The sequence below is a fragment of the Contarinia nasturtii genome, unplaced genomic scaffold (assembly GCF_009176525.2).
Source record: "Contarinia nasturtii isolate CC-2019 unplaced genomic scaffold, AAFC_CNas_1.1 Cnas_scaffold_350, whole genome shotgun sequence".
Classification (NCBI taxonomy): Eukaryota; Metazoa; Arthropoda; class Insecta; order Diptera; family Cecidomyiidae; genus Contarinia; species Contarinia nasturtii.
The window spans coordinates 1,386,319-1,448,272 of record NW_022197705.1 but is presented as its reverse complement, the minus strand read 5'-3'; the positions used below and the strand labels follow the sequence as shown (position 1 = coordinate 1,448,272).

At 33.7% G+C, this 61,954-nt stretch overlaps 4 protein-coding genes across 6 annotated transcripts in view; 2 read left to right on the top strand and 2 right to left on the bottom strand.

Moving 5' to 3' along the window:
- Positions 1–1,275: 1,275 nt before the first annotated feature.
- Positions 1,276–44,814, bottom strand: LOC116338146 (zinc finger protein ush). Of its 2 annotated transcripts, none has more exons than XM_031763231.1 (12): positions 44,005–44,814; positions 21,385–21,429; positions 6,124–6,772; positions 5,743–5,971; positions 5,442–5,569; positions 5,138–5,326; positions 4,827–5,054; positions 3,785–4,694; positions 3,499–3,701; positions 3,185–3,428; positions 2,981–3,111; positions 1,276–2,887 (listed from the first exon to the last, which is right to left on the bottom strand). In XM_031763231.1, the coding sequence occupies exons 1-12, from the start codon at positions 44,045–44,047 to the stop codon at positions 2,458–2,460; spliced, it is 3,429 nt and encodes a 1,142-aa protein (XP_031619091.1). In that variant the 5' UTR covers positions 44,048–44,814; the 3' UTR covers positions 1,276–2,457. The 2 variants fall into 2 exon arrangements, with proteins under 2 accessions (XP_031619091.1, XP_031619090.1); XM_031763230.1 differs by having other exon boundaries at positions 5,442–5,587; positions 44,005–44,813.
- A 3,265-nt stretch (positions 44,815–48,079) lies between these two features.
- Positions 48,080–51,604, top strand: LOC116338273 (Krueppel-like factor 4). The gene is made up of 4 exons (XM_031763410.1): positions 48,080–48,432; positions 50,023–50,964; positions 51,040–51,052; positions 51,143–51,604. Exons 1-4 carry the CDS (start codon positions 48,370–48,372, stop codon positions 51,304–51,306), a joined length of 1,182 nt encoding a protein of 393 aa, XP_031619270.1. The 5' UTR covers positions 48,080–48,369; the 3' UTR covers positions 51,307–51,604.
- Positions 51,605–52,089: 485 nt separating this feature from the next.
- LOC116338000 (mediator of RNA polymerase II transcription subunit 15) lies at positions 52,090–54,870 on the top strand. Its single transcript, XM_031763011.1, has 7 exons — positions 52,090–52,200; positions 52,301–52,428; positions 52,506–52,678; positions 52,741–53,166; positions 53,239–53,503; positions 53,581–53,733; positions 53,804–54,870. The coding sequence occupies exons 1-7, from the start codon at positions 52,139–52,141 to the stop codon at positions 54,730–54,732; spliced, it is 2,136 nt and encodes a 711-aa protein (XP_031618871.1). The 5' UTR covers positions 52,090–52,138; the 3' UTR covers positions 54,733–54,870.
- A 1,031-nt stretch (positions 54,871–55,901) lies between these two features.
- The window catches only part of LOC116338335, a 20,522-nt gene continuing 14,469 nt past the window's right edge, over positions 55,902–61,954 (bottom strand). For both annotated transcript variants that reach the window (XM_031763506.1, XM_031763507.1), the window contains 3 exons: positions 61,755–61,954; positions 57,954–61,685; positions 55,902–57,874 (listed from right to left, as the gene is read on the bottom strand). The exon at positions 61,755–61,954 is cut by the window's right edge and continues 1,408 nt beyond it. In XM_031763506.1, the coding sequence (XP_031619366.1) occupies positions 56,568–57,874; positions 57,954–61,685; positions 61,755–61,954 (5,239 nt within the window). In that variant the 3' untranslated portion in view covers positions 55,902–56,567. The remainder of the gene's footprint in view (positions 57,875–57,953; positions 61,686–61,754) is intronic.

The following is a 61,954-nucleotide window of genomic DNA, read 5'->3' as shown; positions in this document are numbered from 1 at the left end:
CATTTGGCACCGTTCCAACTTATTTCAGTTGATAAAACAATATTTTCGAAGACACGGTCCCACAAAACGCGAGCTCGAACAAAAAAAGGGATTATATGGCTTTTTGCGGACATATCGGTTTTTGATGACCGTGTAGAGTATACCTTATCCCAAAATGGATTGAATAGGTTCTGTAGGATACTGCTAATTAATTATCAACAAAAATATTTACATTATTTGTGCATAGAATGCTTAAAACATCGCAATAAAACTACCATTCAAAACCATTGTGAACAAATGCGGCAGCCTCCGTTCAAGTGAAGTTTTCTTGCACAAATGTTGGACTGATATATCGAAATGTTCTGTTCCACGTGATGCTTCGGATCTATTCTGGATTATTCACTAGGATATTGCAGACCCTCAAAGCAAGATCTTGGATTTTTTTAATCATTTCTTCAAAAAGAGACATTTTTGGGGTAGTTGTTTTCCGTTGCCTGTATTACCACATGCAAAAGTAATATAGAACTTCTTACTAGCTCCAGTAGATAGAAGAGAGTCTGAACAATATCACCAAGCTTAGTTTAAGCTTTGCTGATAGATTTGTCTTACAAAAATTGTTGTTGATTTAAAAAATCGAATTCTTTTTTTTTTCCATAGAGGTTGGTCTCTTTCAAGCGCTGTAACTTATAGGTCCGTGAACGGATTCGTCTGAAATTTTTCCAGTAGTCTAGAGACAGATGGTACTTTTAAAAAATAAAGAGATTTTTTATTAGTGACACGACCTGGTTGTCAGGCCAAAGACTTATTGAACCACCAAATAATAGCTTTTTCTACAATAAATTTTTATTTTTATACGTCGCAAAATCTAAAAGTGATAAAAGTGGTCATTTTTTCTTACAATCGCGGTGGGACCTATACTTGACATACACTGGGCATATGCATTTCCGTTGGAAACGTCTTAAAGTAAGCTCAACTTACCATTCGATTGGTGCCAATCGCGACATAAAAATGTATTTAATTGAAATAACCCCCCAGAAATTATCCACCAAGATTTTTCGAATTTTTTTTTTAAATTACCCCCCCTAAAACTCAGGACGCCAGAATCTATGAATGAAGGCTACTTTAGTTTTAGCCAATGTTTAGCCATATGTAAATATTATTTCCGGATGATAAATAAGAACGAATTAATTTGTGTATTTTCAGTTTAAAAAAAAAACAAGTTTTAATTGTTTGCAATACGAAATGAAAACTTCCTGTATTATCCGTGTTAGAAAATGAAGAAAAACATGAATATAATTCAATGTGGTATTATTAAATTATTTATTGTCAATTTCTTTTTGCATTCAAAACTAATTATGATTATAAATACATACATGTATAATAAGAATCTTTCTCGTTTTTATTTTGATTATCGTCTACCTCCAACTTCTGGCTATTCTGCCTTTTATTTCTAACTCTCCAGTGTGATTATTTCAAGATCGATTATTTGTATAATGTCAAATGCTAATCTAAATGTAAAATTGCCATGTCGGTATCCGATTTGGCTTGAATGACAATTGTCATAAATGCATATCGATTTATATTTGGATTAGAATGCTTTTAGCTCTTATGCAAAGTTACAAATTTATTTCAAATATGGCAAAAAGTCTTGGATATTTTTCTTCATTGGCAAATATTATGGCTATGCCATATTTAAAAAAACGAAAATAAATTGAAAGTGTTTTTTTAAGTAGAGAAATGGGTATTACTGCATTTCGTTCGTCACTATTCGCATGGCCAAATTTATGAAATGAGATCTTTTTACTAATATATTTCAATTTAAATTCTCTTGAACTTTGAATCAAGAATTTATTTCATTGATTATTTCTAACAAGAAATTGAAAATGATGATGCAGAGTATTGTGGATCTTGGAACGGATACACACTACCTTTAGTGATATATGGTTTAAATGTGCCGAATTTGAATCAAGTAGATAATTCTTATTTAGTTTTTATAATTATGTGTTAGGTTCAGTCGATTGTTCCGGTATCATTTTATTTTTATTTTTTCATTAAATAATCGCCACATGAATGCGCATTTAAGCTATCAATTCGTATTTAGTTTATTATGGGATCACATGCATCTCTCATATATGAAATTCCTTAGTGTTTAGAAAATAATAATTTTTACCGTTTTGACGCCAACGAAAGAATGCGTTCGATTTTTGTGTATTGATACATAGACTTATATATATAGACTATACTGAATACATTTTATGTGTTAGTAACGATTAAATTAGGAATGCATAAATCGCATTCTTTATTCCTGTAAACGTCATGTTTAATAGTTTCTTATGTCATGTGTATTATTTGATTTGTTTAAAGTTAAAAACCTACATATCTTCTACGAAAACTAAACATCAAACAAATATTATTTTCAAAGTAACGATTTTCGGTAAACAAGTGTATTGAAAATGAAACAAATGTAACGCTCATTGTTTATGTAACGACTGATGTCTGGTTTGGTGACGATCTTGGTGGATTTGGTGTGACTGGTCCAATATCCAATTCATTTGGAACATTTCGGCAATACGATTTTTTATGAGCAATATATGAACTCATATACTTAAACTTGATGTCGCAAACATGACAATATTTATTGTCGTCTCCAGATGTGGATGCATTTAATGAAATTGAATTGGCTGTTGTTACACCACTTAAAAGTGTTCTCGTTACGTGTGAACTTCTTTGGAATGTTCGAGCCGAATCAGAATCGGCGATATCGGAACTCTTTTCGTCATCTTCGTTGTCCGAGATTTCGACATTCTCAATTTTTATGGTATTCATGACAATATCATTTGATTCTGGAATAAGAATTGGTGATCGATCCGAAGATTTTGATTCTGATGGTTCCGTTTTCACAATTACTCTATAAAATAGTTTTCATCGGTTAATGACAAGCTATAACAATGGTATATGGCATTTATTTATGAATATTTATTTAACAAATGTAGGTATATACCTAGCTGAATTTTGTGTATCAGTTTCAGCATCGCACAATAAGCTCTCGTCACCTTCCCCAATTAAAGGAGACGAAATTATAGACGACGGAATTTGTTCATCAGTTGAGTGTGCAATTTTTATGTGTCGAATCTGAAATTGTGAGATATTAGTTTAGTTCCTTGCCCAAATATGAGTTACTCTAAAGTACAAATACTGTACATACCAAATTTCCCTTAGATATTGATGTGTAGGTGCATTTTTCACAGTGATATGTTTGTGCGATAGCAGCTGTGGTCGCTGGCTGAGCATTCTCAGGTGATGCAGCTTGATTCAATAGTGTAGGTGAAGGTAATATAGTTGCAGCAGCTTCAGCATTTTCGTCATCCAAGGTACATGATATGTAATTTTCTTCATTGAAATCGTTTGTCTTTTTATCGAAATGCATTCGAATATGTGTGCGCATTCCACTGTATACATAATAATACATACATATTGTAAATTTTTTTGACTTTAACTAATAATCTAACTAATACTTACCGCAATGTATTGCCTTTGTATCCACAGATTGTGCATCTAAATGCTTTGACACCAGCGTGCGTTTCTAAATGCTTACGAGATTCAGTTGAATTTGCACTGACCACATCACACACAGGGCATTTAAAAAGATTCTGATTCGTAGTAGCGCACGTTTGCGATGCATCATGGAACATTTTGCATTTGGTACATTTATCCTTGACCACCTATCGAATTAATAATAATTACACACTGTTACACACGAACAATTTATTTAATCTGATTGATAGATAAAATGTATCACACTTACCGCTGGAACTTCAATTCTTTTTGTGCAGTAATATGTTTGGTGCGCCTTTAAATTGTCAAGTGATGTAAATTTAATTCCACAAGCCGCACAAATTAATTGTTGATATGCACCGTGTATTGTTCCAGCCGAGTTTCCAGTTTGATTCGCTGCTGCCAGTGGGGATGTGGGTGGACTTGGTTTTACTTTTCCTTCTGTATTTTCTTCAATATTTCTTGACGAACAGTAGTGTTTTTTATGTGCCAAATAGTTTTCATATTTGCAAAACACAATGTTACACTCTTTGCATTTTGATACACCTTGCTTTACAAAAATTTGTGGTTGAACCAGCGGCAATGCGGTTGATGCACCAACAATTTGTTTTTTTGTAATGCCAGCCGCTACTGCAATTGGTGATGTTGTTTTTGCAATTGGTAACGGAACATTGTTTACATTTGTTGCGATATTTAGAGCTAAATCGAAGTTTTGACCATCAAGCAAGTGCTGTGCTGAAGAATTTAAAACTGCAGCAACCGAATTCGAATCAGCCATACGTGCCGTTAATTCATTGACCAATAATGGTCGAAGAATAGTTGAAGCTGTCTGCGCATTTGGTTGATTCAAATGAAGACTAGAAGCAAGAGAGCTTGGTGACAGCGTTAGAATACCACGTGGACTGCTCGAGCTACGTTTTGGTGATGGAGTCAATGGGGGTGGAGATCCGGGCAATGATGGTGCACAAACAATTTGCTCCGGCGATGCAGAGTTACTGCTGTTTAGTAATAGGTTCTCTTTGCCATCATTTAGAGCATCAATATTTGTTCGCTGTAAGTCACCCGATATAGAAGATGAAATTGATGCCGAACGTTCTCTATACGAACGGTCGACAGATAACCGTCGTACCGATAAGTCCAATGGCGTTGTATTTCCCTCTCTGGCGATAAATGAAATGAGGTTCAGATTAAATGAATGACAAAGAAACAACAACATAATTATATCGCTGAATGTATTTTTAAAATGACAACAGCACAATTGCCATATTTATATTTTTTATTTTTTATTTTACCGGCTATTTGTGTTTCGTTTAGCAACTTTCGATGTTGTTTCTAGATGATTTGGACTAACTTCTGAATCGCTTGGTTGTGTCGATGTCTTGGCGACGGGTGTTTGTGGTCTTGTCGATTGCCCCTTACTTACACTTGGTACTGAAATGGCTTGAGCTATTGGTTGCAATGATCCATTTTGCAAAACATAACAATTCAAATCGGGATTCGCTATTCCAGCCGATACACTCCTAAAATAGATAAAATAGGCGGAAATGATCAGAATATTTCATTCCATCAGGACTGACCATTATCATTTTTTGAAAAAACTTACAAAGGTCCTGGCAATACATTTGCTCCTCGAATCAAAGAATATGGTATGATAATAATGGGCGTTGTAGGTAGTGCCAAAAAGGGTTGAGTTGGTCCGATCGTTTCTGGAAATTTGTTATTCTCCTCCGTGGTTTTCGGTTGAACGGTTTTTTGGGTGACGTTTTTTGTAGAAGAAGTGGGTGGACCCGGTCTACATAAGATAAACATGAAATCGTTTAAAATAGCGATAAAACTAATGTAACAAAAATAATGTGAATTGATTTTAAAATTGTGATTACAATTTGTAATTTACAATCAAAACTTACCCATCTCGATGTCTATTACCACAATAAAATTCTTTGTGAGCACGAAATGTTTTTGTATTTGAAAATCGAATGTCACAATCCGTACAGTATCGGTCGACTTGATGCAACTGTATTGGTTGTTGTGGTTGCTGTAGAGATGGTTGAATCTGAATAAATTGTTTTTCAACATAGAATAAAAATAAAAAGTCCTTCATTTTTTTTCATCATACGTGTAATAGCATTGATGTATATATGCGATTCAATTCATATGAAATGAATGTTAAAAATAATATTTGTATAAATAAAAAAAAGTAATTTTTACTTGACTAGAACAATCATCACCATTCGATGTGACCGAACTGGAGGTTGGTGATGTTTGATGCATTCGCATGTGACGATTTAATGAAACTTTCTTATCAGCACTATACGAGCATTGATTACATCCATATTGTTTGGTGGTGCGAACAGTTTTTGTTGCTGATTCAGTGCTGCTGCCGTCATCGACTAATATCACTTTCAGTGGATTATTCGAGTCTTCGGTATCTTTTTTGCTGCGTGATGAGACAGAGAAAAAAAAATATAAATACCCGATTCGATTAGTAAAAAGAATAGATTTTTGGAATTGATTTTTCATTTTTGAGATTTCGTTGGATTTATTTGAATCCATCAATCATAAACAATGATAAAAACAAATTTGATTTACTTGTGAGTGCAGTAGAATGTTTGATGAGCCTCCAGTGTTGAAATGGATGAGAATTTAATGCCACACGGTTGACAAATGAATGCTGGCACTCGTGGAAGGATGTCGGCTGGGTTAATGTTTTGTTGCAAATTAACAACAAATTTATTTCCAGATGGCCGAAACGTTGAATCATGTCGTCTACGAATCTTTTCAGGTGGTGGTCCATTATCTTCGTGCAAAAGTATGGGCGGTGATATGGAATCTTCTTGTATTTCATCATCACAGTTTGATTCAGTTTCGTAATTTTCAACCGTATTCGCTCGTATACTTTGTATATCTTTTGCTTCTGGCTGCAATGCTGGATCCGATGCAAGCGTTATATTCAATCGCAATTTTGGTAGTTCAATATTGGTACTATTCAATTCAGTTGAGCCAGTGGTTTTCGTCTCAATTTTTATATCGATCGGTAAGTTTGGTGATGCAATGGGTGTTGTCGATGTGGCAGGAGTGCTGCTGTGCGAACTCGTTTCTAATGATAATGGCGATGCATCATTCGCAGGCGTATCTTTTTTATCACTTTCGCTAATTGATTGTGACCGCGCTAATGTGTTATCGTCGCTGGCCACTGTACTCTGTTCGTCGTCTATTTCGGTTGAAATGCTTTCTGGATCTATGTAAGAAAAAAAGAATGAACAGAAACCATTTATTCAATATTTTTCACACCATAGTGCTTTCGATACTATACATTATTGTTATTTATTGAAATATTTATGGATGCCGTAAAACTTAGTGTCGTAATAAAAATGCTTGAGCGCAATTTAAGTATCTCAAAAAATGCAACGAAATATTTACGTAGAATACATCAGATTTGAATGCTATCTGAAAGTCTGAACAGAGATGCACTGAATTCTTCAACAAGAGTCCCTTGTGCAATTCAATAAAAGTGGTTTCGATTCAAATTATGTTTACTATTTAATATTGTTTTTGGAAAGTGCTCAAATTCTGTGCAATTATTGTTAATAACTTCTTAATTTGCTTTTGATTTAACCGTTCAATTTAACAATGAAATAAAATTTACAAACACAAATTTGCTTATTATATGAAAGAAAAGTCTTGAAAGCGTTTATGAGCAACGGATGTGTTGGAATTCAACGTATCATTTGTCGAACTAGATTATATAGAATGAAATTGCTTCGTCGATGTTCTTTATAAAATGGATAGCAGCGCAATGTTTACGAGAGCGCAATAGATTATGTCATGATTTTAATTCGCTTATATCGAAATTTACATAAAACATATAACGAGTTGAAGCTCCAATTTATAAACATATTTTGCATTCATCCGCCGATATCGAAAGCTCAAAATCTTTAAATTATTTTCTGGCTCGCATAAATTTCAAAGATTATTTTTCTATCGCTTACTTCATACCCGTACATACGCTCGCACATAAGTAATTGTATGGGTTTGCGAACCAATGCCACCCCATTCGCCAAATCAAGAGACGATAGAAAAAGGCCAAAGAGAAAAGCCGTACGAGAAAGATCATACAACACACAACTTGCAGAAATGAAAATGTATTATTACACAAACAACAAAACCGATACACATTTTAAATGTATTGGCATGTTTGCTGTATGCAAATTGTTCGTACTGAATGTGCAATGATGAAGAGAAGCGAAGAAAAAATACTTGATGGAATGAGATGAACGAGACGTGAATGTCCTAAGTCTATGGTAAAATAGCAGAACTTTTTGCATATCGGATTTTAAATAATTTCTTCTTTCATAGAAGCGAAGCGAAAACGAGAAAGAGGTTATGAGGGACAAGCACGATGGAATACAACGATGAATGTATGAAAATATGCTATGAAATTGAATGTATTTTCTCCGAGAATTTTCTGTTGCATTCTGATTCGGGTCCTCTTCTCTCGCTCTCTTTCCATCTCTCGTTCATCATCTACAAAGTTGAGACGACAATATAAATTGAAGGGGAGGAAATTAGAATTGTTTGGTATATACAAAATTTATAAGCACTTATACAACATCACAAAGAACTGGAACGGAGATCAATTTTAGATTTTCGCTTAGAATTTATCGTTTCCGGTTGTCATTTTTTTTTCTCGCACATACCCATAGAGCAAGGGAAAAGTCTCCGTTTTCACTTTACATTTAAATTTAAACAAGCTAATGGTATTTTTCAATATTCACGTATTTGCATGTGCTTTCGTTATTAGATTCTGATACGTATACATATGCAATGCAACTTGTACACTCTATTTGAGATAAAAAAATATTGATTTGTTTCCATCGAAAAATGGAACTTTGTTATGCACAAGAACTTTTTTGTTGTTGTTGGGAAATGCAGCATCGAAATAACCGAAGCCAAATGACATAACCAAAAGCCAATCAAAGGAAATCAGCCAGCTCAACAGTCGAAGCAAAGAATATTCATTGTAACGAATGTCTTAATTAAGACCATAAACGGCAGTGTGTCGTTGCTAATTTATATTCCAAGAATTTAAAGCAAAAACACACTGATCAAGACAACACGAATGGCATGTATTTTTGTTGGACACGATTCCTTTCACATTTCCATACTCGTTGATGCAATATGATGTCAGCGATCTCTGAACTTTATGCATCACTCGTGTGATGCCATTTCAACGTGTGAGATTGAGCAACTGAAATATGCAGAATATTTAGACTGTTTCATGTGTTCAATTCATTTGGAGTTGAGGTGGTTTTGAGGATCAAATTGTCTATACCAGTTCACAAGTAAAAATCTTGTAACCAATTCAATGTAATTGAAACCGTGCTATTGACGCAAAATGTGTCGTCAAGAGAAATCTCTTGATGATTTTGAATATGCTTTCAAATAAGTTTGTGGTAAGAAGGAATCGAGCGTTTGTCACTTCAGATCAATCGACAACATTGCAAAGCATGAAGCCTATCTGTTTTATCGCGTGTTCCAAGTTAATTTTTTTCTGCTCATTTGTGAGGCATTGAGAAACAAGTACAATGTTAACATGATCGGAATAGTTTTTTTTCATCGTCGTCTTGTTCATTCGTTTATGTATTTCTGTAACTTGATAAGATCTCTAATAGTACAGTTTAGCTGTGGAAAATGAGAAGACACGACTTGTGTCAATTTACTTGAAAGCATTAAAACGATTGCACTGAATCGATTTTTCCATGAAAAATATATATATATATATATGTATAAGAACACGATTATATCGAACTTGTAATTGGATTGGCTGTGGCAATGAATATTACTTTTAGATTTTATTTCATCAATTCCACCGAAATGCTTAGAGTCCTTTTGTCCATTCCATTTATCTATCAAAATATTATTATTTACGATGTGCACATATATTCACGGACCCAAAAAAGTGCAAATCCATAATCAAACAGAACAAAGCGGAAGCGAAAAAAATCTGTGAAATGCAAATTGTTCGATCGATACAAATTGAACACAATTGACATTATTTGGTATTTCGTTCTTATTGTTGTTTTATGCGTGTTTGCGTGCGCTTCTTGGCGATAGTGCCTTTAACATTCACATTCTCGCTGCACCTCACTTGACATTTTTTGCCGCACACAATCCGTTTCTGCGATTCGATTCGAAGATTATTTTACAGTTTATAAAAGAAAGCAAAGAGCAAACGGCTTCCATCTTTGTCTTGTATACGATTGGAGACCGAACTATTTGGTATCGCATACGCTATCGAATCAATGCTAATTGTCGGTGCGTCAAAAAGAACTTTTGATGATGATTCACACAAACAAAGCGAATAACAAACAGAACTACATGCCGCTCTTCTTTTCCATGCTTGTGCGATGCACACAATGGATTACAATTGACATTTCAATAGATGCAAACTGACTGCCTAGCTTACGCATTTCACACAACAGCACCAAAATGTGATAAGTTTGAATATCGAATACATCACAAAACGTTGTTTTTTTCCCCTTCCTTTCTTGGCACTTTTGCACACTCTATTCGCAGTAGCAGCGGTAGTTTACTTTGCCGCATTTCGTTTTTTTTTTTGCTCTTGTGCCTTGAGCAACGATTCAACGAGTGACAAAGTACAATGTTAAATCAATGAGAAACTCACCGAAATGGCACAAAAACGTTCGGTCGTTCAAAAAGAACATTCGTATGTATGTTTATGCATGTTAACTATCATTTTGGCAAGACATTTCCATACTACTGATTTAAGTATTCCGATCATGAAAGCTCGTGAATAGCAACGCACACAAAGTCACAATCACACTCAAACATATATTGGACCAAATGAAAAGAGAAAGATCATAGTGGTTTGTTATGTTACGATTTTTATCGACGAATTGATTAATTTGGCAATAATTTTTTTGCGCCATCTCTCTTGACCATTAGTGATTTTTGCTTAAAAATAAAAAATCAATTCTTTTCATTTCCACACAATTTAAAATAGTCTTACCAGACATTCAATTCTAATGCTATCTCTAGTGGTGTTTGTTTCAATTTTCATTGAATGCTGGTGTTCGTTTAATCAACATCGCAAATATTCATGCATATTTTTCGAGCTCTGTAACTCTCTCTCTCTCTCAATTTGATTATCTAACATCCCTTCATTTCCATATTTTCTCTCCCAAATGCCGGATATACTATCAGTTCTCTTGCACACGTATACCATTCACACGCATATCGCAAATGCAGACAAACCTGAAAAATCGTCTGGAGTGGATGTCAATTCAACGAGAGCAGCTAACGTTCATACTGTCTCACTCTTACAACTTACACAGATAGAGATTCAACAATAACAATATTTTTTTTTATAGTGATCCCCTATTTAAATATGAACCACTCTTATCGCTTATGCATGTACATATTTGTTGGTGTGCAATATCATTCTGTGTTATCCATCTCCCGATTTGCGACACGTATTTGCTCCAGGAGACAGAAAGAGAAAAAAATCGCGCTCAATTTGATTTCGTTGACACTGTTGTTTTTCCTATAGAGCGCACAGGAATAGCAATACATACACACCAGCATACCAACAAATGTTTGTTATCAGTTTTCCTCTTTGCCAGAATGATAATAGCAAAGATAAAACGCCATTTATTCTTTATTTTCTGTTTTCTGTTATCCAGTTCGGTGGAACGGGACACAAGAGATAGAGCCAAACCAAAAACTGTGCGATGTGACTCACGCAGTGTGTAAAAGATAACATTATCGCTGTATGGCAGATGCGCTGTATGCTCACTTTTTTCCCGTGTACGAGCTAGAACCTAATTGCAAGCATTAATGAAAACTGAATATTCACTGAGTTCAGTAAAAGAACAAACAAGCACCCATACTCCACAATCAAAAATGATAAACGATGCTTTATTTGAATAATTCGTCGTATGAAATTGTGAGCAATTAGTCTTCGGCGGTTTCTGATTGGATCTTCCCAGTGAAAAATGTATTTCAAAAAAAGTAAATCAAATAGTTTATTGCATTTAAGTATTTAAAAAAAGTGCTCATGTACCAACTGCTAAATACGGTTTTGAAAATATTTAAAACAACAACGAAAGTACAGTCTTGAAATGAAGATATTCCTGTATGATAGTATCAAATGTATCATTATGCAAATCCATTTCCGCACTAACTATTCTTGTTGAAATAACTGCGCAATGGATTGAAGGCATTTATTGTTGGACCAAAGTCGATAAAAATTATATCCCAAAAACCACTTCCGAAATATTCTTTTTTATATGTGTTCATTATCAAAATGTCATTTTAATGACTGAATTAACACAAATGAAAATTGTGTGCACTAGTTGTGAAATGAAACCCCACCTATTATCGTTTCTATCTCTCGGTGCCACATTGAACAAATAGTTCCCAATAATTTAGCATGCTTGTCGCACTCAAAATATAAAAAAAAAACGAGACCGAAATCGAACATGAGTGCTACAAATGTAGAGCGACCCTCTCATTGTCTCTTTTGCACCATGATATCGAAGCGAGCATTTTTTTAAAATATACATATATTTTCATTGTTCCAGCAGATTTTTTCTTTCATTTGCTACGGTAGAGCTGTACTCAAAAGCGGCGATAATATATGCGCGTAGCTCCTTATCTAGTCTACGTTTGGATAAACGACATTTTTTCTGCTGGTGCGTCGCACAGTACAAATATATATATTTATCGCTCGACATATACCGAATAAAATCAACTGAAATACAGTGGTGCACAAAAAAACCGCTCATACAATCACACAAACATATATACAAAAAGCGGTTCGAAGTTTATTTATTCTGGAAATGTGTTTGCCTATCTGGTGTTCACAGAAGCACAAAAATCGACTAGTGCATTGTTTCTCTATTTTTAGCTAGATATGTAAGCTTATAATTTTTCAAAAGTCAACTTCAAATCCAGAGGACTAGAAACTCGCAATAAAAAAATGCTTCGATTTAAAATATAAATATATACAGAAATGTGTGTGTGTGTGTGTATAGCGAATTTTCGCACAACGTCAGCCAATCCAAAATCTAATGCGTGCCACTAAATTGAGCCTCGCGATTCGGTGAAGACAATTCAGAAAAAACGGAACAAAAAGCCATTTTTATCGGTATTTATGTTGTACGTGAAATTGCATGCAGTGAAGCTTGAATTCAACAATATACTGGTTTTTTGATAAGAATACCAAGTGGCTTCTTCGTTCATTCATTCACGCATATTCGCTAATCTGCGCTCGACTGTGATAACATAATGCATATGCTTTATATCGGTGGATGCATTTGCTACACAAACGTTTTCATTCGGCTTTGAATGCATTACGATTGCACTGTTGTTTTATGCTGAAATTGCTTTATGATTATTTATTTAAACAATTTTGTGCGTTTGATAATTGGAACAAATGAAAATCTATCTTACAGTTTCAATTTGTAATGAGTGAGCGCGCGCTTGAAAAAGTGGAACTACTTTTTTTTTCTGTGTATGTTATCAAATTTGAATTTGTACGTTACATGCAATTGATATCCGATATGGAGTGCGTGATATTATTGTGATTTTTACTTTGTCACTCAATTACGCCGTTAAAATACATATTATGTATCACCTTTTATTAGTCACTATGCAAAGCAAAATGAACAGAAAATTTACAGAATTCTAGATGAACTACCATTATTTTACAAACACACGATTAATTTCTATACGTTATATTACCACTTTATCTGTGTTGCTTGATAAAAAAAAACTCACTAAATTCTGTGCGCCAAATGCGTTCTTTCATTGGCAACACATTCATCGAAATTTCACATTATTTTTCTGTGGTCACGTACTTTTTTGTTTGAATTTTTCTTCGGTTCAGCAAATACAGCCGATAACATTCAAATTAATACGTTCAATTTGTTAAAGGCTTGTTTTTTTACTGGTAGTTATCCATACATAAACTTAACTAAGGTCTGATTGAACGATTGAATTTCAAGTTTTTGCTGGTTGAATATAAATCAAGGGAAAATACATTTGTAGATTGTGGTACGTATTTGGTATATACCATTCATATGAATAAACATACGAACATCTATCATTGAATACGGAAATTTACCAGCACTGAAGATTCGCTGTTGTTACACCATAGCTCTAGTATGGCTTTGCCCCTCAAAGAAAATCATTAAATCGATTGTGAAAAGGGCTCGTTTTTGCTACATCCTAACTGGCAGTAAATGCAAAAAAGAAAAAACTCCATTTGGTACCGATAAAAAAAGCGTGTTAAAGAACGCAATTAATTGCATTTAAATAGCCTGAATTGATACCACTAGACTGGTAAAAAATAAATGAAAAAATATCAAAGTGCATTACATCAATAGGCATTAAAAGGCTTGAATTAAAGGACATTGGAAACATATTTTAAAGAAGATTTGTTATGCATAGCAATTAGTAAAGGACATACATATGTACATTTTTAAATTGAAGAAAAAAAGAGAAGTATACAATGTATTGACTTTGTGATTAGGAGTTTTACATTTAAAAATATGAGCAATCCGAAGTGTTTTGGGGGCTTGCAGTGTTTTTGGAGCTTTGAGATGCATCGCAGTTTTTGTATGTGCTTCTCCACTCTTTTTTTATCATGAATAAACAATTACAGATTTATGGTAATACTTTTATTGAACTGAAATAATGTCGATATAAAAGAAATAAATTCTTATGCATATATATACGCCTAAAAATTTAAGCTCGACTATCAATAAATCGATAAATAGTGAGCGCCTCAGATTGGTCAAAGGACCCAGCATCTAGACCAAGAGAAAATTCGTCAAAAAAGTCATTGTGCGATTATTATTCGTTGAGAACGATAGATGATGTATATGAATGGCCCGGAACCATATCAATGGCTGTTAAAAACGATGAGGTTGAAAATAATACGTTATCAATTTTTCAAAAAACAGAAAGACTTCCAATCATAAAACTCTCCAGTAAATCGTTTTTATACTTTATCCGAAAATTTTCTTATCAGCAAACAACAAAAAGAATTACCGCATACTCACACTCTACAAGTCTTGCTATCTTTCGTCTTTCATGTCTCGTGCACATGTTCAGTGAGTGGCGCAAACGGTCTTAGGAGCAGTATGAGAAGGTGTTTTGATGAATATAAATAAGTTCTTATCGGGATGGTAGCATACAACACACGCTCCGTATCAACGCGTCACAGCGAAAAGGGTGAGTTTTTCCGCTCAAGTACCATACAATACAAGAATTAGGTGAAATTGCACGATTTGCGTTTATTTAACCAGATCTTGTGACCAATCTCTGCTCGTATTAAGCCTGTACAAGTTTGTGATTGGTTATTTGACAAAAATGAATTGTTTATTTACAGTAAAAATATTCAATCGTAGTGGATGATTTTGTTTAACTCAATTGAAATCATGACTAACAATTTCATTCTATTGCTGATTCTTACTGTGAGAATTGATTACAGTGATTAAAATGATGAAATAAGACTTTGTGTGCTTTACTGTATACTCATTCGTCATAGATAAGTCGAATAGCTATCGATTAGTTGATGCGATGAGATTAAGGAAATATGCAAACAAATCACTTTCGATCTTATTCAAAATTAATGATGGAAATACGCTTATACTTCTTACGATGAATATAATATTACTGAGAGAGAAATCATCTTGGTTTTGAGCCAACGATTAATCGCCATCTGTTCCATATATTGATAGATTTATCGATAGGGTAGCAGCCATATATCTTGACTTTCAAATTTATACAAAAAAAAAACTATGTGCACACTGTACTTTGTGTATGTTTGTGAAGCGGCAATGCAAAACGAAACTTTGGAAATAATGTCGTGCCAGCGCATTTTAAGTAATTCCAAAATATTTGTGACGAACGATAAAAAGTCGGGCGATATAACCGGCAACGAAACAATCAACAAGAATAATAGCTACAGGAAAAGCGATCACTATGAATCTATATTCAAAACTTGGTCGAATCTTTCGTACACAAAATCCTTTCATACATACATGTATGCTTATGGTATATTCTACATAAATTTTGCAAACAAAATAATAAATCTATCTCTTCATTGAGGCGAAAATGCCGGAGATTCGCAACCAACTTTTTAACGTCAAATACACATCTCATCATCATCGTTATGATTCATAGCCATAGCACTCAAATTCAATGCCTTAGCTTTCGCACACTACTTCATAGATTCAATCCACAAGCACAAACGCACACATTCCACTTAACTTGACACCGGCTTCACATCTTATTATTGTATATCATTTTAGTTTCTTATCAGTGTCGGCCAGCCGCGTTCAAATACATACTTTATACTTTATAAATTGCGATATGCTTGATGTGATGTGGAGTGAGGGCGGGAGCGATTGCGCGCGAGAATAAAAGAGAGGTGCAGTTGGATGACAATGCAAAGAGTTTGAGCATAAACGGCGATATGGACGAAACGGTTGAAAGCCAAATAAAGATTTTCGAATGAGTTTTTGTAGTTCATCATTCACCGCATTTACAGGAAAACGAGTTACTTTGTTGTTGGCGATTTTTTTCCCTTACACAATATTTGTACTGATGATGGCAGTTTTGTAAATATATGTTATACAAAAAGTATTACTTTAAAGTGGAAAATCTATACACACATACAAGTATACAGCACGCAACCACTTTGTCGAATATTCTTTGGAAATATTCTGCAAACATTTCAAATTGGATTTTGAGTCTCAGGACATAGATAAACGTGAATTGATCAAATGGATTTAATACGTTCGATAAAAATTGAATTCTGTATAAATCCAATTCGATAACGAAAAATGTAATTTCAGTAAAAATGGGGCTATTTAAATCCAAGAAATTTTTTCCTTTCAATATCACCGAATATTTGTCTAAAATAATCCAAGCAAAAATATTTTTTATATGAAGATGAAGAACAGGGAAAACGAAGGAATTTTCGGATTGAGTGATAAATAAAGGAATATTGTGCACATGATCTGAACTGATATGCAATTGATTTTCGTTGCATGCATGCATCCATGCATCTTTACTCATACCTACACACACATACAAACACACAACGATGAATATTTTGGGTTCTCAATTTTATCGTCAGAATTTGCATACGACTCCTTACCGTTCCGAATTTAAAATGTAATCTCGACCATTTTAAGATTGCTACTTGTGTGCACACGAACAAGCTTCGCATTTTCCGAATGTGTCTCAAAACCAACGTAACAGGGTGAGCCGATTTTGCTATATTAAAGCATGTTTGAAAAATAAAATCCAGATATTCTTCAGAAAATCACATGACACTTTGCTTCAATTGTTCTGATCAGCACCAGCCGTTTGTGTCGACTCGTACTCGAAGATGATTGAAAAAAATGCACAACTGATCACCCTGTTCAATCTGCATAAAATGCATAAAGATACACTTTATCCACCAGAGGGTTGAGCTTTTTCTTATCTTCTCACGGAACAGCAGTAACCGAAAATAGTGTTGCAATGCAAAACAAGTATAGTGAAGCAGGACTAATACTACGAGCAACACCACCACCTCCACCAACACTACTACTACTACTGAAGCAAGGAATAAAACTTCCTTTGGTTATTGAGAAAATATCGTATATAGCCACATTCTATACCTAACAAATTCAAAAGAAAAACAACGGAAAATAGAGAGAAACGAATTAAATGCACAGCGGAGTGTGAGTTAAAAATGTTTGCATCATACCTATACATACGACATGACTTTCAGCCGTATCGGTATCTTTCGCCAACACGAACAATTGTTGTTAGTATTATCTTTCGTATGTTTAAGCAATTCTTTTATTCGGTTACATTTCTTCTCGATTTCAGCTTCAATGAGAAAAATGTGAAAAAACCATAGCATTTTATTCATTCTTTTTTTTGTTTATGTATCCCTGGGCGGTTCGCGCTCGTGAAATCTTCACCATTTCAAACTATTTATATTATCATTTCAAACTGAATGATGTTCCGTAAGAAATTGCATCAAAAATTCCATTTTTGTATAAAAATGGCGGAAAAATATTTCTTTTACATAAGTTAAATCATTTGAATCAAAAGAATTCATTTTCATCCGTATGGTGTAAACTGTAAATGATTTACCATAATCTTATTGGAAGAAGATATTCCAAAGAAATATCCGAGGCAATAAGTTTCAATTGGTTTTATCATTGAAACACACTGCTGACACAATATTCTTTTTATAAGGGTTTATGCTGATAAATAGATCAAATGCCATCATTCACATACACGGGATGTGTATCAATGTGACACTCGATAATACATGTGTATGGTTTAATATCAATCGCATGATATGGTGTAATTTTTTTTAACAGAAAAAATTCCAACAGCCAAAGGCACAAGGTTTTTGACCACCGATTGTTTCTCTATGTATACGACTGCGTTGTATATATTTGTGCCCATAGTAAGCAATAAACAGTATAAACGATCATAAATATATGTAGTAGTCAATAATAAATAGACAACAATGAAATAGTAGTGAAGCTAGTATGCGATTATGGGCCAATCGAATGTTGAAAAGACAACGGTGAAAAATCGCAATAGAACCACACACCAGTTAACACATACACACCAAATATTTTATACATAAAAAGTCTTATCTGCAACCCGCAGCTACTGAAAACGTTATCGTTGAATTCCACCTACAATAGGGTGACACCAAATAAATGAACCAAGAGAATGGGAGTGACGACTCACATGCACACATAGCAAAACTTTGAAAAATTTCGCTTACTTCGCTCTGTAACAATGCTATTCGATTTTTTTTTTTCGCGCTGTCTGTCCAACATGGACGAGCTTATGTGTACAATACAATCAATTCACGGATAATTTGTGACACTATCAAAAAAAGAAGCGCATCCAAGTGCTAAAATGAATGATGTTGATGTGACAACCAAGCGATGGATACTTTAAATTGAAGTTAAGCATACAACCGATTTAAAAAAAAGTGTTGACAAAAGGTCCTTGAATAGTTAAAGTAATCTATTAAGCAATAAGGAAGAAAATTTTGGGATTTTGCCAGTTCAATTTTTAAAAATGTATCAATTCGAAAGAAAATTCACAAGATTTCGCGAATAATGATAATTATACATGAAATAAGTTGATCGAGATGAGTTCAGAAATCAGTTCTCAATCGAAGTGGTCGCGCAATTTTAGCTCTGTAAAAGTGTAACGGTGATGAGATGGTGAGTGCTGTTGCTTCTGCTCTTGGAACAGTGTAAGAAATACACTACCTGGTGATCAAGATAAAAACAATTCTGTAATACAATACAAAAGGAACCGATATTGCTAACGCAATACAATTCTAAATAAGTGCATTGGTTCGTATTCGAAATGTACGTATATTTAAACATTATTTCGATATTTGATTTTTTGCGCTCAATTTTGTACTGCCGATCAGTGTGACCGTGTTGCTGTTATTTCTGTAACTGCTTACATGTTTTGTCGTTTGTACTCTTCTTCTTCCTTTTTCCTCAAGTTTCCACGTGAAAATTTGCCATTGCATTTACAAAAGTACAAATAGAATAGCAAATGGAAAAGAATTTCAGTGTTTGGCCATCGTCTGGTGTTGCAACGGCCCGAAATCGCACTATTTTGATCTCTACCGTTTCTTCTGTTTTTCTTTTTCAACGTACAAATAAAAGTGAAAGATTTTAACATTGTGATAATGTTCTTGAAACAAACGATTGAAAATTGATATCTGTTCGGTGCTCTGCGGTAATAAATATCTCACGAATATTTTTTTTTTTCTTCATTCGCCGAATCACTTCTCATTCGTTCTCTCTTTTGTTATCGAATTGGCTAGCATAGTAGTGTGTATTCGCGATTTAAAGCATGTGCAATGTGCATTTACAATGGATTTTATTTTGAACGCACTTTTCTCGCTCGTATGTCTTGAGCAGCAAGCTACAATGTATAATACCAATATAGCAACTATCAGGCAATTGAAGAAAAAATGCAGTGCAAAACACACTCACACATTTGTGTAATAGTGAAATCGCAAGACAGAATCAGAGATATAGCCACACGGTCGTTGCAAACACCGACTACAAACGAAAAAAGGAAGAAAATGCAACGAAAAAAAAGCACAATAAAAATAACGAAAAGTGTTTTCGTTTTAACGCTACACAGCGTCTCTTTCACTGCAAATGTGTTGCCGTTTTCTCAATCTAGTTAAACCTTTTGTTGCAGTTATATTGATTTCAGTAGTGATGAAGCATATGAGAGGAGCTCTAAGTGTGCAATCGTGATGAGAATATGCACAAATACGACGGTATATAACCGCAAAAACTGAAATCGAATTTATCGCAAACGGGACAAACACAAACGCAAGCGAGATCGCATATACTTCACATCACACTATGGGCGCATGTGAGGGCCACGATACAGATCCAAGAAGTCCAAACTTAATTTAGGCAATGGATAAAATACGAGCAAATATCGAAGAAAAAAAGAATCACAACCATTCTGGCTTTTTGTTTAATAAAGTACTGATTAGCGATTCGATTACAAGCTCACACACATACACCCGATCAACTCCACACAAACAAATTCGATTGTGTAGAATAATTCCGTTCAGGAATTAAAAAAAAAAAAAAAACTAAAATAATAATGCAACAAAACGAAAAAAAAATATCTTACACAAAAGAGATAATCAGCAGTCAGTATGCATATTGCTGTATATAAGCGACTGTGTGTATTACTTAAAAATGCATTGTGCACACAAATCCATTCTGAGTTTCGAGACCAAACGCAATAACGGCAATGATAACAATCGATTTCTTTCAAAAAAAAGAAGAGAAAAACAAACGAAATTAATAACAACGGCTGTTAAGGTTTTATAAATTTTTTATTCGTTGCACATTTTATGCATTGCGTTAGAATTCTTGTGACCAATAAATTGTATACATATTTGGATCGCTAATTTTTTGACCTGTTACATGAATTGCATAATCATTGTCGTTTGTGAAAATTACTCAAAATCAGTTGCTTACGATCGTGTGATTTATGGTGTTTGCAAATTTTTTGTTAGTAAAACAAAGACGCGCAATATACACCTTTCTCATTCTCTTTTTATATAGATGAACATTGAATTTATTTTGAATTTTCCATGTTCAATGTTCATGTTTACGTGGGTTCTCGTGCTGAATTTTCTATGTGCTTTGTGCTTCATTTCTTCCTTTACATCGGATTGCCACTTCCAATATGGATAATAAATATAATAAATGTTATGACAAATGAGTACATATCACTTTCCGCATACAATACATGCTTAATGCCGTTGGTTGGGTTGTAAAATGCACACCGGATCGCGATAAATTGTATAACGAACTAAAAAACGAAAAACACATTCGTCGTTAAAAGACAGAAAATTCACATATTATTTGTACAATGTTCATCCAAAATGTACGACAAAAAAACCATAACGTTTTGGTCTTCTATGCGGGCACTGTTCTTCTTTCGATAAGAAAATGGAAAAGATGAAACATTAGGATAGAAAAGTTCAAACCCACATATAGTTGTCATTTCACCAGTACGCTCTCACACATCCGAAAAAAAAACGAACGAACTAACACTTTTTTTATTGATAATTTTTGTTCAAAAAACAAATTGGAGATATTCGCCGTTGGGTGTCTATTCCAAACACCTCATGAACACAAAAGTAAATGATTTATAACAAATAATCAGTTTGTCCATGCTTTTCAACTAATGTTGACATTGTTCATCATGAAAACAAATTCAACTCACCTTGTTGTAATATAGCCATGTTTCGTACTGAATTTTCGCTTTCGTCTGTGGAAAATAAAATAGAGAAACAATTCAGTTTAGACAAATAACATTCAAACATACATTTAACAAATGAGAATATAATGTGAATATTCAAATTAAAATCAATTTTAATTATCTGAATGGACTCCATAAGTTTCATAGAGAGTATATTTCTCTTTCGAATTAACATCGAAAGACAAGGTCAAATTAGATGTACAAAAATGAACTACAAAGAAATGTAATCAACAAATCAAGAGTAATGTCGAAAATTCCACGCACATTCGGAACAATGAATACAATGGATATCAATCTATAATCAAATTTTGGCGCTCAGAAACGTTCAATCATTTTAATGGCTTTTACACTGAATAAGATTCAGCAGCCATCACTGAGTACGTTGTTGCTATCGTTGTTGCTGACGCTGACGCTCTTTGCATTGGTTTTGATTTTTATCGTGATTAAAGATTTTATCATACATAAAATATATGAACAGGGACCGCGCACCATTTGTACTACGTAAAAACTTACGAATCAAATATGAAACTTAATGTAGAAGTTTTATTGTAACCGGCATACGTACGTAGCGCATGCATTCGATCGATTAAACGGAAAACGAACGGAATGATAAAATGGAAAAACGACTCAAAAGATAAAAAATAGAACCAACAATATATGAAACGCAAAAGGAAAACAAAAACTGTAAAATAAGGAAGGTGTCCTTATCTAGCAGAATCATAATGGAGAGTAAAGAGTGAGAGGATGATGGTAGAGCATGAAAAGAATGTATTTTTTTAAAAATACATAGATAACACTGTCATTGCATATCTCATTGAACATCAGAAGTTGTTTTCGTTTGTACGGTGTCATTTTTGGACACCAACTTCAAGTTGGCGTAAGACAGAGTTCATTACTATTGTAGTATGATATTATTGTGGCGTGTTTGAATACCCAAACCGTAGGTAACAATGACAATGGTAAACTTACGAACATGTGAAAACTTTTTCATTTTAAGGTTTAATTCGTAGTTTACCGTTTTTCCGACTCAATCTAATATGACGTCAACGGCGGCATTGTCGCAAACCAAACATTTTCGACCCCATTCCAAGATTTTTCGTCTACCAGTCTTCTTATCGGGAGATTTTTTTTTTGAAAAACATTATCTCACTCAAAGATTTATTTCTTATCAGTGCTTGTGCTTCATTTAAACAAGCCAAATGGAATGTATTACAGCATTGCAAAGAATGAAAAAGAAATAACACAACAAACGTAGTCACAAACACACACACATAGAGAAAGAGCATAGCGGAGTACAGCGAAAGCGAAATGGAAACGGAACTTTTCGCCGATGTGATGGTTTTATCTATTCTCCAACGTTCGTTAAAATGTTTTATAATGCGTGTATGGTTTGCATGTGTCTTTTTTCTTGCTGTTATTTTTCGTGTGCTGTGCACATTTTTCTCTTTCAGTCTAATTCAAGTTTGTCGGTTCGGTGTTATCAGCAAGAACCAGCAGACACTATTATGTATATCGGGCATGCATTTGCGTTTGTGTGTACTGTGTACATGAACCGATGAACAGTAAGGGTAGGAGAGATCAAGCGCACGTTATCAATTGGTCCGATCAACAATGGTATTTTCTCTCGCTCTGACTCTGATGTTTGTGTGTATTAGTGTATTTGATTGTAAGTGTGATTGTATGTCTGCATCGGTATCGGTGTGTTTGTGCATGTGTATATGTGCCGGTCGTTCCTATCTATCTCAGCATACAACCAAACAAATGAATGTGGTGCCATGCAAACTTGGTTCGTGTGCTATGCATGCATTTAATGCTGACATGATATATTATATTTCTGTCATACAGATTTACGAAAGATAACCGATAACATTGGCACTGGAGCACATGTAGCCTCAGACATACATCGAACGTACAGAGAGCACCAGGAACAACTTATTTATTTTAGAAAATCGAATTTTTTGGATTTTCTTGATTTTACTTGATTTTGTTTTCTTGGTTCGACTATTGGAGAAAACGGGCTGCTCTAATTGAAAATTATCCGTTTTTTGGGTCGATTTTGATGGCTACATTCCAGAAGCATTTGATGAATCATTCGCTTATCGAGTTTTATGCGTTTTCGAATCTCAAACAAAGGATACACAAAACACCAAATGAATGGAATAGAATGGCGGAGCATGAATGAAGTTTGTGAATCAACATCAAAACCGATTGTGTTTTTTTTTTTCATTTTCTGTGTAATACTCTTATCTGCTTGCAGTCAAGCCCTTCTCCTATCGCTGCACTCTGCTGCGTGTTTTTGTGTTGATTCAAATAACACACAACAAATAGAATATTTTATCTTCATTCAGCATTCAAGCATTCTATGCGATCATGCAATCATTTTTGTTGTAGTACTTCAATGAGAGTGCTGTGGTGGTAGTGATGGTGGCTGTATTCGTGGCGATGATGATGAAAGCATAGAGTACATAGCAACGCTTCTATGCTATACCATGTCGAATGGCATTGGTGCACTGTGCGCTTTTCACCCTTATCGTACTATTTCCGAACGATTGTAAGTGCGATAAGAATCCAAAAGTTAACGTTTGCAACGGCGTCGACTATTTACAATTGCTAAGTTCATGAAAAATGTGTGCTAAACTGTTTATACCGGTTAAATTATGTATGAGTGAGTGAGTGTGTGTGGGTGGGTCTGTGCGACAACGAACATTAAATTACCTTTTCATTGAAATGCACAAACACAAACGCAGAGGAAATCGTCGCTATTTTCTCTTTTTCATTTGTTCCATTATAAATGGAATTTTTCGTTTATCGAATAATCTTTTATTTGCTCTCTGGCGATACGAGCACATTGATTGATCGTGTTTCTCTCTTTCTCTTTCTCTTTCTCTTCCCCCCCCCCCCCCCACTCCTCAGTGGTCGTTGCACGTATTTTTGGTCGTTTGTATTATTTTGATGTGACATTAAATTGCAAGCGTTGCTGCTCGACAAAACTAATAGATTCAATATTAAGATAACGAAAGATAAAAATATTTGATATCCCAAACGTAATATCATTCCAACACATGCTGATAAAATACATTTGAAGTAATGCTAAAAAAAATATCAAAATGTCGAACATGTTATATATATTTTATTTGTGAAAAATGCTCAAATGTGCAGCAAATCATCAATCGATGTTTCAAAAAATGATTTTAATCGCTTGTCTGACTGGTTCGTTACGAACAGCACAACAAAATATAACCAACCCGGTTGTTTCTCTCACCATGCTGAACTTATACTATCTCAACAAGCCAAAGTCAATCTGCATTCGATTTGGTTACTTCTACGAAACCGAATGCTGGCTTATTCACGTTAAATTGTTTCAAAACAACTTATTTACATATCTCAAACGGATTCTTGTAAGGCAAAAGGCAGCTGAATTTTGTATTGGTTGGTGTAAATATATCGCGCGCTGGTAGAAAAATGAAGGAGCGATGAATTGTAATGTAATCGCATATTCAGTAGCTGGTTGCCGATGAAGTAGCAAAGAAGAGCAAAACCATGACAGTATTTATATATGAAAAAAAAAAAGAAAACACATAACCGTAAAGAGATTGAAACGCATACACTCGCCGAACAGAAATCAGTTTAAAATGGTTAGAGTTATGGCGCTATTATTGCGATCGTGCGGAAGACTGATAATATTTACGTTTCCCCGAAATCTTTGCTGTTGCATTTTGATGAAAATATACATTCGGAACACACACAAACACAGAAAACGGCATCGCACACAGCATATATCGAATGCAAGCCGGGAGGGAAATGAGTATGGCTGTGTGCGGGTGTGCAATAACACAAGAAATTTTTCGTTGAGCTTTTCAAATTGTTTATCATCAAAATGTTTGTACTTTTGCTTGCTGCATTTGTTTATCCATGCAAAATTTGTAATATATGCTAGAGAAAATGGAAGTGAATTCGTATGATTATAAATAAATATTTACAAAAGTTCACTTAGCCCGAAGAGGATATGGCATAAGAAGTCGTGACAATGTATTTATTTGATTTTATTTCATTTCGTAAACCGTTCAAATGCATGCCGAACGCGTCGTATGATCTTCGACGCATTAACAATAATGGTTTAATACGGCGTGCTTTTTTCTCTCTTTCTCTATTTGTTTTTGATTCAGTCATATTAGGAGTGTTGTTGTTCTTATTCTTCAGCGATGCGTGCTGAACCGTTTATAAATCTTTCCGAGTCTCTTGTTCGCTTATCAACTATAAAAATGATTTTTCGCATTGATTTATTTTATTTAAAGTTAATTATGTAAAAAGATATCGTTGTGTTCATACATTTGCATACTCCCAGGCATCTAAAATTCATATTGAATGAAGCAACAAAAATTCGCGCCAAATAAATAACAATAGCAGTAACAACAAAAACAACGACAGTCAGCCAATAGCTGGATCTTCAATGTATATATTTCTCTCTTGCTCGCTCGCTCTCTCTCTCTGTACATATACGTTTTTAAGCTGGATGTGCACGATTATCGCATTTGGGATGCCATTAATGCGCGTTGAACGGTTTCGTTTTTTTTGTGCTTCCATCTCGTTGATTATATGTTACGCGCGGTTGTTTTCCTTTTATTCACATCAAATTCGATAAAATCAAATGGTAAAAATCTATTTTTCATTGAAGTACGACGACGTATGAGTAATAAATCGCTTGAAAATCATTTAAGAAATTGTTATTCTCTGAATGTGATTCATAAATTTCGGAAGATGACAACGATTAAAATCAACTGAGCACTATATACTATTAGCATGATAGATCCGTTTCACATGCACACACATAAACACTTGCTTTAACTATGCAAACAACATTTAGTTCGATAACTCATAAAAGTAGGTATTGTTCCACGTTTGGCATGTAAATCTCAATTGAACCGGTTTGCAAATTCTAATTGATAGGATCTATGAAGCGATAGTGATAACAATTGTTCTTGATTTGGAAAATGTTCGGAAAGATATGGAGATGGAACAAAATTCATACAAACACAGGCGAGAACAAATGTTTTGCCGAACAACGAAGAAACAATCGATTTTATCGTTATAATCATTGTTGTTTTTGCATTACGACAGCTGCCATGGAATGGATTTTCCGCAAATGAAAAACTTTGCATTTGCCATACAGTATTGATAAATGTGGTTAAAATAGCTCGAATATCTTTTTTTTTTGTGTTATCACATTTTTCCACATTATGCCTTCTCTCACTTCGATCAGAATGGATGCAGGCATGTTGGACGTCGGTTGATGGAATGTGAATTCGTGTATCAGTCTTTCTGTGTGTTTGTGTGGTTGATGAATTCTGTTTTCAACTACATGATAGATATTCAATTTGGTTTTTTTTTCTTCTTTGCATGTGTCATTATTTCGTAAGCGTATTTACGACCAATGTGAAAGCATTTGTAAGAGGATCCGGCGATAAAATCGAAAGGAATAAAATGATGAACACTTTTTTTTTGTTATTTTTCACAATTGAATATTTGAAATCGCACTTAATTTTGTTCACCGTTAAGTACTTGTCGTGCCAGACGATAAAATCCAACGTATAGTATCGTTAGCATAAGCGAACGTTTCCGATTTGTCTGAGGTTTGTGTGGAAATCAAAATCGAGCGATGCCGAACAGAACAAAAGACTGTCAATTGAAAAATATGATTATTGTGTCAAAAAAATTGTGCCGATAAAGGGGTTGATGCATGCATAGACATCATCCAAGTGAAAATGTTTCGAAGTGGATTTAAATGTGCTTACACTTGTATTCGAATAAAGTCATATTTGAATAAATGCACAATCGCTCGTTTCATCTAACATTCAATTGCACGAAACGATACAAGTATTCATTACAAACGACACACTCAATTTTGTGTGTTAAAAGGAAGGGCACATCCATGCGATGTGGGGGGTGACAAACAGCAAGGAATTGTGAAGTTTAAATCATTGTATGTTATGTGATATAATCCACAATGCTGCAAAAATTCTGTGATAAAACAAAACAATGTGCAAAGAGTGTGTTTGTTTCAAACACAATCAAGTCTCATAGCAGAGAATCATCGGTACTTCCATTTGGTTTTCATTTCTTGTTTGTATTCACGGGTGTTCTCGCTTTTAATTTATTGGATTGAATCGTGCATATTGTGTGTATGTGTTTGATTTTTTTTGAGAATGCATGTGAGAAAATGTCAGATTCCCTGTTTGTGATATATGCAATGGGGCCCATGTTGAACGAAATGCATACACAAGAAATGAATATAAATATCCATCTTTCGATCGATGTGGAAAAATGAAAACATCATACTAATGCTGATCGTTGAACAATAAAATCCACTTGGTAAACACATTCGCATCCATTGTGGGTGGGATGGTAAACGAAAGCAAAATCATTGTACTGCTGCTGTACACTTTTGATTGGGAAATTGAATAAAACATTTTCGTTCGTTTGACATGAATCGCATATCAACCCCCTCCCTTCCACGTTCACCACTCTCCTCCGACATATCTTTGTTTGTCTCTTTCATAGACAGGCCGAAATAATGATCGTTTATAGATGCGATTCTGTGATATTCTCATCAGCCGGTGTATATTTGTATGAGATTGGAGACTTTTTTTTGCGAATCTCGCTAATGAGCGCCATCTGATTTTAGTGTGAATTAGATGCAAAAACTGAATTTAATTCTGTAGCATTGAAATGAAAAAGTGAAAAAACAACAACAATAGCACGGCCACACAGAGCTGTACATCTATGCGTGCTGATGCATACATACACATATACGCTTTCTTCATTCTTTCATTCCATTGCTATACGTATCTCACTGGTCAACAGATCTATGTAGCCATGTTACTGTTGTTGTTTCTTTTCTCTTTTTCGATTCAATTCATTGTAACTAAATTGAGTTCAACTATGGAATACAAGATGGCACAGATGAGGGGAATTCGCATTTTGTCTCTTCATAGGCTTAGCCGGTTGATTCTCATGCTTTTTCTTGTGTGCCGCAATGCAAACGATTCGAATATTACATTTGACCATGTCTGACTATGTGCTGCAACAACAAGCGAGATGCCAGAAATCTCATTTTCAAAACTACCCTTTTTCAATTCATTTATTCAGTCGTTCGTTCGTTCATTCATTCATTCAAACATCATTATTATCATCGACACTCGACGGTGACTCACTCATTTTGAACAGTGCCAGTAGGAATTCGATTGCCTATTCTGGTTTCAATGCAAGTGTCTACATGTTCTGGATGTGTGGCATTGCTGCTGGCATTTTAGCATAAATGTACGACACGACAACCAACGAACCAACTGACTAACATGCATCCATTCAATAGATTTAGACTTGAAATGGTTTTCGATAGCATGAGATACAGCAGATACAGTGGCTTAAATGAGATACGTTGCATATTTTCGCATAGCACAGAAATATTTCGAATGTGTCAACTCTTGAGAGCAAGAGCCAGTGTTATGTTCAATCGGTAAAATGCGAATAGCATAAAGACGGTGGTGGTTGTGTGTATCAATTGAAATAGAAAGAGGCATTGAAACTGTTTTATGACTTTTGTTGCTACAACACGTCTACTTATGTCCGATCGAATGCCGATACTGTTCAGTTCATTTCAGTTCATATTCGAATTCCATATATCCAATGCGCTTCATTATCCTCATATCATGTATATATAGTATTGTGTGAGCCTCTTTCTGTTTGTGCGTTGTACGTGTATTTCATGTGTGAATTTCGAAACAACACATTATTTTTAGTTCTTCGTCTTTTTTTATCACAATTTTACCATGAAGAATGAAGTTGATAATGGGAATGAGGAGAGTTCGAATGGATCATTGTTGATGGTGTTCTTCTGCCATTTCCTTTATTTCTCCTTTTGAATCATCACAAAAACAAATACCATTGTCGTCAGAGGTGATGTCATTTCAAGTTTTATTAAAATCAAAAAGTTTTCCATTTGGCATCATTATATTTCAATTCAAATGTTCATGTTTTTCCATTGTTCATGTTGACCATTCCGCATCAATGTTTTTATCATTGGAAACAATTGACAGTATTTGTTTAACCTACGCTTCTTCACAACAATTCCAATGATGGCTTATCAATGCCAGAATAACTTTTGTATTGCAATTTCAATTAGAAAAGTGACACAATTCTTCTTGTGTTGCACTTCAATAAGAAATACGTTGAGCTTATACACTATTACATAAGCAAATATGTGCCGTTTTTTTTTATTTGCATTTTATAGACAATGAAACATTGAAGAGAAATCCATTTGCATAGTTTCATACATTCCATTCATTTTTGGAATTTATCACGTGTGTGTTTCAATGGATTTTCAATTGAGTTGTTCAAATCATCAGCTATAATGTTTTATTATTCGTATATAAAAAATATATTAACTTGGCCACATGTTGTTAATTTCATTTCATTTCTAAGTAACATACTTCGGTTACCCTGTTCGCTGTTTAAATCGTTACGCTGCCAATAAAAGTGTATGTGTGCATGATAATGCAACTGAGATATGAATAAGCGATAATGTTTCAGTTATTTGTTTCTTTTTCGCATTTGAGAAGAGCGACCAAAGAGCTGGAAGGAATCGAATCGAATCACGATGTGAAAAAAAGTCTACAGAAAACCAGATATGGGCGGTACTGTTTCTGCATCACCATCCAATGAGATGACGCTAAATCAAAGAACTTTAAATAACACGATCTGCTTTAGTATTTTTGTTGTTTTTTATAGTTTTGTTTCACCGATGTTCACTTCATACATGGACACACGAGGCGCGATAGAGAGTAAAATAAGATAGATTCGATTATATGTGGTATTTTTTTGTTTCTCTCTCACTCTCTCTATTTCTCTATCTCGTTTTATAAGAAAGAATACTAGTGAAGTTGAAAAAACCAGTTGCGCGCCACTCATATTGATGTTAATTTTAGACGTGTGTAGGAAATATGAAGTTGTGCTTGATTTGGTTGGCGCACACTAGTGATAAATGGTCTGAATGAAATTCATGGTCTCGAATAGATCAAATAACGTGCATTGAAAATGTGATGATATCCCTGAAAATGCACGCATCTGTGCGCGTTCGTAAAAAAAATAGTACATAATGAATCCGTTGAACGATGACGATCGGAAATTAGCTTCTCGAAATTTCGATTTCAACAGTTCGATTAGTGATGAGTTTACACAACAAATAGGAAGCATGATTTTGACCACATGACTCATGATATTTTCTTCTTTCCACGCAAAATGTGTTTCAGTTTCGAAAGTTGGCAGTTGGCCATTGCATTTCACATGGAACGAAAAGCGAAAATTAAACGTAACTTCTGTTCATTATGTTAATTATTATTATTAGTATTATGTGAAATATTTTTGAGCAGCGACAAACCGTCTAACTATCTATAAAGAAGCATTCAATGCACATTAAATACCAAACCACTTGAGTCTGTGAAATTCATTCATTTGTGCAACGCAATTGTTTGCATAAAGCAAATTTGAACATTTTTAGTTTTGTTCATGCCGCAATCAAAACATTTCACTATGACCGTCATCAAAACAAGAGTGATAGAAAATGATGTTTATATGCATTTATTTGTATAAAGTAAATTGTGACAATTTGATTCAGAGTATTGTTTTTTTTTCAGAATCTGACACGTATTCGTACATACACAAAAAACCAGAAACTATTCAGTTCTTTTGTTAGGCAATTTAAATTCTTGATAGTCCGTCTTTCATTCAAGATGGCAATAGTGAAATGTGCACAACAGTTCCTAATGTAATCGAAACGAGAAGAATGGAACCGATATTCATTCTGTATTCGAGCAAAAAAAAATGTATGATTCAAATCTTGATTTGAACGAGGCGAGGCGACAATACATTCATACAATGATTTGTAACATTGAAATGTACGCTGTGTTTGACTAAGTGAACACATTTTTCATATAAGTTCCAAAAAATTATAATTTATTCAGAACATTGTTTGTAATTTCCTTTTATGTGACGATGACGGCAACGAAAATAAATGAGAAAAAAAGATTCAACGGAAAGGGTTGACTTTAACGGATGACAATGGATTGCGTTCAGAATAACTAAAATCATATCATAACATAGATATTTTGGTGAATGAATTTGAACTTGTCGATGCACACTTTCGATTAATATATGTGAGAAAGAGAGAGATGGAGAAGAGTCGTATAATCGGTAAAAAGTAATTGTCAGTGCTGTTGTCAAAATAATCATTTTGACTTATACAATGTTGAAACGAAAATATTGAAAGTCCGACTGAATAAAATCAAAATCATGATTTACATTAAATTTAAGGTACAAGAGATGTTGAAACAATATTTCACATTTTTATGTACGGTTTTCAAAATGGAATACAAAGTGAGTGCCAAAAGTAAATTGTTCAACGGGCATTTTTGCTGACGTCAAAGTTAAAAAAGGTAACAAAATGCGTTCTTATTAGAAATTAGAGATTCTATGAAAAATGGACTTTTTTTGTAAATGATATGGCGATATAACAATATTTCGTTGTTCCAGTTTGTACTACATTTACATCTTTATTAGTACCGCATTGTGTTTTTTTAATATATAAATCACGTTTTATGTGTCTGTCACAAACCAATGGCGAAAATAAATGCAACAAACGTCGTCAATTCTACGTCCGTTTTTGAGAAATTTATGCATTAGCGTTCCCCGAGTCATGAATAAGTTTGCGTTCTATTTTGTTTTGTCGCAAAACAATAAATAAGACTTCCGATGGTTGGCAACATTTACAATGGCAACGAACCGTAGATGGTGTTTTCTGGATTGAGTTGTTAATGTTATATGCCAAAACATTTCAATTTGACTTTATTGACACTACTTCATACAAGCTATGCTAATTTAAATAAAAACCACACCATACAATTCAGAAAAGTGACATTTTTTGTGCTTTACATGGAAGAGAACTTCTCATACAAAACATTGATTTCAACACAAAAGTTTTGTTTTTGTGGTCGTTCAAGTTACATAAAGCATTTATCCTTCTGAAAAAGGAAATGTTCTGAGCTTGTTTATGACAACGGCAACGCATTTCCTTTTTTTGTACATGTCTTTTATTGCATTTGTTTCACATTTGTTTTGAGTCACATGCACATCAAATGAATAGTAACAGTAGCAACTAAAGAATTAATATGATCATAAAAATGCATAAATTTAAATTTCTGTGAAAAAAAATAAACCGTACATTCAGTTGCTTTAATAGTGTTGTCAGTGTTTACACATATTTTTAAAACAAATATCCATTCGAATGCAAAAAAAAATCATGTTAATGAGAAAGAACACCATCCCAATTACTAGAAAATTGAAAAATCCCATTAATAATAATCATATTTAATTAAAAAATAAGCACTTATTCGGCTGAAATCCCATAAATATTGGATAATTTCTGCCATTTGGATTATTGCGAAAAAAAACGGTATGCACATTTTCAGCTCACGAAAGAAAAATGGTACGAGAAGAAAACATAAGTCACAATTTAAATAAATTTGCTGTGGGCGTTGATAGTTTAGCAACTAGTGTGAGTGTTGCTAGTAATTTTCTGTTCGGTTCAGTTTGGTTTGGTGTAATACACAGATTTCCAGAGAAAACAAACCAAAGTGATTTGGGCGCTTGGATTTACATTTGATTTAAACTGCAAGCAATAGCAATCCAAGCGCGTGAAATCCACGACTAATAATACTTATTTCACTTTTTCACCTTTTTATTCCTCGTGCATTTCATTTATTTCCATTGCAATGTCGTTTTTTTCAGCGCTTTGGTTTGTCTTTCGATTATTGTTTCTCTGTTTGTTGCCATTTCTGTTGTCTCTTATCTGCCAGCACACACACACACACACTTATACACCAATTGTTCGAATTGCCGTTCAATTTTGCTCTTGAGCGTTCGTTGTGTTGATGCTAAATGTTTCTTATTTGCTGCTTGATCATTTCGGTGCTTTTTCTTCCATTATTCTTGCTTCAACTTTTTGTGCCACTTTTTTTTCCAGCGTATTTCGTATACTATGCATTATGGAAGAATACGATTAAAATGAAAGATTTCGTTGAAATTCGAATTTAAATCGCACTGTTGATGTATTGCCACGATAAAGCTTACTTAAGCAAAAGGGAACATAAGGAAAGCCAGTCGAAGAAAAAAAAAACACCAAAAGAATAATATACACATGCCTTTATCATTTATGCATTTTTTTTAAATGAGTAAGAGGAAAAAAAACGCCACGAAACGAATTACTGAGAAGAGCAAAAATACCGCATTCATGATAAGTGAGACATTGGAATGGAAAAAAAAGTAAAAATGCAACGTGAAATTTCGGATATGATGCATATTTTAAATTTTTAATTGAAAATCCAAACGTAAAATGGGAGGATTTGGTTCTAGTGACAGTATCATCTAATTTGGATTTTCATTTTATCAAGATCGCACTTTTTTTTTCAATCGCATTGCTAAAACTCGTCATATTTTCTAGGAAATGTTCAAAAGATATCTCAACATCGTTAAAACTAAGTCCTCAATACGACTCGTCAAGTCAATCGTCAAAATTACCTCTGTGTCACTCGAATCATTTTTAGGCTCAGTATTTGCCAAATGATTTGAATTATTTTATAACGATTTTGCGCAAACCAAAAAAAATAGAGAGAGAAAAGTCATCGAAATCAGTTAAATTGCATCTAACGAGAGGTGTTTTCATTTTCACACTTCGATAGCTTATTGTTAGCGTTCTTTTGCTTGCATAAATTTTTTTGAGGCATTTGTTGAATTTTTGATATTTGCCTGTTCCTTTTTTGCATGTTTTACAAATCGTTCGGCAAAGATCGATCGTGTTGGGTCAAAGGTGCTTACAAATTTCTTAAGTTGCTAGTTACAACACGCCTGTTGTGCAGCGATAGTTGTGAGAGCGCAACTTGCTTGTGGTCAGTCTATCACTTAGCATCAAATATTATATATATATGTATATGTGTGTTAGATGCTTAATTACGAATATTGTTAGCACATTTAAATAGCTTCAACTAATTTTCTCTGGTATTTTTCGCGCGCGCGATTTGCTATTCTGATAGCCAAGGTGCTCGTTGTGTCTTTTTGTTGCTCCTCGCGCTTGCAACGCGTTGCAATGAGAACAATCGCACAACTCAAAAGAACATCGAACATGATGAGATGATGTCTTACAATCGCTGCCTTTCCCCGCTTTGTTGCTCATTTTTCTCTTATAGTTTTTTTCTCTTCATTTTGATTCGTGTTCGAATCTGATCGTACCGAACATTCCTCGAACATCCGAGTGTAAGATCTTCACGCTTACAAAAATTCAAGCATCCAAGGATTCGTTGATGATGATATGCTGAATCTTTTCTCACTGTGTGCATTCGTGTTGAAGTAAACAACGACATGCACTTTTATCCAACTTGATTTGCTTCTATTTTTTTGCTTTGTTTTTGTTATTTCTTTGGTTTATTTTCGTTGCAATTTTCTCGGCTTGTTTAATGAAATGAGAGATCTTATTTATTGATTCCCATTGAACACCCATTGGGAAGTACGATTTTTTTTTCTCGTGCCTTCGCAATATAACTGAAGGTGTTAAGATACAGTTTTGCGATTTGAATTATGACCGTGTGCAAACTAATTCAACCATAGACGACGAGGCAAAACAAATCTAAATTTATTACAATCAAACGCCAAATCAAATGATGGCGGTATGAAATGGTATATTATTTGTGCAGCTGCCTTTTGTTTCGATTAATTTCATCCAAAAATGTATATTTATGTGACTTGCAAACAAATAACTATGAAAACTCAATCGTTAATTGTTTGTTCGAATTTTATTGGATTTTGATTGTAAATGTGGACCATTTTATGGATTTTTATTTTTCAATAAAGACATTCCATTTATGACAAAATGATCAAAATATGTTCTCATTGGGCAGTAATGCGTAATTAAAGCCATTATGAACAGCACTTCGATTGGACAAGGTAATTTTAATATGAAATTATTTGCATAACTTTTTACCAATACGGTGTGCGTGTTAAATGCACACGCTACAGTATTCATTGTTAATCGGCGTGCGCACCAGCTCCACTTCGTACACGACCATCGAAAGTAATTTGTTATTGCCGTGTTTGAACATAAGCAGTAGGTAGGTAGACTTGTTTGTTCGGGCGTTCACAGTTCGTTAACAGGCAATAAAATTATTACCCCGTTGCCGATCTCTTTTCGGTCTTAATAATGTGTTAATATGATCGTTGTTAATAAATTATAAAGAGCATGTATTACATTTATGTATATAAATATCGATTGGATCGTGATATATGAATTGGAAAATTCAGCGTTGAAAATTTTGAAATGTTAAGATAATCAAGGCGAAAAATGCAAATAGAATCATCGATTAGTATGTTTCACATTTTGTTGCATCAAATTAGCGGATCTTAAAATGAAACGTGCTTGTAAAGATGCCGATTTGTATTCGAAACACCAAGCCAAGGACATTTGATTGTAAAGTTAGTGGTATAACTATAGTGGTATGCACATTTCACGTTTATTTTGTATCGAAATTGAATCATATAAATTCGTACCATTCCTACAGCATTTTGTTCGGATTGTATGCATTTTAAACATACATTGTTTCGATAACAAACGAAATAAGAGAGAGAGAGAGAGAGAGAGAGAAAGAAGAAAAATTGAGCTGCATATTTTTCACGCCGGTGGTATAAGCTGCACTGTGACGATGATCACATGCATTTATTGAATACAAACAAGAGCCACACAATTCACATGAAAGCCAAACAGTCCAATGTGTATCCCAACTTGAAGCCAATTGAAACGCATATAAAAACACACGCATATCGTATATATACCATGCGATAAACCACACTCACAGAAATGACTCGTTCATATGTAAGGCTTGCCTGCCATCATCTCCGCGTGCACAGATCTCTACCGAGTATACACGAGGATATAACATGAATTTCGGAGTTAAGAACTTTTCATATCTTCATATCATAATGGAAATAGAGACTGTAAGACTGGCATGCAGATAACACATGTACGGTACAAATTCAATAATGTTGTGCTGATAGACACAGGGTGTATCTGCGGTATTGCTATAGCGTTTGTTGTTGCTATAGCACCATTGCAACGATCTCGTCGTCGATCAGTGCGTTGCATCTCGAAAAAGCGAGCAATAAAATCATGGAATGCCGATTTATTGACTTTTGATCACCTTCTGTTCCGTTTTGTATGCTTTTTGTGTTTTGATTCTTAAGTTTTAACGTTCTTTTTTCGCCGTACGCATGACGCGCGCATAGAGATAAAACACACAGTCGGCATATATTAAAAGCCAAGAGCCACATAAAAAATCGAAATAAATGAAATAAATGATGGAAAATGAACGCATACATTTTGTATCAAGACAAAAAAGAATCGAAAATAAAAATGAAATAAAATGAAATATATATCGCCCCAAATCTATACAAATGTAATGTAATTTTGGTGACTTGTGATATTCGGCTGAATGTCTTCAACTATTTTCGTTGGCCCCTGTGCAAAATATCTTTGTAAGAGAAGAGTGAATGTGATTTTTTTTATTTAGCATGCTGATGGAAGAATCAGCTTGATGCCTTCATCCGTGTGCAATGTGCGCTTGTATTTTGTACTGTACGCTCATATCGTACGTAGCAATTTACACAGAAAGTTCAACAAACAAAAACGACTGAAACAGAGAATAAAACAAGAAAAGTAAAGAGAAAAAAAAGCATACAACGCACACACACACATCAACCCATCATGCCCATATTATATTTGGTCCAGTATTTTGCCATGCCAGACACGAGATAAAATTCAACAGATTAGCTGAGTGCAGTTCAAGAGATAACACTCATTCTGCCTATCATAATGAAAAACCAAAAATTACGTTGAAATATTACTGTACAATGTAAGCAAGCAACAGCACCACATATGCATGTATTTGCGTCTAACCAGCGCGCATATCATTTTGTACAAGAAACTTTTATGTGTGTGTAAAATGTGTATGATAAGTACAAATCGGATACATTCGTTCGCTTGAATCATTTGACTACTCATAGCATCATATAAGCTGCAACAATCAACCAAATGAAATGTCTCTCTCTATGAGATCATGGTTTTCTATATATTTTGTACATGCATTTTGTAGGCCTTGTTGTGTCATGCCGGCTTTACAACAACAACTAAAGTATCACATTCATTCGAATTCTTCACTTTCAATGATGCACATGTCGATAAAATAATTGGATTTATATCTGCTTTGCGAGATGATTATAACTGAACATTATTTTGAAAAAAACAGATCTATTTTAATTTACCGATCCTTTCAATAAAAAAAATTCTTTCAAAAATTCTTTTGTGAGGATACTTAACAAGATATTTGAAACCATACATACTTTTTTTAAAATAAAAGTAAAAACAAATCATCTCAAACTTGATTTGCACAATCAAAATTCGCCGATTGGTTTTTTTGCTTTCATTATTTATTGGTTGTTTTCGAAAAAGGCATTTTTTTGTGGCTGGAGATAATGACTATATAATATCAACGATCATTTGGTTTATCAGCATCAAAGCCGGGTTTTTTTTAACATTCATTTTCTTTTATTCTTTTTAACTTCTAATTGGAATGGAATTTTATCTTTACATTGTGATTGAAAGGAAGATGACTGTGTCACATTATGGTGAAAAAATAATGTTTCAATTCCATTAAATAGAGTATCATGAAAGAGATTCTTCTATCAACGTAAATTCTAAATGAAAAATCAAATTACAGCAAAAGAAACAAAACCGCTCGATATTTTTTTTTTTGATTTGATCGCATGGTGGATATGAATCATCCTCAAATTTCCGTTACGTTTAAAAGTTTATGAATAAAGGGATGGAAGTAAGCACTTAAAGTGTTTTCGTGTGGTTCACATCAATGCAGCATCCCTTTTAATGTTCACTTTTCCCATATTCGACTGATAAACATTGAGATCTGTTTGAACAACGTTAAAAAAGAACGTTCATTATCGTAGAAAATAATAAATGTTCTTATCGCATTCCATAGAAAACAAAACATTAAACCGGGAGACATACGCAATTATAAAATCGAGTATTTTTTTCATTTCACATCCATCCACAACACACTATTATCAAAATCAGAATTTATTTATAAATGTTTTTGAAACGATTTCATTGCGCACCATTCGTAGAATGAACACAAATAAGAATCTTGAATTCCGAACATTTTATAGAGATGACATCGAAACAGAGAAAAAAAAATCTGCTATGCCGATGAACGGAAATGGATCAAGATTTTTCGAAGTCAATTGTGGATGATAACACTTGCCGAGCAGCTAACATTTTGGTATGACTCGTCAAGATAACGGAAAGAAAGAGATAGAAAGAGAAAAAAAAGAGTTGAAATACAGTCTGCGCACTCTCTGCATTTTGGATCGAGTTGATATATGTATAGTGCGATGCATTGCAGTGCATTTTAAAATGCAATTTGTGTATCAGTTCAAGGAACTAGTTATCTATCTTTTTAGCTTAATTATAGTTTTCGATGATGATGAGTGTCTCGAGCAAATGACCGATAGCATTCAATATACTGATGAAGAAAAAAAATCTTATCGCCAAAGTCATGGATGGCGTCACGCGCACGCTCTAATCGTCTAAATTATATAACAAATATGACAATAAAGTATTTTTTTTTGTTTTGTTTTGTTCAATGTTTGATAAGTAATGGAGACACGGTCGTGGCGCGATCGAAGAAATAAATGACATACCACGCATTTTGAAGCAAATGCAATAATGTTTTCTCTGGCTGCCAACGTTTCGTCGGAATGGAATAAAATTCGATAAATCCGATAAAGTTGAAGAAGCTGTTGTCAGGCCATAAAAGGTGCACAAATACACACTCATATTCTCACTATGAATTCTGGTTCTTATTCATTTTTTCTTTGTTAATTCTTCACATACGTGCGGCTTTTAAATATATATTTATTTCGGGCGATAATTTTTCGTCTGTGGTATCCAATATAGAGATTATGAGTTAAATGTATGCATGGAAGAAGTAATTTTCGTAATAAAATAATTGTAAAACTAGCGACAACATTTATCTTATACTGTAGCTTAAATGATTTCATAGCTGGCGCACCATCGACCAAAAAGCTGTTATCGTTTAGATAGCAACTGTATTCCTGATAAAATCAAAAAGCATTAAAACGTTTTTTTTTTACTTTCGTGATTGGTGTGATTGACATCAAATTTAAAATCGCATTGTATGTATGAATACAGAATATAGAAGTAACAATTGTTTGTAGCGTGGCATTGATCTACGTTTGAAATGAGTGAATAATATGTAAATGAGACATGTGGACAAGGCACAAAAAGCTAAAGAATGTATGGAAACTGATATTTGGTAGACAAAGTGAAAAACAGAGTGTGAGCATTTTAGTTGCTCGTACATAGATCATCTTATCGCATTCTATAGAATATTTGATAAATCTTAATCTGTAAAAACGAAAACGGTCGCGTCATTTGGTCGACATTCACAAAAAGGTCGAACGATTTTTAAAAGATTCGGTGAGTTCACTTTTTTTCTTGCATTGCCACCAGGACAATCAATTTCTTTCTCTCTCTCTCTCTCTCTCTCTCTCTCTCTCTCTCTCTCTCTCTCTAGCTCTCATTTCATATATCAAAATTATAAAAAAGCCACAGAAAAAAAATAGTTTTCGTCGGTCGAATAAGAATGAAATGAAAACGATATAGGAATCAGTGAGTAAAATGATGAACGATGAGTCTCGCCGATTACAAAGTCCAACTTTGGTTAGATTCGCTGATTTTAAATGAGTGAAAATAACAACAATAGTCGATAACACCGAATAAGAGAATGAAATCGAAACTGAAAACAAAATCGAAAAACAATCCAAATGTCGAGAATATGAGGCATGTAAAAAATTGATTATATATTTACATATTTTATTTTCATTATGACATTTTTAAACTGATGCACAATCGAAACTTATCACACTTGCAGAATAATCTGGTAGCGTAGGTTCTTGACATTCGATTCGATATCAACAAACACTGCAATTCTATTCGCCATATTTCTAATCATCGCCCGTAATGCACTTTACTTGATCTTTACTGTCAAGCTGACTATGTATATATCAGTGCTTCAAAAAAGAAAACGCTTAAGATCACTTTCACTCTAACAATTATCCGAAGTTATTTAATCTAATTGTTTTCGTATTGAAATTTATTGCGTTTCCAATTCGAAGACGAAAAGGCAAGAAATCGTGTATATCTTTCGAAACGCCAAAGTCCAAAAAAAAAAACAAATGATTGGAAATTGAACTTTTGAAAGCAAAAAAAAATATAATCTCATAGATTTGATGCTCGTGTCATACAGATGAACACCTTGGTCGAAAACAAAAATTTAACAACCCATGTGACGCTTCGATAACGAACAGTTTTAATGTTAAATCGAGCATTAAACAAATTGCAGCTGACAGTTTAATAATACTCAATAAAATAATACAAAAGTAATATTATCTTCACCTGAATCACATGTTTTATTGGAAAATTATTTTGTTTGCTAAACAGAGGTTATAACCTCAAGTCGATTGAATCTGTCAATCAAAGAAGAAAGACAAAAGTTTATTTTTATACGTTTTATCATGATTGTAAAGCTTCTGGGTAAATTGAATTGACAAACACATCGGATAATAAGATTTAAATTAGTTTGATTTCATTTTTTTGTTATTCTTCAAATGTAAGTGTATCATTTTGGACCGCATTTGGTGATTCAATTTTTGTTTATTAGTTATTTTCAATTAAAAACTTGAACGATAAGAATCAATTGAGACCAGTTTTTGACAAATTTTTCGTCCGGAATAAACCATAATTCGAAGCTATTTCAAGTAAATTTAGCTTTATCACAAACATTTTGAAATTCGAATCAAACACATACAATATTTGTAATCGTATAAAATAGTGGTTTTTATCAACATTAACTGATAAATATTGAAATGTTTGGTAAAATCCCAAAACTCGTGTTCCGGTTATAAAAATGATATTTATCATTCCCCCAGAACAATTATAATGCAAACGCGTAATCTTATAGTTGAAAATTAGAATGGAACGTGCGGGAAAAGAATCGAGTAATATCTTGATTTTCGTTTCAACACACGAAAAAGCATGTGAAAAGCACACATTGCCACAGTCGTATAATCTCGATAATGTTAGGTCAAGAGTTTTGATTTTGATTACAATTTTGTATTATTATATGGTAACGTGTTTACGTTTTTTTTTTTTTGGATTATCTACGGGCTAATCGCAAAAGTAACTTTGATTCTGAAAATTAAAAAGAAATATATGGGACTTTGATTTTATTTCGAGATTTGTTGCTGCTTCTGCTTGTTGCTGCTATAAAAAATGTTTATCAATATTATTTTTCTCTCTTTGTTCTCATTCACTCTTTTTTCGGTGTCAAAATCATTTTCAATCGTTACTTAATTGGTCGCGAAAGATTAATTGTACGATTCCATAATGGTTATTCCATTTGCTTGAAATCAATCCACTGAATGAAAGTCTTCGCCACATGATTAGCATGTGCGCCTGACATGTTTATATATTTTTAATCTAACATCAAAATGCCATTTTGGATTTCGATTAAAGTGCGATAACTCACACCGCGAAAAAAAATTCTGCTAACCACTGGACACCGAAAATGAATATAAAATGAGTGACAATGATTCCAGCACAAATGATTCAAGTTTGTTTTTAAACATTGGCAAAATAAATGATCAGGTTAGAATGATGTGAATTCAATTGGAAATGACTTTTGTGGTTCTAGTTGTCTTGCTTTGTATTCGTTTGCTTTCGTAATATTTTGTGTCTTTTCCACACTACCTTTTACCTCTTACTGTAGCGTTTACTTTTCGATCATTGTCTTTTATGCTCTACGATTTTTTTACCCGTAACTTTTGGCTGATCTTCTATAGATAAAATTTCGTTCTTACTTTCGTGTGCATGTATGTATGTGTATGCTTTCTGAACATGAAACGGGGCAAAAAAAAAAGTATAGAGATACTATCAAAGTGTTTTATTTTGCATCGTCCTGATAAAATCACTAATATAACGTCGTCTTTGCTGCCGTCGTCTTCTTCAACGTCATCGCTGTGCTGTGTCGTTTGCGATATACACAAGTATTATGGAATGAAACATCAGACCAGCCTAGCCATATTTCCATTTAGATCGTAGTCACGATAACAAGATAGTTTTTGTTGTGGTCGCTCTTCGTTTCACTGTGCATGTGTAAGTGTGTATGTTGTGTGCATGAGAGCACATATTTCGGCAAAATTCACATTGAATGTGCGGTACATAAACGACTAAACATGCACGAGATTGACTGTGTATGTATATATACATGTGTGTATGCCTCGTTTCGACAGCGATGTTTTTTTATTGATAAGATAATAGCACATAACAACGCATTGTTATTTCGTTTTGAAATTTATTGTTTCTTATCATTTTGTATCAATCACAGATCGCAGAGCGATATTTTACCGAGAAATGTGTGTATGCTTCTCTTTCCATCGTTTACACCGCTTTTATATTCGTTTTTAGCTTTTGTGCGGTGTACTTTTTTTCATTCGCTTCTTAGCCACATACACACATCATTCGTGGATCGGATTGCGCGAACAAATTTACGCGTTATGTGTATATATGCACGTTTTTAAGCCCAGTACAACTTTGTAAGTGAACAGAGACAGCGAAAAAACCTCATGGTATCAATGAACAAATCAAACTTGTACACATTAAAATGATTATTTCTTTTTCGTTTTGTATTGCTTTGCTTTGCTTCTCTCGAAGCTTGTTACATTGTAGGCATGTGTGTTTTATCGTTGAACAACGAAAAAAAAAAGATGAATTTGGCTTGAAGTTTTATTTCAAAATCTTCGTTGGCATCCTCAATGCACAAATATTTATTACAGATATTATTCATATCAACTTTAAAATCGTTTTGGATTTCTTTGTAATACTCTTTAGCGATCATAGGCTCGGGCACATTTACTCTATCGTATCTGGATGACATGCAACTCGCAATGCTCTCTGTGTCGCATATGTAATCATATTTTCAAAATCAAATGCCTTATCAAGATCTTCTGCGCGTTCAATATCAAATGTATATTTTGTGTTGCTTCAGACTCTGACATCGTTTTCTCGTAAATTCATTTTCAAAGTATAGAGAGATGGTGGAGATCTTATGCCGGATAACATGTTCATTGTAAAAAAAAACCAAAAAAAAATGTATAACGAAAATTCAAAGTGTGTCTCAGTTTCTCCGAATCATGGAATAATGATGATTTTTTTCTGTTTATTTCATCAAAATAAAAGTGCTAAAATGGAAATGTTGATGACTTCTAGTTGGAATTATAAGTTTTTATTTTTAACGGTTCATCTATGAAAGATTATGAGTAAAAAATTGATTTACTTACTTTTTAGCAGTGGTTTTGGATTTGATTGTTTCCTTCGGGACATTATGCTGTACACTAGAAAAACTCATCTAATTTTAGAATTGATTTACGGTTGAATTTTGTTCTGCTTTCATTTGATTTCTGAGGGTGTGCGATTTTAGTTTTTATTTGCTTAATACAGTGTTTTAACGATTCAATTTTAAATCAAAATAAACCAAGCCAGTCTATGTGTCGTGTTGAGAAAAAAGCGACTTGCTACCTTTGGTCATTTAGCTGATTTATTGTGTTTATGTTTGTTGATCGCGTTTAGCGATTCCAAGTTGAAATCGAAGGCGACATTCAATAACAATGATAACAAATATTTATTACGTTTATTTATCTTGACTTCTAAATCTGTGCACAAAATCACGCTTCGAAAATCTCAGCATCAAATAACGTCTCATAATGACAAAAACAAAAACAATTATATTCACCGCTGGCTGATGTTTACGTTAACATTAATTCTTAAATAAATCAGTACCGATTCTTATGCATGTGCATATTGGCTCTTTTGAAATTTTTAGAACGACGTTAATGATATAAGAACGGAATTATTATATGCATTTTTAAGTTGTGTGTCAATAAATTTATCGCTTTTTTCATGCAACTGGTTTTCTTTTTGTTATTTCTTTTATACTGTTGTTACACACTCCGAAATAAATCACGTTTTCACTATCGCAAACACTATTATTGTTCAATAACTGCTACAAATGGCGTTCGTATAGAAAACGATTCACTTGATTTCATTTTTCAATTGAATTTCATTGCAAACTCCCAAAATTGTTTTCAATAATAAAAAAAAAATAATCTGATAAATCGAAAAAAGTAAATATTTTACGGAAATTTTTACACTTTTGTATTTTTACACCCGAATATTGTTAAAAAACTTTTATTCAATTCCAAAAACTTTTTTAAATTAAAATCAGTTAATATCTTGTCAAACAAAAATGTAAAGTTAATTTCGGTGATTTTGATTTTTTGTTTGGATTGGCAAATAATTCAATCAATTATAGTATAATTTTAACGCAAATTCGAATTTAATATAAATCCAATAGTTTATTTATCCGGAAAATTGCGGTTTTATTTACAACTGATAAAAAAATTATTTTGAAATTGTACGTCAAAATGAAATGGACAGATATAGAGAGAAAAGGAGCAGGTCAACTTTCCTACTTTCCTGTTACAACTATCGTTGCTGACTAATGGAATTATTGTAAGCATTTAACCGTCTACCGTCTTGTTTGGCTTTCGTGTGTTTTGTGTACAGTGAGGCCGTTGTTTTGAGTATGGCAGTAGACAGACTTACGTTTTACTCCAACAGTCTCTCACTCTCTATGTGTCGCGTTGATTTACGGCCTGCATATGTACATCGTACAGCGTACACTACATATATAGATATGTGTGTATGTGTGTGATTGTGTACAGAGTGAATGCATGTTCTTTAGGCATTGTTGACATATGCCACCGAATTGACAATACGAGAGTTGCGCAAATGTATGTTGTCGGCACAATACACTGTAAATTATGGACGTCAATTTTATTTCATTTATTCACAGTGGTGCGAAAATGATTTTCGATCATATGAGGGTCTTCCATTGTGAATGAATCATAATATTTTTCATTTGAATTTCAATTGAAAACTTAAATTGCTAAAATTCAGATATTTTTTTGCTTATTATAAATAAGTGGTTTAAGTTTAACATCTTATTTAACCATAAATTGGTGAAATATAGATTTTGTTCTTTGATCTTGCGTGTTAATACATTTTTTTAATTCCTTTAAAATGCGTCTGTGTCACCATCTCTTGAGAATTTGTTGAACGAATGTTGTAAATTCATTGTTTTGAATTCAATTTTTTTTTCATATATTTTATTACAAACTTTAATTTCATTATTTACACATTTAAATAAATAAATATTCTTTAAATAAAACAAGCTAAGATCTCTATTATTTACTCTAATTTTGAGAAATTTGAAAAATCTAAAAATTGTCCTTAATTATAATTTCCTTTCAAAATACATTTTGTTTATGTATTTAATTCAAAAATAATCGGTTGCGATTCAAACGAAACAACAAATTCGGCACTTTTCTTTTTTTCTTTCTTCGGGGGGAAAAGCCAATTATTCTACTAGTTAAAATATAAAAGGTTATTGAGTCGTCTAACTAAAAATAAATCGAAGCTAAATTTAAAGAAAAATTGTGGCCGTAATATACCTAGAAATATTTAATTGTAAAGGAGGTCACGCCGTATTTGTGCACTTACAATTGCTGTAGCTAGAAAAAAAGTTAGACTAATTGCGGCCAAAAATAAAAAGTTCAAGTATAAAAATAAAGTTTTTCGGCTGAATCAATTGAAAGCGATTCGATTCGAAACGCCGTTAAGAATTTCATCAAATGTTTTGTCTATAATGATATTTCATGTAGTACCGATTAATATTGTATTTTTTTGTTCTAGATGCATTGCGTTATTTTTAATCAATGCGACAGACGTATGCACGAAGTGTGTTACTATTCGTAATAATATCAACACAAATTATACTTTAGTTGACTGTGGAGGCAAAGTCCACCGAACAGAGGAATGGCGAAGGTGTGTAGTGTGCAGGCACTAGGCGTTCAGAAGTATAAATATTTACACTCAACGCGAATCAGTCACTGGCCACATGTTTAATTATCACGCTGATAATAGTCTGTATGCAAAAATGGCAGTTCATTGGAGTCGCATTAAATCCATTCAAGTATAAAAACAGCACATTTGCGATTATAAAAACGACGACATTTGTAATAATAATTAAGATCACAATGAATCTGCATCGGCGTAAAAGAAAAATACAGTGAGTAGTCGCTCGATGTGGAAAAAAATGTTTTGCGCTCGATTCGAACGTGTCGAACTGGGTGTAGTCCAAACTGATAATATTTTTCACACTAGATATGAGCCTCAATAGGAAATTGTGTTACAATGATAATTGAATAAATAAATTTTTTGTCAGATCGCAAACGATGCAATTTTCAACTTCAACTCGCTGTGATCGACAAAAAGTGCTACACACCTCCTGGAATATTGCTAATCTTACGTCAGGGAGATAATATTAAGTTGTTCTAAAAATACATGTTCCTCTATTATATCGAATAACTGCGAATTAGCCGATGGTCGTCGCTGTCGTTCAATAATAAGTCATTCAAATGTTATTTTACGTTTTTTTTTTGTATATACGCGTCTCCTATGTTGCCTATATTCAATAGACTATTTCGTATTCGCGCTATAAAATGTATAGTAGAATCGGTTTGTGAGTCTTTGTTTTGTTGATTCATTTCATATTTTACTTGGCTCTAGTCATGCAGCTCATGTTCACGTGCTACTAAAAGTGAATGCATGAGGTCAGTGCATGATATGTAGTGCGCACCGCATTTTAAATGGCTTTACAAGCGAAAACATGGCACACACGCGCGATAAAACTGTATACACAAACATATCGAAAAATAGCAACAAACAACCGTGCCTCCGTATTTCATCGGTATTTCATTGGCTTGCTTACGCATTCATCGTGCACGATTTGTGCCAGTGATGATTTCGTGACTTGGTTTATACGTAGAATTCCTTGTTTTCATCATTTCATCATTGTCGCGCTTTTGATTTGCTCATTAAAATCACTGTGTTTATCTGTATTCCGCTTCCATACAAAACGATTTAGAGGCAGCTATCGTTTTGTATGTATAGTTTGGCCACCGCATACATACTGTATTTTATCGGGTGAGCCCAAAGATCTATGTTTGTGTCATTTAGCTGGTTTCTCTATGAAAATGACATATGTGTGTTTGTAAAATGGAAATTCACCAGAGAAAACAAACGAAATTATAATCTTCGAAATTTGAATTAATATGTCGTCATTGACATCCAATGCTAGAGAGCACCCTGTTCAAACGGGGCATATGAATACAATGCGCAACGTTGTCAGCCATCACAAACGGAGTGCGGAATATATGTATGTGTATGTGGTCGTTTTTTTATTTTTATTTTGTTTTGAGTCAGCAAGCGAGAATTCGGTGTGTCGTACATTAGCACCAGAAGAGGTAAAGCATTATTCAAAAGTTTGCAGTGGATCAGAACGAATGTATAGTGTCTGTGCTTAGCAAAATTCAACATATTTTTTTTCTGCATTTGTTATTCAGAAAAAGTGACAAAAATCAAGACATTAAAAGAAAACTATTTAAGAACAATTTAACGAGAAATTTGAAAGATTTCTATTGATTATTACAATTTTAAGAATTGCAAAGGACAATTTAAAAGAAAAATAATTTTCTTGTGTTCTGTTTGGATAAAAATTAAATTTTAATCAAATACTATAAAAAATGGAGCCCGAATTAAGTTTACTATCACCGCCAGCTACTCCACCGCTTGAACAAGAAAGCAAGGTGAGTCAATCATGCCTATAATAACTAAAAATAGTGTGAGATGCAAATTGCACGACCTACATGACAAAGGGTATTCCTTTTTATCGACCCATAGTAATGTTCAAATATAAATAAATACACAGCGTTGAGAGTAGCAATGAAATGACCTGAATCGAACAGAAAAAATTCATTGCACAAAAAAAAATCTTCCTTGAAATTACGTTTTCATTTGCGGGATCTATTACCTCTTGATTAAATACCGTAAATATAAATATATGGCTAGACATAATCGCATCAATATCCAGCAAAAAAAAAAAAATGATAGATAACGATAAACAGCTTCCTAATATAAATTCAGCAACAAAAAAAAGACGGAAGAAATCGTCCACCTATTTCGCTACTCATAAGCGACTCGTGCAATTTTCCAAACAAAAACAACCGCTTGCGCGTCGTTCTTCTGTTTGCACTTTAGACTCATGCTTGTATCACGCACTGTTCATTCGTCGATCAGCTGGTGTTCACGTGAACACTTTGTAAACATTCCTACTGATTTTCCATATCGTTGTCGCCGTGCTTGTAGCTGGCTAGCGTGCGCTCCCATTCAGTATAATACATTCACAGACGTAAGAGCGCAGACTTGTGTTGACGTATGTGCCAATACACGAGTGCTAATGCGATACACTAAAATTTCGCCTCATACGTTAATAGACTTGTTGTTGTTGTTTTATTTCTCTTTTCTCTTTTTATTCTTCATGATTGTGTCATTTTTGTTTTTGAAATGTTTTTTTTTTTCTTTAATTCGTTGGGCGATGTTGTTTGTATGACGTTTTTATCGGTACGGGATTCACATATAAAATCGTCTACATTGTATTATTCTACTACACGAATTCGATGCCGATATTTACACTCGCCGAACGTGTGACGATTTTAATATTCGATGATTTTGCGCACTCATAATAATCGGCAATACAAAAGACAGAATATACCAAGCAAAAGATAGCGCAATAAAATTTTGTGTTCTCGAAAAATGTAAAAAGGTAGCGAACGATACATGATTGCATCGTGCGCGGAACAAACATCCATTCAACATTTCATTGATGAAATAGCACATTACGCATGTAACGCGATTGATAACACTTTGTTTATGGAAAAATTTTCAAATCACCCACTCATAAATGTCTTCTATTTATGGTGCGTGTCTAGTGCATATTTGTTATTCTAAAAATGTACATGTCCATACATCAATACAAAAAAGCAATTGTAGTAATTGCGTCAGCTGTCGCAATCCATCATAAAATTTCACTCACTTTTAGTGCGACCAATACAAAGTTTCACTCACTAGCTAGTAGTAGTACTTTCGATTAAATTACGTTGCAAGTGAAACAGAATCTATCTAATAGATTAAGTCATTTACGCTACATCTTGTTATTCAAAAATTGAGATAACGGCCGCTGACTTTGTGACACATAATACTTGAACTAATGTTGCAACAATATGTTCTATATATAGATTTACTTGATTGCGTTTCTGTTTTTTTTATTTTGTTTAATTCTAAACAGGAAATTTGTTGACTTTTATTAAATTTTTTGTCTTGTTTTTTTTTTCTATTAGAATGACGATGTAAATAGCTTGAAGCGTAATTTCCTGAAAATTTTCAATTCGCAACCATCTTCAAAGTTTTTGATAACACCAAATCCATCGGACTCTGAAGATGAATCGGATTTACCGCCTCGTAAGCGATTGTGTGCCCGAGATCAGTTCAATATATCCATGGCCAATACACCACCCCAATCGGAGTCAGACAACGAGTCGAATGCATCGTCGTCATTTATATTTTCTGACAATCAGTTAAAATCAAGCGATCAAAATGTCATATCACAAGCTGCTCAAAACCTTCAACAGCAACGGCCAAGTGTTATTATGCGTGCAACATCAAATGGTGTGTATTGCGTCGATTCGCCAAATGAAACGAATTTATTACGCAGCGTCAAATATAAGATGGGCAGAAAACTGTCTGAAAAAGATATTGAAGACACCGTTTCGCATTGTGAACATAGTGCGAACGAGGAGTATTCAAATGTAGCAAGAGTCAAAACATCAAAAATTAAACAAAGAAATGTTACGATTGTGGAGAAGAGTAGTCCAATTCCATGCAAAAATACACCAATTGCAACGGTACAACCGCAAGTTCGAAATACCACTACTCACTTGCCAGCCATTGCCCCAAAACTACCGCATGGCTTTTATATTGCTGCCAATCCGGGTGAAATTCTATCAAACGGAGGATTCATAATTTTAAATTCCGCGAGTCAACAAATTGTCACTGCCACACAAATTGTCACTGTACCGACAAAGCCAGTCATTACAACAAACCCAGTACCCGAACGCCGTCGGGTTTATGAATGCAACTATCCAAATTGTGGCAAAAACTATTTTAAATCAAGTCATTTGAAGGCACATCAACGCATTCATACAGGTGAAAAACCATTTTGCTGTAGGTGGGATGGATGCGAACGACGTTTTAGTCGATCCGATGAACTATCAAGACACAAGGTATATTTATTTTATTCATTTCAACAATTTCTTTAACTTATAATAATATTTTTTTTTTTCATTAACTACATCCAGCGTACTCACACAGGTAGGTTAAGACTCTTTACGAAAGAGTAAAAAATATATTTTTATATAATCAAAAAATTATATTAAATATTATTTATATTTTTTTATCCAGGCGAAAAGAAATTTGTGTGCCCCGTGTGTCAAAAACCTTTCATGAGAAGCGATCACTTGTCAAAACATGTCAAACGGCATGCAAAGAAAACTCATTCGGGCGCATTACGGCCGATTGTGCCAACTACACAAAAAATTCAAGCCGTTAAAATTCTATTACAATAAATAAAACACAAGAAGGCATTCCCAAAATCGCGACTTCAATCACACACACACACACACACACACATACATACAAATTAGTTAAGAAACATTTCTATTTGCACCTCGAAGGATTCTTTCTTTTTTTGTAGAAGAAACAAAAAGTTTTTCAACTTAATCAATATTAAGCCCATAAATAGTTATTCTATCATATACTAGAAAATTATGACTCTGTTGATTCTCAATCATATGTTTTCGTTTATTATTTTTACTATTACTATTATAATGTACATGCATAGGACCAATTTGCTTTTCGCAATTTATCAACTTAACATTATTTTAAAAAAGAAGATTTATGTACTTGATATTTAGTTGTTAGATTTTTACTGAGAAAAAAAAATCGTATTATAACTGTGTAATAATATATTTCTTGTAGTAAGTATCTGTGATAAATTTGATATAATGTAATCAAAAAAATTTCTCATAAAACATGAAATAAAACCGTAAAAATTAAAGAATTAAAATTATTTTGATTTGGAGTGTTTTTTTTTTTCATTTAAATATAAAACATAAGAAAACTGACAATGAATGTAATTACTATACTTGATGTAAATAACAGCTAGACATTCAGCACTTTCAACGTACTTTTTATATTACCCGCTTTTTTCGATTGTAATATTTTCAGTTACAATGCCCTCTTCCGGAACTTACGAACATTAGATTGTTGACGTTTAATGGAAGCCAATGAAAAAAGTCTCTCGAATTATTTTTTATTGCTATCAACAAGAGATTAAGTTATCAGTTTTTCTTTGTTTTTTTTTTTTTTTATAAAAAAGAATTTAAAAAAATCGTTGCTATGGACAACTCATCAGTAGATTGGCGGTCGCCAACGTATCGACAGAATGTGGTGGAAAAAATGTAATATTATAGGATTTAGAAAAAGTTAAACGTGTTTGAAATATGGAGTTAATGAATTTTCTTTCTTTTTTCTCTTCTTCCGTGTATCTTTCTTGTGTAGAAATGAAGCATTACAAAATGTTGGTATTATGAAAAGCGCTAGTGAAATGGAAAATCAAGTGTTTCAAAAAGCTTCATCGCACGACGAATATCGCAATATGGTTGCAAAAATTGTTTTGCATATGCAAAGTTAGTCAAACTAATGTCCATTCGTTCGGCGAAATGTAATTTAATAAAATGTTTGTCTTTTCATCACTCTAATAAAGGCCAGAAAAACAAAAAGCAACAATCAGAAACCATGGATCCAATAAATGCATTGCAACATTTAACTAATCAGGGAACGCGAAACCCAATGCCCGGACAAATGATGGCTATGGGGGGTAATCAAATGCAAATGGGTAATAATACAAATCCGAACGCATTGCAAAATCTCATAAACGTAAGTTTAAATATAATTAGGAATTTAAAATAATATATTTCAAAAAGATTTATCAATTTTAGCAACGGGCTGGACAAGCCCAAATGCAATCCATGCCAAATATCCGAGGCGCTGTTCCGAATTCAATGGCCAATACAATGGGAAACGCGATGCCCAATGCTATAAATGCCATGAATTCCAACAACATGAACATGAATATGGGAACATCAAATCAACCGAATCAGATAGCAGGCAACAACATGGTTGGCCAAATGAATCAAATGCAAATGAACCAACTACAAACCGGACAAATGAACTCTATGAACAATATGAACATACCAATGAATATAAATCCAACAATGCCACAGAATCAAATGAATGCATCTAATTTGAATCAACAAATCAATCCAAATCAAATGTCTCAAATGTTAAACCGTATAAATTCCGTGCAAAATATCGTTCAGCAAAATTCATCGAATGTGGGAAATCAAATGAACCAAGCACAAATGGTATTTATCACATTTATTGAAAATTTGACGTAGACACATTATAAAAATGATTTTTCGTTGTTCCTTTTATAGACTCAAATCAATGCACAAATGATGTCGAATCCGAATATGCCTTCGAACATAAACCAGCCGAACGTTGTTTCGAATGTCCAGAGTGTTCAAAATGCACCGCCCAACGTCTCAACGGGACCAAATGTAAGCGTACCGAATGTCAGTGTGCCGAATACAAGCGGAGGACCAGCTCAGCTACAAGCCGCAAACCAAATGAATCAGATGAATCAGATGATAAATATGCCACATATGGCCCGCAATCAGCCAGCCAATCTATACCAAGGCAGTAAATTATCTTCAGATTTCAAAATTTATGCAATATTACCTTCACAATACTTACATCTATTTTTATTTTGCTTCTAGTTCGAAATCCAACACCAAATCAATCGTTTTTCAGAAAAAGTCCAAGTCCATCAATTCCATCGCCAATGGGAAATAGTTTACCTAATCAAATGGTTCCGAGTCCCTTAGTACCATCACCACAAGTTGTTCCAAATATCATGTCACAAAGAACTGGTGCGTTAAATTTTTCAATTTTGAGTTTAAAAATCATTCTAATGATAACTGTTTACATTTTTTTTTGTAGTTATGGCACCATCGCCAAGTAACACAAATTTGAATACACCTGGCCAAGCGAATGCAGCACCCAGCCCATTAAATCCACAAGAAGAGCATTTGTATCGTGAAAAATATCGACAACTAACTAAATATATTGAGCCTCTGAAGAAAATGATGAATCGTATGGGAAGCGATGATGAAAAGCTATTGAAAATGAATAAATTGCTTGAAATTTTGTGCAATCCAAATCAACGCATACCATTGGAAACATTAATAAAATGTGAAGCTGCTCTTGAAAAAATGGATCTTAAATCGTACTCAATGGCATCAAACGCAACAAACTTTCCCAGTGGATCAAAGGAACACAATGTCAACAATGCTCTTTTGGATGCGGTTAGTGCAAATTTGCAGAGTCCTATAGGCAATCATACATTGCAAAGAACATTCAGGCCGTGCATTGAATCCCTCTTTGGTCCTGATATAAAAAATTTGCCTCAAACTAAATATGCTCGCACTTCATCGAATGATACTAAGCAAATAAGCAATACGTCAAACGAAGTACCCCATGTATTGCAAGGTGAAATTGCCAGACTTGATCGAAAATTCAAAATTACATTGGATTCGTCCGTTCAGAGTGGATCGAAAATTTTGAAGTTAATTTGCTATTTGAACGATGATCCGTACCTACCATGTATACCACCACTGTATATTGATATTCCTGAAGACTATCCTGAGACTTCGCCTTCTTGTACACTTCTTGACGAAATGAGTGCCACACAATTTTTGGATTCCATTCAAAAGATATTCTCGGCTCGAATGCTAAAAATGCCCTCTTTGTATTCATTATCACATATTTTGGATACCTGGGAAATGTCTATTCGTCAAGCATGCTCTCCCAATAACAACAACAGTAGCATAAATTCAATCACATCAACGAGTGTTGCTTTGGGTGTTTGATTATGAATATTTTTTCTAGTTTTTCATATTTACTTACTTTGAATCGTTCTTTTATTCATTATTATTCTCAATTATATTTTTCCATCTACAAAAATATGGTAAATAAAAATCATTTCGCTCATTTTGTAGAAAACAGAATACACTGCGTTTAAATTATTTTTTGTTTGCATAAATTTTAATTTTTCTATTTTATTTACATTTTTAATAATAATTTTTCAAAATATTGGTTATAAAATTGTGTGATGATACAATTTTTTTTGACTTACAATAAAAATGCACCAGTGAATTAGTAGTTTAATTAGCTTATACTGATCTTAATATGGATGATTGACTGATGTGAATCACATCAAGTGATCATAAGGATATAAAAATCACAAGAAACTGGTGAGAAAAAAAGAAATAACAACCACAAATTAAACAAAATTCTTTTCAACATCGATGTTATGATAACTTCAATTTAAATATGTTTTTTTTTTATTTTAAATCGTTTTTAATTACATTATTTAACACTCCAATATTATTGGATTGGGCACACGGCACAATTGATAACTTGCAATAAGAATAATAATAAATGTCACAATTCTATTAAATGATGTCTTTTTTTTTGGTAATAGGCACTTTGCAATTTTCTTATATGTCTTAATATCAAATAATTATTTCATTTAAATCTGTATTTTGCAATTCTGATTTGATTGACTATGATTTGGTTTATGTACAAATTTCATTTTGGACTTATAAATTGAATTCCATTGTATTAGTGATCTTTTTTAGAAAAGTCTGTATTAAAAATTTGTACTTTGAGAACACGCTGACATAAAAGTAATCGTGTGTCTGTCTCGGCCATTCCATATATTACTTCACATCAGTATGTTTAATGTTTATGAAACTCTAAACATAAAGCAAACTTTTTAAAAATATTTCTATTAAAAAAATCGTCTACATTTCACAAAAACCCTAATGATTTCTTCCGTCTTACTTTTTACTTATTCAAAATGATATTAAAATATTTATTTCCATTTATTACAAGCTCTATCTATTTTTCAACAACATTTTCTTTGCTAAATCCATATAAACTATTTCGAAGTAAAAACTTATAAATTATGAATAAATACCTGTTTTCACTCCTTAAAGCTGTAACTAAGGAAAGCTTGAATTAAAGCCAATTTACAAAAAAAAAAATCCGTATCGTTTTATTCTAATATTTTGTATTGCTATAATTATAGGGCTAAGTTGATAATTTTTCCTTTTAAATTTTAATCCATTAGAAAAATGTAAACGATTAAAAATTCTGTGGTTACGTAACCTGAACCACAGAACTCAAAACTTTGAAAGCGTACATAAAATTGAAAGCACATGCCAGTCAAATTGGGCCAACAGTATTTGGCTTGTGTGTACTACTTACTATAATATATTATATGATCAAAGTGATTACACGAATTGCCTTGAATTCGCAACTCATTTCAAAAACAGATGCTACACACATACATACATCGTTCAAAATGAAATATATATAATTTTTGTTTCTATACCATTTTTATCATACTAAATGATTTGAAGAAGAAAAAAAATGGAAATTTTCCCAAATGTAGTTTATTTCCAATGAATTCATCAAATGAATGGAATGCGAACGGTATTGAACAACAATTACAGTGTGAATATCACAAATTACTGTGCAGCTCTGTTCGTGATCTGTCGCAAGAATTTTCTGTATTTGGCGACCTAATATTCAAATGTCATTTTAAACTAATATCCACAATATTTTTGGTATCAAAAGTTCATCTTTTCACATTTACTGAATTCAAATGCTAAATTTACCGATGTTATTGATTTTTAATTTATTCGAAACGTTTTTGCTTGTACCTTGTTGAAGTGTTGTTGTTATTAGTATTTTGTTGTTGCTCATGTGCATAATTTTCGGCCATATTTTCGATGTTGGTGTTTCGTTGTAGTTTAACATAAGGATTTTTTATCGTATGGCCCATGTCTAGCGGTGCATCCGACGATAGTATTGATGTATTTTGACTTTGCTGCATATATGCTTGAGCACAACTGCTTTCATTGGGTGCAATGCTCGAATAGGATGACATTTGATTCAATTTATTTCTTAACAATTCCTCGTGCATGACGCATCCCATCAATGCATTTTGTTTGATTGTTTCAATGTCAAACATTGGTTTTGGGGTAGGTTTTCTTCGACTATCATTTATCTGGTTGGTTGATTTTCTTGTCGATTTTCGATAACGTTTTGAACGCTTTATTCCATGCCGCGTTGATGATGACGATGAACTAGACGAACTGCTTGATTCCGTACTGCTATCATCGGAATTTGAATTACGTTTATGTGAACGCTTCTTTTTATGATATCGACGTGATTTTTTCTTTGAACTGCATGAACTAGAACTACTACTGCTAACTGATTCACTTGAATTCGAGTTAGAACTATCCGAATCACTGCTGCTTGATGAGGTCGAACTTGGCGATGGTTGTTTATTATAAATTTTCTTTAAAATATCTTCGACTTTCAATTTTTTATGTTTGATGCTATTTGCAAATTTACTGAGAATATTACGTTGGTAGCTACTGATTTCTGCAACGCAAAGGCTATTGCGACGTTGCATTTCACGTATTTTACGTTGTTGTGTTACAACACGATCTAGTTCTAATGGAATGGTATTCATTTCAGACGGCGCCGATATGTTTGGTGTTACATTTCCCGATGATGGTACGTTTGGTGATGGTATATTCAAAGATTGTATATTGATTAACGGTGATTTATTAGACGATGGCAGATTCACTCTTGATAGAACGGAGTTTGATGGTGACGATAATACCGGAGTCGATGGTAAATTCAATGATATACTTGGTGACAGACTTTTTGGTGAAAAATTGTTTGGTGAAAAACTTTTAAGCACATTCGACAGTATATTTGATGGTATACTCTTTTGTATACTGATTGGAATTTTCGGCGAAGTGTTTGATGGCGAACTAAAAGGCGTGCTTGTCGAATGGTTTGTCGCAAATGCAGGTGATTTTCGTTCAACATCGGTGGAAGTTTGACGAGGATCAGATGGTGGAATATCAAATTTACTGTAGTCTGAAACGAATTTATTTAGTTCAGTTCTTTTGGGTTCAGAATTGGATGCTAAAACACAAAATGGAAAACCATAAATTATTAAGTTGGAATCGAAAAATATATGTAATGTTTAGCAAAAAAAAAATACCTGTTGCTATTTCTTTGTTATCTTGCATCGCCATTGGTTTCGGTATTGATAATGTTAAAGGAGAACGACCAAAAGGTGACATGCGTAAATCAAGAGATGGTATTTGAAGTGTTTCAGGATCAGGAAATGACGATATGTCAATTGGTTTTTTTTGCAACGGTGGTGGAATGTTTTTTGACGTATTATTTATGGCCATTTGTGAATAAACCATTGTTTTGGGTGGCGAATTGGAATTTGTTGTTGATGTTAGCTTTTCTTTATACAAAGCAGACGGAAATTCTTTTGGTTTATAAGGGAAATTTCGTTGATATTGTTTGATGTCATAGTTTCTTGGTTGATCAAATCTTCTCCGGCTCCAGTAGCTGTTGGATGAACGCAATTGCATAGGTTCATAAGTATTATTGTTATTCAATGGAGATACTGAATGTGATATTGTTTGAGCTCTCGCCAAGCACCGCCTCCCTGGTTTCGGTTGTAGAATTTTCGTTGATGGCAAAAGCTGTTCGATATCTATAAGCGGCTTAATCGTTGCATTCATATCTGGTTTTGTAAACAATATTTGTTGCTCTTGAGTTGGTGTTGACTCTCTTATGTCAGTCTCTCTGTTGGGTCTTATCACATTTTTCTCTGGTGATTTTTTATCATTATTCTCTGATATTAATGGCATAGACGGTTCAATTTGAATAGAAGGTGACTGGGTATTTTCACTACCAATGACCAATGGCTTTACAACTGAATTTGTAATTCTATCCGAGAATCGTGTTTTTCTTTGAACTTCTTTCTTTTCCACAATCGGTTTTATTGTGGTGGAATCCGCATTTTGTGGGCCAAGCTCCTCGTTGGTTTTATTTATTGCCAATGGGTCTTTGACAGAAGCATATTCATTCTTTGGTGGTGATGGTGATTGGAATCGTTTTGGTTCTATGATAATTTTTAGTGGAGATACCATCGTTGAACACAGGCTTCTTTCTGATAGTGGTTTTTCTTGATTTTTAATTGAAAATTTATTATTATCCATAACATTTTCTGTGGAATCAGCAGCTTTGAAATTCGATTGATCCTTTTCCACTTTGGTTTCATTCAAGTAAGGTGATTGATCTTGTGACAGTGACTGAATTCGATCGGAAAAACGTGTTCGTTTAGGCAATCTGTTATTTTCCTTTGCATTTTTAGGAATGGGCTCTTCAAGGGTTTTCATATTCGTGGTTGATATTTCGGGTAAAACTTCTGCATGTGATTCCTTGACGTTTTCCATTTGTTTCGTTGTTTGTATTTCATTCACTTCATTGTGGACTTTGACCTTAGTCGGGATTTTATATTTTATCGTATTATTTTGGATTTTTTCGGATTGCACACATTTTAACGATGACTTGAGAATTTCTTTTAGGACTTCGGGATTGGATTTCTTACATTCCGGTAATGTGACAGGTTTTTCTTTGATTCTTGTTGACTTTTGAGCATCTTTATTCATCGTAGCCACATCGATATTATTTGACTTCAACAGTTTTGGTGTTGTAACTTTTCTTTTGACAATTTCGAGAGATTCTGAATTTTCTTTTAATGATTTCATTTGGTTGTATGACCGCTTCGATTCTGTACCGTATCGCATTAAAGAACTGTCGATCGATAAGAATCGTGTTCTCTTTGCGGGAATTATTTCCTTTACCGATGCCTTTGTGGGGAATGTAAGTGTTGTACCAGGCGAAATACGCTTCTTTTCAGTCTTATTTACAGCAAACGTTTCAGTCAGTGCCAACGGTTTCTCTTTTGGTTCATTTGTTATTCCTTTTATTGAATTCTTTGTTTTTGATTTCGGTTTTTTCGCTTTTCCCTTGTATTCAGTGATGAACTGTTTTTTCAATGTAATTGGCGGTACTGTTTTCTTTTTGATTCCGTGCTCTTTGGATGATTTGCTTTCAATGGATGGTTTACGTGAACGTGGCTTTTTTACATTCGATAATTCAGAGCGTTCCTCATCGATGCTATTGTTTATGAAAGAACTCAGCATTTCACTAATTTGGCCATCTTCATCGTAACAATATCCATCATCATCAAGGGTGAATTTTGGCCGTTGACAAATCGATAGTTTACGTTTCAATGTACGTTTCTTTGCAATTAATTTTAAAAGATCGCGCGTAATTGATTCCTTATCAGTCTCAGTGATTTTTCTCTTTTTTCCGGAATTTTGAATTAATTCGTTTACGTTCACTATTTTACAAACATGTCTTCTTTCCAATGAATCAACTTTTGTGTTTTCATTCTTTGTGCTTTTCGATTTTTTCCCTATATAATCCGTTTCATCAATTTTCTGTTTGATTTTGTCAGCGATACGGGCCGAACGACGTGTCGCAAGTTTCTTTGGTTTACAACGTTGTTCGGCTTGTTGACGCAATTTCGAAAGTTTTTTCTGCACCTTTTCTTGTACACTTGATTTTTTATTGCAAAAAGACACTTGATATACTTTATATTTTCTCAATAGCTTATTTATAGCAAACATTTTATGATAGCTGAACGGATGAACGTATTTGTTTTGTAAATATTTTTTTAATTTTGCGATTGCAGCAGCCGAATCTTCTTGATTTTCAGACTGCAAAACGGTTTCCTCATACTGAATGCTATCATAAAATCCATTTGGGTCTACATAAAATTCATCTGATTGAATTTCGATCGATTCGTTTAATTGATTATCTTCGGGTAACGGTGAGGAGAGAATATTTTGCAATGCAACACATTGATCACGGAAACTGGAATTATCTGTGGCACATTCTTTTGTTTCAAGTGTATGCATATCGATTGAATCACCATTGAATAGATTTGCTAGCTCTCTTTCATCAAACTCACCATCCAAGCACAAATATACACCATCATCATCGTTTGAACTTTGATCTTCAGTCATAAACTCTTCTTCGGGAACAAAACAAATCAATGGAATTTCCATTCCAGCGGTGGCCAAAGTATGTTCACATAAACATTTCAACGTTGGAACTTCATATTGAATGATCATGGAATGAGCATTGAGTACTTCTTTACAAATATCTTTCAGCGCTGTTGGATTATATATTTCAACTTCATTCATTTTCTCTACTTCCTCCATTTGATTCGCTACATTTTCTGCAATAGGAGATGAATCGTTGTTTTCATTTTGCTCAACAATTTTATTAACCATTGAGTTGACCACAATTTCATCACATGAGCTGGATTCACTAGACCAATCATCCACAATTTGCTGTTTTATGCTACTTTTTATACTTTCAGTGAATTCATTTACTTGATCAGTTATTTGTTTAGTGTCATTGTTTGTTTTATTGAAATCACTATTATCATTTTCATCGGTTTCGTCGTCGTCGCTATCATCTGAATCACTTGAATCACTAGAACTTTCACTTTCACTGCTTGATTGGGATTCACTTGAGCTAACTTTTCGTGCGCCACCCGTAATAACTCCTTTCTGTGAACTTCTTATGGACGATGTGTCCGTTTCGGAGTCACTTGAATTACACGTAATTATATCGCTTTTAATATTGGTGTTTTTCGTTTGATTTTCAGTTTCATTGCATTTCTTCAAATCATCAACGCAAATTTGGGCCAAATTTTTCAAAGATTTCACCGGAGATTCAGTTGAAGAATAATCCATGATTTCAGTCATATTTAAAGATGATTGAGTTCCATTTGAGTTTGCCCTTTGAATAACTGATTGCTCTTCAATTTGTGGTAGCTTATCGACAGAGGAAGCTAGAAAAATATGAAAACGGATTTTATTTAGTAATTTAATATAAGAATAATGTTCACAATAAAACAAACCTTCAACAAATGTTTCGTTGATTTTTTCCGTAACGTTCATTTCGGATATATAACCTGTGCTTGGCGTATCCAATTGACTGACCATATAAAGATGATTGAATTTCTCAATGGCTAATTTACATATGTCCTGAAGTGGCTTTACATTAAACGAATAAATTGTATTTGCTACCTCACGTGCAAGCTCTTGAAGTGTTGGTACT

What these genes read in the sequence shown, in the direction of transcription:
- LOC116338000 (XM_031763011.1), top strand. Translation starts at nt 52,139, where the DNA reads ATGGACAACTCATCAGTAGATTGGCGGTCGCCAACGTATCGACAGAAT. An exon ending in AATTGTTTTGCATATGCAAA is followed by an intron (nt 52,429 to 52,505) that starts GTTAGTCAAACT and finishes ACTCTAATAAAG; the next exon opens with GCCAGAAAAACAAAAAGCAA. An exon ending in CATTGCAAAATCTCATAAAC is followed by an intron (nt 52,679 to 52,740) that starts GTAAGTTTAAAT and finishes TATCAATTTTAG; the next exon opens with CAACGGGCTGGACAAGCCCA.
- LOC116338146 (XM_031763230.1), bottom strand. Translation starts at nt 44,047, where the DNA reads ATGTCCCGAAGGAAACAATCAAATCCAAAACCACTGCTAAAAA. An exon ending in GTGATGATTGTTCTAGTCAA is followed by an intron (nt 5,588 to 5,742) that starts GTAAAAATTACT and finishes CAATTTATTCAG; the next exon opens with ATTCAACCATCTCTACAGCA. An exon ending in AAACGAAACACAAATAGCCG is followed by an intron (nt 4,695 to 4,826) that starts GTAAAATAAAAA and finishes ATTTATCGCCAG; the next exon opens with AGAGGGAAATACAACGCCAT.
- LOC116338273 (XM_031763410.1), top strand. Translation starts at nt 48,370, where the DNA reads ATGGAGCCCGAATTAAGTTTACTATCACCGCCAGCTACTCCACCGCTT. An exon ending in CGCTTGAACAAGAAAGCAAG is followed by an intron (nt 48,433 to 50,022) that starts GTGAGTCAATCA and finishes TTTTTCTATTAG; the next exon opens with AATGACGATGTAAATAGCTT.